Below are 72,089 nucleotides of genomic sequence, written 5' to 3' on the forward strand. Positions count from 1 at the left end.
TTATAATTGCCCATATAAACAGCCGCTAGCAGTTGATTCTTTTAATAACATACTGCAGGTTTACCATCCTCTCGGTGTGGAGAGCACGGCAATCAACGAAAAACACCTTCATTCACATTGCACCCTCTGCCACTCCGCATCAAATGAAGCCTATCTAGTAAGCTGTGCACTGTGTGATTCGACATTTCACACCCATTGTGTTGGTCTTGGCTGGGACATTCCAGAAGCTGAATTTTACTGCCCTGATTGCCATACTTGTAGAATTGAGTACTCGAAAATGCATCCTAATCACGATGTTGATGAAGAAACAATGGAGAAAATAAGGATGATTCGAAGAGGTGGCAATTCCATTTCCATGCATGATCTTGTAGTGGATATCCGAGGACAAGAAACGGTAAACCGGCCTTCAATTAGTCAGTCAACTGGAGGAGGTGATGTATCATTGACTTCTAGGGCACGGATGGAACAAGGCATTCAGGCCCTCCGTGACAATTGGGGCCGTGTGCAGTCAGGCTCACTAAACATCTCCGATATAATGAGACCTTATCATAGAGAGGGCACAAGCCAGAACAACCCAGTTGCCACAATATCTGGTGCAGCAAGAGAAAATAGCAATAATGAATCCCGTGATATTGATAAATCTTGGGAAATGATGGAGAAGGCCAGATTAGATCTAGCAAAAATAAAAACCCAAGAGAATAGGCAACAAATCACTCATTCATCAACAACAGCGGGAAAATCAAAGGCAGCACAGCACATACATCCACCAGCGAAAAAGCCAAGACCTTATGGTGAAGATGTGAGTTCCTATAATTCCAAACATGAGATGTCTTATCCTGACAGAGGTTTTGCACAGTTTTGGAAAAATGGCCATGCTCCAGGTGGATCAAATTATCACCCGGTTCAACAGGCAGCACGCATGCCCAGTAATCCTTTCAATGCAAGTACTCGAGTTGCTCAGGTCGGTCTGGGTTTGCTAGGGAATGGAGCCGCATCAACAATTGAAAAAAGAGAGATAGTGAGAAGTGAGGATATGAAGGCTGAGATTCAATCCCTAGTGAAGCATAGTTTGTCTGCAATCCACAAAGATAAAAAGAAACTAGGTACGTATAATTCTTTTCATTTTTTGTTCATTTTTTGTTCATTTTTTTATTTTGTTCATGTCGTACCATATATAGTTGGAATTACCATAGTTTTCAATCCTAAGTTTGAGCATATCCAGAAAAATATTTGATATATATTCCATCTTTTACATTAATTAAGAAATGACCAGCCAGGATGTTCTTGCATTTAACTCTCCTATATTTTTAAGCCTTCAATTTTTAATGATATTTTTTTCTTCTGCTAATCAAGATGGAATACTTTATTTTTCTGAATCTAAACAATCATCTTCATATTCACTGATCAAGATGTCTCAACTTTAGGATCAATTGGTTACAAGGAAGTTGCTAGGGTTTCGACCCACACTATCTTGGCTGCATATGGACATGCACACAATGAGGCACTCGCTCAATCATTCTCTAGGCCCTTTTGCAACCACAACAAAGATTTGTCCAATTTGGTGCCAGTTTCGTGCCGTGATTGCTTCAACACTTTTGTCAGGCAAGTCGTTGAGGCTGTCTTAATGGAGAAAATGTGATGTTGTGCTATGGTTTTTTAATTATTTTTCATAATTGTTTTTTCTTGTTTTTTTTTTACTTTTATGTTTGTTGATTGTAAAATGAGAGTGGACCTCTTGAATCTTGACTGCTCTAATAAATAGTACAATTTAAAATTGGTCCAAATGATCAAAATTAAGGAACTTATATAATGTTCTGTTTATGGCTTGATAAATTAGTTACAAAACACATACAATAATATGATACTTGACAACATCCAATGTTTTGTTATTATATAATATGCATATTTGTTATATATGAGGAAAATAACAATTTGTCCAGAGTCAGACTAAGAGAATGTATGATAATCAGTGAAAGGATGAGACAAACATTACTGATTTCTTCCATATTAACTTATCAAAGGTAATATGTGCATTAATACCCTCAAAATGTACTGCTTTAAATATGAATTTATTTATATTTTTAAAGGGGAGAGTTCAAATGCACCATGATATTGTGCTTCAATATGCTCCATGTCCTTTATCTCCGTTTTCAAGAGCAGTCAACTTGGACTACTTCAGATTTTGAAAATGGAGATACACGATGTAGAGCATATTGGAGCACAAAATCATGGTGCATTTGAACCCTCCTCTTTTTTAAATAGCTCTAATCCAGGTAGGTAGGCAGGCATGTGTATATGGGTTATTTCTAGTATAGTTGGCGCACGTGCATACATAAATAAATATATATCATTGACAACTGATGAGACGGAGAACTTGGTGTTAGACCAGGTTACCAAACTTAATTAGTAGGCTGTTGATTTTCTGAGTTTTAGACAGAGAGATGAATGAGAAAATTGTATATTTCATACTTAATCTAATTTGTACAGTGGGTTTCTTATATAGTTGGAGGAAAATAAATATAACGGTAATATGCCTATCCTATACAGTAAGCTACAGTACTAACGATAACTTTTTATCACTAGTAGTTCTATTTAATTCTAAACGGGTCTAAAGCTTAACGGGTCAGACTTATCATTCATTCTCAACACTCCCCCTCAAGTTAGGCATGTAGATATCGATCAACCCTAACTTGCTTAGATTTCCTTTAAATTGTTTCGGATCTAAACCCTTTGTGAATATGTCCGCCAATTGTTCTTCACTTCTCACGAATGGAGTTTCAATTTCTTTTGCTTGAATTTTTTCTCTAATGAAGTGACAATCCACTTCGATATGTTTTGTTCTTTCATGAAACACCGGATTGGTTGCTATGTGTCGTGCCGCTTGGTTATCACAAAACATTTTTATTGGTTCTTGAATTTTAATTCCAACATCCGCAAGAAGTTGTTTGATCCAAGTTAGCTCGCTTGCGGTGGATGCCATGGCTCGATATTCCGCCTCGGCGCTTGATCTTGCCACGACACTTTGTTTCTTGCTTTTCCATGTGACTAAATTTCCGCCTACATATGTGCAAAAGCCGGTTGTCGATTTTCTATCAAAACTTCCGGCCCAATCTGCATCGGAATAGCCACACACATTATTAGAATTATTATTTTTCATAAAAATCCCTTTTCCGGGTGTTCCTTTTAAATATTTTAAAATTCTATTTATTGACTCCAAATGGGGTGTTCTTGGAGCATGCATAAATTGACTAATTTGACTTACGGAAAATGATATATCCGGTCGAGTTACGGTTAGGTATATTAATTTTCCCACAAGTCTTTGAAATTGATTTATATCATCTAATGGTTCACCTTCTTCACTATTCAATTTATGCCTACCGTCTATTGGTGTGGATGCCGGTTTACAACCTAATTTTCCGGTTTTCTTTAACAAATCTAGGATATATTTTCTTTGAGAAATAAAGAGACCATTTTTGGAATGTGCTATTTCTATTCCTAGAAAATATTTTAAATAACCAAGGTCTTTGATGTCAAATTTTTCCTTCAAGTGAACTTTTATTTTATTGATTTCTTCTTGGTTATTTTCGGTGATTATAATGTCATCAACGTATACCAATATGATGGTGGTACTAATTCCTTCAATTTTTATAAATAATGAATGATCAGCATTACTAATCTTAAAATTGCAAAATTTTAAATAAGAGCTTAGTTTGCCATACCATGCCCTTGGAGATTGCTTCAATCCATAGATTGCTTTCTTCAATTTGCAAACTAATTCATTGTTTCTTTCTTTTTCATGACCGAGTGGTAAAGTCATATATACCTCTTCTTCAAGTGTTCCTTGAAGAAAGGCATTTTTGACATCCATTTGGTATAATTTCCAATTTTGGTTAACCGCAATAGAAAATAATATTCTCACCGTATTCATTTTGGCCACGGGTGCAAAGGTTTCATGGTAGTCTATACCATAAGTTTGAGTGTACCCTTTCGCAACTAAGCGAGCCTTGTACCGTTCTACGGTACCATCCGAATTATACTTAATTTTATATACCCATTTACAACCTACGGGTTTTTTATCTTTTGGTAATTGCACAATAATCCAAGTTTCATTTTTTTCAAGAGTCTTTAATTCTTCTCTCATGGCTTTGGTCCATGTAGAATTTTTTATGGCTTCTTCATAATTTTTTGGTTCTTGTTCATTTGCAATTGAGGTCAAAAATGTTTTATAATTGGGAGAGATATTACCATATGTAATAAAATTTTGAATAGGGTATTGTACCTTGTAGGTTATAAAATCCCTTAGTCTTGTTGAAGGTTGTCTTCCTCGAACCGACCTTCTCAATGATGTTTCTTCCATGTTTTGATCTCCATCATTTGAGAATATTTCTTCTATTTCCTCTTCATTTTCACTTCCATTTTCATTTTCATTTTCATTTTCATTTTCATTTTCGGTTGCAATATCAATTTCGATTGGTCTTACCTCTTCTATTGTGAATTGAGGTAATGCAATTTCTTTAAAGGGTTCTTCAATATTTTCCTCATGATTTTGTTTATAATAGGGCTCATTTTCAAAAAAAGTTACATCCCTAGAGATGTACAATTTTTTATTTATTGGGTCATAACATTTGTATCCATTTTTTTGTGATGAATAACCCACAAAAATAGCCTTAATTGAGGTACAATCCAACTTGTCTTGTTTATTTTTGTGTACATAGCATGTGCAACCAAAAATTCGTAAATGCTCAATGTTGAGTTTTCTTTTGTAAAGAATTTCTAATGGACTCATATAATCTAAATTAGCACTTGGTAATCTATTTATCAAATATGTCGCGGTAAGAACGGCATCCGACCAATAAGATTTTGGTACATTGTTTTGAAATAAAAGTACCCGAGTCATTTCAAGCAAATGTCTATTTTTCCTTTCGGAAACACCATTTTGTTCGGGTGTATAGACACATGTTGTTTGATGCAAAATTCCTTTTTCTTTGAAAAAATTTGAGAAATTTTGGTTTATAAATTCCGTTCCATTATCGGATCTAAAAGTTTTAATTTTTGCTTCATATTGATTTCCTATGAAGTTATAAAAATCTAAAAAATGTGAAAACACTTCACTTTTATTTTTTAATAAATATAACCAAGTTGTTTTAGAGAAGTCATCTATAAATATAACAAAATATTTGTATCCATTAAAAGAGTTAATTGGAGCGGGACCCCATACATCCGAATGTACTAAATTCAAAGGGTTTTTCACTTTTACTACTTGATAAATTAAAAGGTAATTTAGTATGCTTTCCTAGTTTACATATTTCACAATCATTATTATTTAAACTAGAAAAATTAAAAAGACTTTTTAAGATTTTATCGGAAGGATGTCCAATTCTTTTATGCCAAATAATGCTCATTTCTTCCTTTTTAGCATTAAAATTAAATTTTTCTTCATTCAAAAAATAGAGTCCATTTTTGAAATATCCCTCACCAATCATATTTTTGGTTAACCATTGTTGAAAAATTACCTTTTTTGATGAAAAAATAATCTCACAATTTAATTCTTTTGCGATTTTACCAATGGATAATAAATTGGATGTACAATTCTTTATAAACAAGACATTTGGAATTATTTTTGAAAAAATAGTTATTGAACCCTCTCCAAGAATTTCCATTTTGTCACCATTTGCAACTGTAACAAATTGTTTGGTTTCGTATTTTTCAAAATTATCTAACAAATTTTTATTTCCAGTCATATGGTTCGTAGCACCAGAATCTAGAATCCATTTCTTATTTTGAAAATTATGAGTAAAATAGGCTGCCATACCAGAGGTCTTTTGATTTTCTTGTTTTTGATGCAGCATCATAGTGAGTTGTTGTAGCATTTGCTACATTAGATCCTTGAACTCTAACCTCACCAAATCAGAACTTTTTGTTCTCTTTTCTACGCTTTCTGACCCTTTCATCTCCTCCAAATAACCCTTTTGTTTTTCATTGCCATAGCCGCCATGCTCCCCCTGCGTCCGATCTCCACCTCGTCTTGGTCCCTTCGGTCGGAGGTGTGGGTGGAGAAACCAACAGCCATCCTTTATATGACCCTCCTTCTTACAATGTTTGCATCGGATGGTTATTTGATCTCTCCGCACTTCCACCCTAGGGTTAGGATTAAGGTTCGGTTGAGTCATGGAGAAGGCTTTGGCCTCTGGGTTTCTTGACGGGTGTGATCCCATTTTCTTGGGATTTTCGGTTCTGATTTTACTGGTAAGTGAAGGAAAATAGTGCTGGGATTTTTCGCTGATTTCTGTGTAGCTGCTAAAGTGCTTTGCACTTGTTTTGTTGAATCAGCCTTTGCTGGCACTACTAGTATGTCTTTCTTGGTTTTGCTGATTTTACCCCTTCCCCTTTTGTTGTTGTACCAATTTACTAGTATGAGGGGATTTGTCAGTTTGGGTGACTGGTACAGTTCTTTGTTAGTTGTACTGCTCTTTGGTGGTATGATTTTTCCTTGAATCAGTTTACCCAAGTTGGTTTTGCGGATTTTTGTATTGGTGATTTTTCCGGTTTTCAGTTGCTAGTGTTGTTGCAGATTTGCTGAACAGATGTTCAGTTTTTTTTCTTTTTCTTCAAATCACAGTCCTTGTCTGTGATTTTAATTGTTTGATTTTCTGTCTTGAGTCAGGATTTTAATCCCGCTCTGATACCATGTTGATTTTCTGAGTTTTAGACAGAGAGATGAATGAGAAAATTGTATATTTCATACTTAATCTAATTTGTACAGTGGGTTTCTTATATAGTTGGAGAAAAATAAATATAACGGTAATATGCCTATCCTATACAGTAAGCTACAGTACTAACGATAACTTTTTATCACTAGTAGTTCTATTTAATTCTAAACGGGTCTAAAGCTTAACGGGTCAGACTTATCATTCATTCTCAACATAGGCGAATAATTTCAGCTCAATATATAGAGTCATCCTTGTAAAATGAAAAGGCAGTCAAGTCGGGTTCCATCAGATTTTTCTATCTAGCTAGAAGCAAACAATATTGATTTTTACTTCAATATAGTCGTAAAATATTGTCATGAAATGTGTTGGAAAGGCAAGCTGGCATTATACAATATCTTCCAGAGAAGGAAAATGGGGGTAAGAATGGGTAACCAGGATATGCATCGTGTGGTATATGGCGCCTATATCTTTACTGGATCTCTGGCCGAATATCTACAGATAGCTAATTATTTGTTTCTTTATTTAGAGATATGTAAAAGATCTTAATATTGTTCTATAAATAATGCTAGCATAGAGAAATATGTAACGAGTGAAAGATTGTCTTGTAAAATTAATTTCTCAGTGAAATAAAGAAAGGGAGGGAGGTTTGGGGAGTCTTGTGTTATTTAGATTAATATTTTGTTATGGTATCAGAGCGGGTTTCAGTTTTCTAGTCTGCTGATGGCTATGCCGAAGGTGGACTAGTGGACTTATCCTGTATTTTCTTCCCCGAACCACTCTTTGCTTAGTTCAATTAATCATGTCAGAAACAAGCCCAGTAACTCCTGAGGCGAGTAGTGAATCCAATTCCACTACAGCTTTGCTAGAAAAACTCACCCAAATGATTAGTCTACAACAGACCCAAATCCTTGCATTGCAACACACCTCACAACCATCACCTATTACTCATGAAGGGCATGTCCATCCGAACCCAATTGATGTAAAGTTTGACGGCACGAATTTTGGGTTGTGGTCCCAAACCGTTGAACTCTATGTCAAGGGCAAAGAACGAACAAGACATCTCACAGGTGTGCCTCCACCACCACTCTCGACAGAACCAACGTATCAGAAGTGGGAGATGGATGACACAATTGTGAAAGGGTGGCTGATAAACTCACTCGAGACACGACTGAGAGGAAGCTTCATCCGAAATCCCACGGCTAGAGATGTCTGGAAAGCGGTGGCCACAACCTTCTACGACGGCAACGATGCCGCTCAGGTACTAGCATTAAATAGAAAGGTATTCCGTACAAAACAAATAGGGAGGTCAGTAGAAGAATATTATAACGAATTACAAGGGTTATGGCAAGAAATTGATTTCCGCCGACCAAATCCTATGATATATCCCGAAGAGATTGAGAAATTTAATAAATTTATGCAAGAAACCAGGGTATATATGTTTTTAGATGGATTGGATGATAGACTTGACCGAGTGCGAGCGGATGTAGTGCAAACTGTCCCATTTCCCACGGTAGAACAAGCATACGCAAGAGTTAGACAAGAAGCAACACGGCAAGGTGTAATGTTGAAGGGTGGAGATGAAGTATCTCAACCATCGATGGCAATGATTTCTAAGGGATATAAGCAACCCGAGGTAAAACTAAACTTAAACAAAAAAATTTCTAATCAAGATGGAAAGCAGGGTTGTACTCACTGTGGTGGACCGAAGCACACAAAGGAGAATTGTTTTCATATTATCGGATTTCCTGAATGGTGGAAGAAGAAGCCACATGATGGAAGGAAGGGAAAAGGTGCGGCCCATATCATTTCATCACATAACAGTGCCCATTCGGCCTCAGCACAGAACAATGGTGTTACACCTACATACCTGCGTACCACACCTCAACTAAATCTGGAACCCATCCAGAATTGCGCCAACCAGGGGGCTGCCGCTGCACATGCTGTAGCAAGTCAGGTAGATGGGTCCAGTTCTGGATCCGAAGGTAAGACAAGTGGTCAAGGTAATAATTCAATCCCTAAGAAAATTTGTGATTTATCTTTTAAGAGTATAGACACGAAAAAATGGGTGATTGACTCTGGGGCAACGGACCATATGACCAACTCGGAAATTGAACTTGTTCATCTAAACAAATCAAATAAATCTGGAATTATAAATGCTAATGGGGATACTTATCCAGTTGAGAAAATGGGACATGTACAAGTTTCAGAAAAATTGACTCTCAGGAATACCTTGCTGGTTCCTTCTTTATCCACCAAGCTAATTTCAATAGGGAAGCTTACGGAAGACTTAAATTGCATTGTTCTAATGTTTCCGGATTTTTGTGTTGTTCAGGATATCCTAACGGGGGAGACCATTGGGCGTGGTTCTAAGAGAGACGGATTGTATTATTTGGACAGCGTGTTAGGGAATGCATACTCTACAAGAAGTGATTCAGCAAAATTAAGAGAAAAAGTATGGTTATGGCATAAGAGACTTGGGCATCCGTCATTTGGATATATGAGGAAGTTATCTCCAACTTTATTTTCCGGTTTAGAGAATGAAAATTTTGTGTGTGAAACGTGTATTAAAGCGAAAAGCCATAGAACTACATACCATTTGAGTACTAATAAATGTCTTTATCCCTTTGATCTTGTTCATTCTAATGTATGGGGTCCTTCCCCGATTGTCTCTAAATCTGGGTGTAGATGGTTCGTACTTTTTACTGATGATTGTACTAGGATGACCTGGCTATATTTGCTTAAAACCAAAGATGAGGTATCAAATATTTTCCAAAATTTCCATAAAATGGTTAGAACCCAGTTTGAAAGAAGCATAAAAACAGTAAGAAGTGATAATGGGAAAGAATATATAAACCGAAATTTGCAAGATTTTTTCACAGAAAATGGTATTATTCATGAAACTTCGTGCGTGGGAACACCACAACAAAACGGAGTCGCAGAACGGAAAAATAGGCAAATTCTTGAAACTGCAAGGTCATTATTATTTGAAAATCAAGTTCCCCAACTGTTTTGGGACAATGCTATTTCAACTGCCGTATATTTATTAAACCGAGTTCCGTCAAAAGCCAATGATTTCAAAACACCTTTACAAGCACTTGCTACACATGTTAATATTCCATCATACTTAAATCTTCCACCAAAAATCTTTGGCTGTGTAGCATATGTACATATTCAGAAAAAATTTCATTCTAAAACCGAACCATGTGCGGAAAAATGTGTCTTTCTAGGTTTTGGATCACATCAAAAAGGTTATAAGTGTTATAATCCGAAAAATCGGAAATTCTATACAACAATGGATGTAACCTTTATAGAAAGTGAATCATATTTTGCGAAAACCCAAGTTTATGTTCAGGGGGAAACTACAGATACAGATGAACCTGAACTTGTTTTTTCTAACCCTTTACCTGGTGACTACACGAGCTATCAAAATAAAGGGTTTGATAACGAATTTCTTGCACAAGGCCCAGACAGCAGCGACCATCAAGGCCTACATGAAGACCGATCTGTTGACAAAAACGTAAGCCCCACTCGGTTCATCTTAGACCAATCTGAAAATCAGTCAAACCAAGACCAATCCGAAAATTTGGCAGAACCACCCAGACAGGAAAGTAACACTGAACATTCGGATGTGAGATTCTGGATTGAAGCTGATGGAAGGAACGAAGAAATAATACAATCTGACTCTCAACCACTTAGCCCGAACTCTCCTGAGGATACTCCTGAGGTAAGGTTTCTTGACCAAAATTATGTTTCTCCATTTAAATTACCTGCTAGGAATAACCGACGTGTGCCACCAAAACAGTACATTCCTGAAGAGGGAGTGAGTAAAAGAATAAAGTACCCGATTACAAACTATACAAGTGCCAACAATTTGTCTGAACCTTTAAGAAATTTTGTACTACACGTGTCATCTGTTGTTGTACCAACTAGAGTAGAGGATGCAATCCAAGATAAAAATTGGGTAGAGGCAATGAAATCTGAAATGGAGGCACTTGAAAAAAACCGAACTTGGAAATTAATGGACCTTCCTGAAGGAAAAAAAACTGTAGGGTGTAAGTGGGTTTATTCTATTAAGTATGATGTAGAAGGAAAAATTGAAAGGTACAAAGCACGACTCGTGGCAAAAGGGTACACTCAAACCTACGGGATAGATTTTCAAGAAACTTTCTCACATGTTGCTAAACTAAATACTGTGCGAGTCTTGTTATCTCTTGCAGTGAATCTTGATTGGCCATTACATCAATTTGATGTGAAGAACGCTTTTCTGCATGGCGACCTCAAGGAAGAGATTTACATGGATATTCCACCAGGGTATCATTGTCACGAAGCAGAAAAAAAGGTATGTAAATTGGAGATATCACTCTACGGATTGAAACAATCTCCACGAGCTTGGTTTGGAAGATTTTGTACTGCTATGAAGGGGTATGGGTACACTCAAAGCAACTCCGATCATACATTATTCTACAAGCAAAACCAAGGTAAAATTGTGGTTCTAATCATCTATGTGGATGATATGATTATCACAGGAGATGACCATAAAGAAATACAGACGCTTGAAATAAGATTGTCCAAGGAATTCGAAATGAAAAACTTAGGTGGTCTGAAATATTTCTTGGGTATTGAAGTAGCTAGGAACAAGGAAACTATTTTTTTATCTCAAAGGAAATATGTGCTTGACTTACTTGCTGAAGTTGGATTGTTAGAGTGCAAGCCAGTTGATACACCGGTAATACAAAACCAAAAACTAAGAATAGATACAAACCAGACACCTACTGATCGAGAAAGATATCAAAGGTTGGTCGGGAAACTGATTTATCTATCTCACACGAGACCAGACATAGCCTATGCAGTAAGTGTCGTTAGTCAGTTCATGCATTCTCCTAGCGAAGAGCATATGGAAGCTGTGATGAGAATTCTCAAGTACCTAAAAGGTGCTCCCGGATGAGGTCTAATGTTCCGAAAGAATGGTCATCTCAAGGTAACTGGTTATACTGATGCCGATTGGGCAGGTTGCATAGACGATCGGAGATCAACTGCTGGATACTTCACCTTTGTAGGAGGTAATCTAGTCACCTGGCGTAGTAAAAAACAGAATGTCGTGGCCTTATCAAGTGCTGAGGCAGAATTCCGAGGGATGGTAAAGGGTATCTGTGAATTTTTATGGATACGAAAGGTGCTCACCGAACTCGGGTTTGAACCAAATGATGAGATGAAATTATTTTGTGATAACAAAGCTGCAATCGACATATCTCATAATCCGGTACAACACGACAGAACAAAACATATTGAGGTAGATAAACATTTTATTCGGGAAAAAATTGATTCAAAGGTGATTGAAATTCCATTTGTAAGGTCAAGTGAACAAATAGCAGATATGTTAACCAAAGCCGTTTCTAATAAAGTGTTCAACCATCTGTTGGAGCAATTAGGAATGGGGGATATCTACATGTCCGCTTGAGGGGGAATGTTGGAAAGGCAAGCTGGCATTATACAAGATCTTCCAGAGAAGGAAAATGGGGGTAAGAATGGTTACAATGGGGGTAAGAATGGGTAACCAGGATATGCATCGTGTGGTATATGGCGCCTATATCTTTACTGGATCTCTGGCCGAATATCTACAGATAGCTAATTATTTGTTTCTTTATTTAGAGATATGTAAAAGATCTTAATATTGTTCTATAAATAATGCTAGCATAGAGAAATATGTAACGAGTGAAAGATTGTCTTGTAAAATTAATTTATCAGTGAAATAAAGAAAGGGAGGGAGGTTTGGGGAGTCTTGTGTTATTTAGATTAATATTTTGTTAAAATGTCATATACTGGCCTCAACAACTTTAAATATTTGTTGTTTAATAGGTACAAGTTATGTTGTTCTTTAATTAAGGCATCAACAATACAGTCATAAAATATCATATATAATTATATACAGTGGAATGTTGTTGAAGTATAAATCTTTGCTATAACCGAAGTTAGACCAGAAAAATATTTCATAGTTTGGATTTGGTTAATACTAATGTAAGACGTTACTGTGTATGTTAAATATAAAATTAACTAACCTACCTACTAATATGCATACAGCTGACAGAGGGTCAATAGCATTCGTTTCAAACCTAACTGACATATCAAGTACCGAAGGCCCAACGAGCATGATATTGTCTGATTAATTTAGAAAAGATGTAATTAATGAAAAAAGGTGGATCATTTGTAAATATTTCTCTTACAAGAAAAAGAATTCTCCATCTTTCTCATCAGTTCACATTTGATTCGTTCACTGCCCCGGCCCCGTTTTCTCGCATCTCTCTTCCCTCAGTAACCTCTAACATCTTCTCATATAAGATTCACTTCATTTAGAATCTCAAATTCAAGCAGTTTTTATTCATCTCCACCGATCCAGCCAACTATTATCCTTATAATTAACACACCATGTGAACAATTGTGACAAACATAAATCATTAAATCCCAAAGTATAACACAGCACTCCCACCAACTCTCCCTGCCTTTTATTTCTTTCTCAAATAATGAAACCTTACATCCATTTTCATACAAAGATTATGCTTATTAATAAAAAAAAAACGTCTAGCTAACCTAAGCCTCTCTGGCACAATATATTCTATTTCCTTATCTTATTTGTAGTTCCTATATTTGATACAACTACCATTTTCTCTTTTGGGTTGGAGTGTCTCCATATGGCATATACAACCAAATTATTCTTCAATTGGAGTGTAAGCCGAGAAGTGTCTCCATAGATAAGGAAATAGAATAAGATGAAAAGGTTACTACATATAGAGACACTATTTCGAGTTGCAACTCCATATGTATTTAACATTCCAATTTGAGTTCTACAAAGACCTTGAATTGGCACGAGAAGAGGGTAGTTGCAAACCTAATACAATACTCTAATTGAAAGTCTTTGCTGCACACTAGTAATGTCTCCAGATAGCAAGAGAACATGGTGGTTGTAACCCAAATACAACACTCTAATTTAAGGTCTTTGTAGCACTCTTGTAGTGTCTCTATATAGCACGAGAAGAGGATAGTTGCAGCCTTAATAGAAGACTCCAATTGAATGTCTTTGTAGCACTCTAGTAATGTCTCCATATGGTAAGAGAAGATGGTAGTTGCACCTCCAATACAACACTCCAATTGATGTTCTTTGTACCTGTCAAAATTAATAGAACAACTCAAGAACATAAGACTCCCATGAATCTTCCTTCCCTCTTAGATTTTTTTTTCTTTCTTGTATAAATTATGATAGGGTGGAAATCAATGCGAATAATATTTATAACCCTAATGTTTACTCTACTGTCGATTCACAAGCGTATGAATCTATCGTATAGTATATATTGGGGTGTCGATCCACAGGGATGGTGTATTAAGAGATCTAAGGTGTCTAGGTTATCGGCTCTTTTAGGTTAGTTGAGTGTGTTTTGATTGATTGGTTGTTGGTTGCTCGGTTGTAATGGTTGAAACTCGTCTCATATAGGTTCTGGTTGTCATGACAATAGCGCACGCATGCTACTGCTATTACCTGTGAGTTGTAAAGTTACTCACTAACATGCGGCTATGTCACCATCCACACACGTTCTAGGTAAACCATACAAAGTCTGGTTTCTGGTCCAATCGGAATCGCACACGGTTTGATCAGAATTGCACACGGTTTGATCAAAACTGCACAGGCCCTGCACTGGTATCGATGCGATATGAGAGCTGCTAATCCTATTCTAGTGTTGACCGCCTGTCGGTGTACTTCGTTCAGTTGCATAAAGATTTATGATAAATCCTAATTACCAATATTTTACAATACCAATAATCAAGATTACTCCACTATTAGTCATAGAATGCGACATTCGTCTGCTAAACTATGTCCTAATATGTTCCTTAACTGTAGTTCGAATATAAGTGGGCACCCTCTCGGTCTATTCTACTTGTATCTAAGATAACTTATATTCTTTGGATATTGGTTAACCCCAATTAGGTATGAGTAGATTGTACACTCCATCATATGAGGTCACTTTAAGCACACAATAAACAAGAACACAAGGCATAAAATCTCAGTAAGAATTCAGATCATAGTGCAAAGATAATATAAATGAACAACTATATTAAACTCATAAGAATTCAAGATTACATGTCTTTACCCTAAAATAGGGTTGCTTAGCTGCTCATGTGGGTTTAACAATAAAAGAAACAAAAGACATAAAGAAAGAGAGCAATACAGAGAGGTGGAGGGAGAACACCTATGTTGTCTTTTATCTCATGCACGCCGTCTTTACACCTTGTTCCTTCCTCCTCTTCTAGTGGAGACCTTGCTATTCCTTAGTGATTTCTTCTGTGGTTCAAGATATTTGAGAGAGAGATCTTTCCCAGGTGATCATTTGCTTAAATAGGCCTTGGTTGGAAAGTTAGATCTATAATGGTTGTTTTGACAGTTTTTGCGTGCAGATGCCAGAATAGCATGCGGTTTGGCTGAGATCCACACGAGCGGTTATAACCGTCTGCGATAGCTTTTCCAAGTAGCATGCGAATGAAGGCATTCGTGCGCCTAAGGCTAAGATGTCAGAATTGCATGTTTTATGCCTGTTTTTGCTTCAATATCATTGAAAATCTGCAATTCTCTAAAATCAAGTGAAATAACATAAAGTAATTTATTTCTCCAAAAATTAAGCAATTGTAACTCAATAAATGACAATAATCTAGGCTAAGTGATAGGAAAAATAGTGACTTATTTGACCCCTATCAAATTACATGGCTCTTACATGTTTATTTATCAATTCATAAATATTTTGTATATCATGCTAAATATGGAAACCAATACTTAGAATTAAAGACAAATAATCAAATACTATCTATTGCATATTTCACTAGATATGATTAATATCTTTGAATTTCTTATTTCCTTCTTTTGAGTAAATATAGATCTTCTAAAGGATTCGACTTGATCCCTAAGTTATACTGGAACCGAGTGTAATCTTAACACTCCCCTTCACGAGAGTACGTAAATGTCTACCATTCCGATCTTCTCCAGTATTTCTTCAAATGGTTTAGTTGCTACCGCCTTGGTTAAAACATCAGCCACCTGTTATGTTGATCTAACAAAGGGAAGAGAAATAACGTGAGAATCAAGTTTTTCTTTAATAACGTGTCTCTCTACCTCTATATGTTTTGTCCTGTCATGTTGCACTGGATTATGTGAAATGTCAATTGCAGCCTTATTGTCACAATACAACTTCATCTCATTTTCTGTTCCCAGTTCTAATTCATTGATTATTTTTTTGTAGCCATAATAGTTCGCAAATCTCTTTCACCATGCCTCTAAATTTGACTTCAGCACTAGATAAGGCGGCCATATTTTGTTTCTTACTTCTCCATGTTACCAAGTTTCCCCCAACAAAAGTAAAGTAACCCAATGTTAATTTCATATCCATGATATTTCCTGCCCAATCTACATCTGTATATCCTTCAATCTTATGTCCATTCTTTTCAAATTTAATTCCTTTGCCGGGTGTCCCCTTCAGATATCGTAAGATACGTGTGACAACTCCCATGTGATCTTCACTTGGATTATGCATGAATTGACTTACTACTCTCACTATATAAGCTATGTCAGGTCTAGTATGTGACAGATATATTAATTTTCCAACTAAGCTTTGGTATTTTTCTTTGTTCGTAGGACATTGGTCCAGACAAATCTCAAACTTCACATTTTGTTCTATTGGGTTACTAACTGGTTCACAATCCAACATTCCAGTTTCGGCCAAGAGATCAAGAACGTATTTTCTTTGAGAGAAAAATATATCTTTTTTTTATCATGATACTTCAATCCCTAGAAAGTACTTTAGACCTCCCAAATTTTTCATTTCAAATTCTTTTGACAGCTTCATTTGAAGCTTCTCAATTTCAACTTTGTCATTGCCTGTTATAATTATATCATCTACATAGATAATGAGAATTGTAATTTTACCTTCAGTCCTTTTAAAAAACATGGTGTGATCAGAATCTCCTTAATTGTACCCATAGTTTTTCATAGCCTTGCAAAACCTCCCAAACCATGCTCTTGGTGACTGTTTCAAGCCATACAATGTCTTTTCTAATTTATACACTTTATTTTTCGAACCAATATGGTTGTAACCGGGAGGCAACTCCATTTAAGGTGTCTGGAGAACTCTAGTAGTGTTTCTACACGGCAAGATAATAGGGCATTTACAACTCTAATGCAACACCCCTATAGAAGGTGCATGGGACACTCTAGTAGTGTCTTCCAATGACATGACAATATGGCATTTACAACCCTAATACAACACACCAATTGAAGGTGTTTGGAGCACTCTAGTAGTGTTTATATACGGACAGATAATAGGGCATTTACAACACTAATAGAACACTTCTATTGGAGGTGTTGGGAGCACTCTAGTAGTGTCTCTCTACGGCAAAATAATAGGGCATTTACAACCATAATACAACACTTCAATTGAAGGTGTTTGGAGCACTCTAGTAGAGCCTCCAGATGGCATGATAATAGGGCATTTGCAACGCTAAAACAACACTCCAATTGAAGGTGTTTGGAGAACTCTAATAGTGTTTTTTTATGGCAAGATAATAGGGCATTTACAACCCTAATACAACACTCCAATTGAAGGTGTTTGGAGCACTCTAGTACTACCTCCAAACGGCAAGATAATAGGGCATTTACAACCCTAATACAACACTCCAATTGTAGGTGTTTGGAGTACTCTAGTAGTGCATCCAGATGGCAAGATAATAGGGCATTTGCAACCCTAAAACAACACTCTATTCGAAGGTGTTTGGAGCACTCTACTAGTGTTTATATACGGAAAGATAATAGGGCTTTTACAACACTAATACAACACTTCTGTTGAAGGTGTTGGGAGCACTCTAGTAGTGTCTCTATACGGAAAGATAATAGGGCATTTACAACCATAATGCAATTCTCCAATTGAAGGTGTTTGGAGCACTCTAGTAGAGCCTCCAGATGGCAAGATAATAGGGCATTTGCAACGCTAAAACAACACTCCAATTGAAGGTGTTTGGAAAACTCTAATTGTGTTTTTTATGGCAAGATAATAGGGTATTTACAACCCTCATACAACAATCCAATTGAAGGTGCTTGGAGCACTCTAGTACTGCCTCCAGATGGAAAGATAATAGGGCATTTACAACCCTAATACAACACTCCAATTGAAGGTGTTTGGAGTAGTCTACTAGTGTCTTCAGATGGCAAGATAATAGGGCATTTCCAACCCTAATACAACACTCCAATTTATGGTCTTTCGAGCACTCTACTAGCGTCTTCAGATGACAAGGTAATATGGCATTTACAACACTAATACAACGCTCTGTTTGAAGGTGTTTGGAGCACTCTACTAATGTCTTCAGATAGCAAGGTAATATGGCTTTTACAACACTAATACAACACTCCATTTGAAGGCATTCGGAGCACTCTAGTAGTGTTTCTATATGGCAATATAATAGGGCATTTCCAACCCTAATACAACACACCAATTGAAGGTGTTTGTAGCACTCTAGTTGTGCCTTCAGATGGCAAGATAATAGGTCATTTACAACCCAAATACAACACTCCAATTGAAGGTGTTTGGAGCATTCTTGTAGTGCCCCTAGGTGGCAAGATAATTGGGCATTTACAACACTAATACAACACTCCATTTGAAGGTATTTGGAACACTCTGGTAGTGTTTCTATATGGCAAGATAATAGGGCATTTCCAACCCTAATACAACACTCCAATTAAAGGTGTTTGCAGAACTCTAGTTGTGCCTCCAGATGGCAAGATAATAGGGCATTTAGAACACTAATACAACACTCCAATTGAAGGTGTTTGTAGCACTATAGTTGTGCCTCCAAATGGCAAGATAATAGGGCATTTCCAACCCTAATACAACACTCCAATTGAAGGCGTTTGGAGCACTGTAGTTGTGCCTCCAGATGGCAAAATAATAGGGCCTTTACAACACTAATAGAACACTCCATTTGAAGGTATTTGGAGCACTCTAGTAGTGTTTCAATATGGCAAGATAATAAGGCATTTCCAACCCTAATACGACACTCCAATTGAAGGTGTTTGTATTACTCTAGTAGTGCCTCCAGATGGAAAGATAATAGGATATTTACAACAGTAATACAACACTCCATTTGAAGGTGTCTGGAGCACTCTAGTAGTGTTTATATCCGGAAAGATAACAGGGCATTTACAACACTAATACAACACTTCTATTGAAGGTGTTGGGAGCACTCTAGTAGTGTCTCTCTACGGCAAGATAATAGGGCATTTACAACCATAATACAAGACTCCAATTGAAGGTGTTTGGAGCACTCTAGTAGAGCCTCCAGATGGCAAGATAATAGGGCATTTGCAACGCTAAAACAACACTCCAATTGAAGGTGTTTGGAGTAGTCTACTAGTGTCTTCAGATGGCAAGATAATAGGGCATTTCCAACCCTAATACAACACTCCAATTGAAGGTGTTTGGAGCACTCTACTAGGGTCTTCAGATGACAAGGTAATATGGCATTTACAACACTAATACAACGCTCAGTTTGAAGGTGTTTGGAGCACTCTACTAGTGTCTTCAGATAGCAAGGTAATATGGCTTTTACAACACTAATACAACACTCCATTTGAAGGCATTTGGAGCACTCTAGTAGTGTTTCTATATGGCAATATAATAGGGCATTTCCAACCCTAATACAACACTCCAATTGAAGGTGTTTGTAGCACTCTAGTTGTGCCTCCAGATGGCAAAATAATAGGTCATTTACAACCCAAATACAACACTCCAATTGAAGGTGTTTGGAGCATTCTTGTAGTGTTTCTATATGGCAAGATAATAGGGCATTTCCAACCCTAATACAACACTCCAATTAAAGGTGTTTGTAGAACTCTAGTTGTGCCTCCAGATGGCAACATAATAGGGCATTTAGAACACTAATACAACACTCCAATTGAAGGTGTTTGTAGCACTATAGTTGTGCCTCCAAATGGCAAGATAATAGGGCATTTCCAACCCTAATACAACACTCCAATTGAAGGCGTTTGGAGCACTGTAGTTGTGCCTCCAGATGGCAAAATAATAGGGCCTTTACAACACTAATAGAACACTCCATTTGAAGGTATTTGGAGCACTCTAGTAGTGTTTCAATATGGCAAGATAATAAGGCATTTCCAACCCTAATACGACACTCCAATTGAAGGTGTTTGTATTACTCTAGTAGTGCCTCCAGATGGCAAGATAATAGGATATTTACAACACTAATACAACACTCCATTTGAAGGTGTCTGGAGCACTCTAGTAGTGTTTATATCCGGAAAGATAACAGGGCATTTACAACACTAATACAACACTTCTATTGAAGGTGTTGGGAGCACTCTAGTAGTGTCTCTCTATGGCAAGATAATAGGACATTTACAACCATAAAAGAACACTCCATTTGAAGGTGTTTGAAGCACTCTAGTAGAGCCTCCAGATGACATGATAATAGGGCATTTGCAACGCTAAAACAATACTCCAACTGAAGGTGTTTGGAGAACTCTAATAGCGTTTTTTTATGGCAAGATAATAAGGCATTTACAACCCTAATACAACACTCCAATTGAAGGTGTTTGGAGCACTCTAGTACTGCCTCAAGATGGCAAGATAATAGGGCATTTACAACCCTAATACAACACTCCAATTGATGGTGTTTGGAGTACTCTAGTAGTGCATCCAGATGGCAAGCTAATAGGGTGTTTGCAACCCTAAAACAACACTCTATTTGTACGTGTTTGGAGCACTCTAGTAGTGTTTATATACGGACAGATAATAGGGCATTTACAACACTAATAGAACACTTCTATTGGAGGTGTTGCGAGCAGTCTAGTAGTATCTTTGTACGGCAAGAAAATAGGGCATTTACAACCCTAATACAACAATCGAATCGCAGGTGTTTGGAGCAATCTATTAGAGCCTCTAGATGACAAGATAATAGGGCATTTGCAACGCTAAAACAACACTCCAATTGAAGGTGTTTGGAGAACTCTAATAGTGTTTTTTTATGGCAAGATAATAGGGCATTTACAACCTAAATACAACACTCCAATTGAAGGTGTTTGGAGCACTCTAGTACTGCCTCCAGATGGCAAGATAATAGGGCATTTACAACCCTAATACAACACTCCAATTGAATGTGTTTGGAGTATTCTAGTAGTGTTTATATACGGAAAGATAATAGGGCATTTACACCACTAATACAACACTTCTATTGAAGGTGTTGGGAGCACTCTAATAGTGTCTCTATATGGCAAGATAATAGGGCGTTTACAACCATAATACAACACTCCAATTGAAGGTGTTTGGAGCACTCTAGTAGAGCCTCCAGATGGCAAGATAATAGGGCATTTCCAACGCTAAAACAACAGTCCAATTGAAGGTCTTTGGAGCACTCCAGTAGAGTCTCCAGATGACAAGATAATATGGCATTTACAACCCTAATATAATACTCCAATTGGTGGTGTTTGGAGAACTCTAATAGTGTTTCGTTACGGCAAGATAATAGGGCATTTACAACACTCCAATGGAAGGTGTTTGGAATACTATAGTAGTGCATCCAAATAGCAAGATAATAGGGCATCTGCAACCCTAAAACAACACTCCATTTAAAGGTGTTTGGAGCACTCTAGTAGAGTTTATATCCGGAAAGATAACAGGACATTTACAACACTAATACAACACTTCTATTGAAGGTGTTGGGAGCACTCTAGTAGTATCTCTCTACAGCAAGATAATAGGGCATTTACAACCATAATACAACACTCCAATTGAAGGTGCTTGGAGCACTCTAGTACTGCCTCCAGATGGAAAGATAATAGGGGATTTACAACCCTAATACAACACTCCAATTGAAGGTGTTTGGAGTAGTCTACTAGTGCCTTCAGATGGCAAGATAATAGGGCATTTCCAACCCTAATACAACACTCCAATTTAAGGTCTTTCGAGCACTCTACTAGCGTCTTCAGATGACAAGGTAATATGGCATTTACAACACTAATACAACGCTCTGTTTGAAGGTGTTTGGAGCACTCTACTAGTGTCTTCAGATAGCAAGGTAATATGGCTTTTACAACACTAATACAACACTCCATTTGAAGGCATTTGGAGCACTCTAGTAGTGTTTCTATATGGCAAGATAATAGGTCATTTACAACCCAAATACAACACTCCAATTGAAGGTGTTTGGAGCATTCTTGTAGTGCCCCTAGGTGGCAAGATAATTGGGCATTTACAACACTAATACAACACTCCATTTGAAGGTATTTGGAACACTCTGGTAGTGTTTCTATATGGCAAGATAATAGGGCATTTCCAACCCTAATACAACACTCCAATTAAAGGTGTTTGCAGAACTCTAGTTGTGTCTCCAGATGGCAAGATAATAGGGCATTTAGAACACTAATACAACACTCCAATTGAAGGTGTTTGTAGCACTATAGTTGTGCCTCCAAATGGCAAGATAATAGGGCATTTCCAACCCTAATACAACACTCCAATTGAAGGCGTTTGGAGCACTGTAGTTGTGCCTCCAGATGGCAAAATAATAGAGCCTTTACAACACTAATAGAACACTCCATTTGAAGGTATTTGGAGCACTCTAGTAGTGTTTCAATATGGCAAGATAATAAGGCATTTCCAACCCTAATACGACACTCCAATTGAAGGTGTTTGTATTACTCTAGTAGTGCCTCCAGATGGCAAGATAATAGGATATTTACAACACTAATACAACACTCCATTTGAAGGTGTCTGGAGCACTCTAGTAGTGTTTATATCCGGAAAGATAACAGGGCATTTACAACACTAATACAACACTTCTATTGAAGGTGTTGGGAGCACTCTAGTAGTGTCTCTCTATGGCAAGATAATAGGACATTTACAACCATAAAAGAACACTCCATTTGAAGGTGTTTGAAGCACTCTAGTAGAGCCTCCAGATGACATGATAATAGGGCATTTGCAACGCTAAAACAATACTCCAACTGAAGGTGTTTGGAGAACTCTAATAGCGTTTTTTTATGGCAAGATAATAAGGCATTTACAACCCTAATACAACACTCCAATTGAAGGTGTTTGGAGCACTCTAGTACTGCCTCAAGATGGCAAGATAATAGGGCATTTACAACCCTAATACAACACTCCAATTGATGGTGTTTGGAGTACTCTAGTAGTGCATCCAGATGGCAAGCTAATAGGGTATTTGCAACCCTAAAACAACACTCTATTTGTACGTGTTTGGAGCACTCTAGTAGTGTTTATATACGGACAGATAATAGGGCATTTACAACACTAATAGAACACTTCTATTGGAGGTGTTGCGAGCAGTCTAGTAGTATCTTTGTACGGCAAGAAAATAGGGCATTTACAACCCTAATACAACAATCGAATCGCAGGTGTTTGGAGCAATCTATTAGAGCCTCTAGATGACAAGATAATAGGGCATTTGCAACGCTAAAACAACACTCCAATTGAAGGTGTTTGGAGAACTCTAATAGTGTTTTTTTATGGCAAGATAATAGGGCATTTACAACCTAAATACAACACTCCAATTGAAGGTGTTTGGAGCACTCTAGTACTGCCTCCAGATGGCAAGATAATAGGGCATTTACAACCCTAATACAACACTCCAATTGAATGTGTTTGGAGTATTCTAGTAGTGTTTATATACGGAAAGATAATAGGGCATTTACACCACTAATACAACACTTCTATTGAAGGTGTTGGGAGCACTCTAATAGTGTCTCTATATGGCAAGATAATAGGGCGTTTACAACCATAATACAACACTCCAATTGAAGGTGTTTGGAGCACTCTAGTAGAGCCTCCAGATGGCAAGATAATAGGGCATTTCCAACGCTAAAACAACAGTCCAATTGAAGGTCTTTGGAGCACTCCAGTAGAGTCTCCAGATGACAAGATAATATGGCATTTACAACCCTAATATAATACTCCAATTGGTGGTGTTTGGAGAACTCTAATAGTGTTTCGTTACGGCAAGATAATAGGGCATTTACAACACTCCAATGGAAGGTGTTTGGAATACTATAGTAGTGCATCCAAATAGCAAGATAATAGGGCATCTGCAACCCTAAAACAACACTCCATTTAAAGGTGTTTGGAGCACTCTAGTAGAGTTTATATCCGGAAAGATAACAGGACATTTACAACACTAATACAACACTTCTATTGAAGGTGTTGGGAGCACTGTAGTAGTGTCTCTCTACGGCAAGATAATAGGGCATTTACAACCATAATACAAGACTCCAATTGAAGGTGTTTGGAGCACTCTAGTAGAGCCTCCAGATGGCAAGATAATAGGGCATTTGCAACGCTAAAACAACACTCCAATTGAAGGTGTTTGGAGTAGTCTACTAGTGTCTTCAGATGGCAAGATAATAGGGCATTTCCAACCCTAATACAACACTCCAATTGAAGGTGTTTGGAGCACTCTACTAGGGTCTTCAGATGACAAGGTAATATGGCATTTACAACACTAATACAACGCTCAGTTTGAAGGTGTTTGGAGCACTCTACTAGTGTCTTCAGATAGCAAGGTAATATGGCTTTTACAACACTAATACAACACTCCATTTGAAGGCATTTGGAGCACTCTAGTAGTGTTTCTATATGGCAATATAATAGGGCATTTCCAACCCTAATACAACACTCCAATTGAAGGTGTTTGTAGCACTCTAGTTGTGCCTCCAGATGGCAAAATAATAGGTCATTTACAACCCAAATACAACACTCCAATTGAAGGTGTTTGGAGCATTCTTGTAGTGTTTCTATATGGCAAGATAATAGGGCATTTCCAACCCTAATACAACACTCCAATTAAAGGTGTTTGTAGAACTCTAGTTGTGCCTCCAGATGGCAACATAATAGGGCATTTAGAACACTAATACAACACTCCAATTGAAGGTGTTTGTAGCACTATAGTTGTGCCTCCAAATGGCAAGATAATAGGGCATTTCCAACCCTAATACAACACTCCAATTGAAGGCGTTTGGAGCACTGTAGTTGTGCCTCCAGATGGCAAAATAATAGGGCCTTTACAACACTAATAGAACACTCCATTTGAAGGTATTTGGAGCACTCTAGTAGTGTTTCAATATGGCAAGATAATAAGGCATTTCCAACCCTAATACGACACTCCAATTGAAGGTGTTTGTATTACTCTAGTAGTGCCTCCAGATGGCAAGATAATAGGATATTTACAACACTAATACAACACTCCATTTGAAGGTGTCTGGAGCACTCTAGTAGTGTTTATATCCGGAAAGATAACAGGGCATTTACAACACTAATACAACACTTCTATTGAAGGTGTTGGGAGCACTCTAGTAGTGTCTCTCTATGGCAAGATAATAGGACATTTACAACCATAAAAGAACACTCCATTTGAAGGTGTTTGAAGCACTCTAGTAGAGCCTCCAGATGACATGATAATAGGGCATTTGCAACGCTAAAACAATACTCCAACTGAAGGTGTTTGGAGAACTCTAATAGCGTTTTTTTATGGCAAGATAATAAGGCATTTACAACCCTAATACAACACTCCAATTGAAGGTGTTTGGAGCACTCTAGTACTGCCTCAAGATGGCAAGATAATAGGGCATTTACAACCCTAATACAACACTCCAATTGATGGTGTTTGGAGTACTCTAGTAGTGCATCCAGATGGCAAGCTAATAGGGTGTTTGCAACCCTAAAACAACACTCTATTTGTACGTGTTTGGAGCACTCTAGTAGTGTTTATATACGGACAGATAATAGGGCATTTACAACACTAATAGAACACTTCTATTGGAGGTGTTGCGAGCAGTCTAGTAGTATCTTTGTACGGCAAGAAAATAGGGCATTTACAACCCTAATACAACAATCGAATCGCAGGTGTTTGGAGCAATCTATTAGAGCCTCTAGATGACAAGATAATAGGGCATTTGCAACGCTAAAACAACACTCCAATTGAAGGTGTTTGGAGAACTCTAATAGTGTTTTTTTATGGCAAGATAATAGGGCATTTACAACCTAAATACAACACTCCAATTGAAGGTGTTTGGAGCACTCTAGTACTGCCTCCAGATGGCAAGATAATAGGGCATTTACAACCCTAATACAACACTCCAATTGAATGTGTTTGGAGTATTCTAGTAGTGTTTATATACGGAAAGATAATAGGGCATTTACACCACTAATACAACACTTCTATTGAAGGTGTTGGGAGCACTCTAATAGTGTCTCTATATGGCAAGATAATAGGGCGTTTACAACCATAATACAACACTCCAATTGAAGGTGTTTGGAGCACTCTAGTAGAGCCTCCAGATGGCAAGATAATAGGGCATTTCCAACGCTAAAACAACAGTCCAATTGAAGGTCTTTGGAGCACTCCAGTAGAGTCTCCAGATGACAAGATAATATGGCATTTACAACCCTAATATAATACTCCAATTGGAGGTGTTTGGAGAACTCTAATACTGTTTCGTTACGGCAAGATAATAGGGCATTTACAACACTCCAATGGAAGGTGTTTGGAATACTATAGTAGTGCATCCAAATAGCAAGATAATAGGGCATCTGCAACCCTAAAACAACACTCCATTTAAAGGTGTTTGGAGCACTCTAGTAGAGTTTATATCCAGAAAGATAACAGGACATTTACAACACTAATACAACACTTCTATTGAAGGTGTTGGGAGCACTCTAGTAGTATCTCTCTACAGCAAGATAATAGGGCATTTACAACCATAATACAACACTCCAATTGAAGGTGCTTGGAGCACTCTAGTACTGCCTCCAGATGGAAAGATAATAGGGGATTTACAACCCTAATACAACACTCCAATTGAAGGTGTTTGGAGTAGTCTACTAGTGCCTTCAGATGGCAAGATAATAGGGCATTTCCAACCCTAATACAACACTCCAATTTAAGGTCTTTCGAGCACTCTACTAGTGTCTTCAGATGACAAGGTAATATGGCATTTACAACACTAATACAACGCTCAGTTTGAAGGTGTTTGGAGCACTCTACTAGTGTCTTCAGATAGCAAGGTAATATGGCTTTTACAACACTAATACAACACTCCATTTGAAGGCATTTGGAGCACTCTAGTAGTGTTTCTATATGGCAATATAATAGGGCATTTCCAACCCTAATACAACACTCCAATTGAAGGTGTTTGTAGCACTCTAGTTGTGCCTCCAGATGGCAAAATAATAGGTCATTTACAACCCAAATACAACACTCCAATTGAAGGTGTTTGGAGCATTCTTGTAGTGCCTCTAGGTGGCAAGATAATTGGGCATTTACAACACTAATACAACACTCCATTTGAAGGTATTTGGAGCACTCTGGTAGTGTTTCTATATGGCAAGATAATAGGGCATTTCCAACCCTAATACAACACTCCAATTGAAGGTGTTTGTAGTACTCTAGTTGTGCCTCCAGATGGCAAGATAATAGGGTATTTACAACACTAATACAACACTCCATTTGAAGGTGTCTGGAGCACTCTAGTAGTGTCTTCACATGGCAAGATAATAGGGCACTTCCAACCCTAATACAACACTCCAATAGAAGGTGTTTGGAACACTCTAGTTGTACCTCCAGATGGCAAGATAATGGGGCATTTACAACCCAAATACAACACTCCAATTGAAGGTGTTTGGAGCACTCTAGTAGTGTTTCTTTTTGGCAAGATAATAGGGCATTTACAACCCTAATACAACACTCCAATTGAAGGTGTTTCGAGCACTGTATTTCAGCCGAACCATCTAGTAAAAATTCCCAAGGGCTTGTATTTCGCACAAACAACCCTTAAATTACTTTATTTACACTTTGGTCCCTATCAATTGAACATTCTGGTAAACAACTCAGCACCATGCACTACCAACCAGCAAAGGCACGAAGGCCAATAACCAAGCACAGATCAGCACACACATTAGACCAAGACAAAACAGAGAAGGGCAAGGAACCGGACAGAACAGAACAGCACAGCCACACACAATAGGAAAGCCAAAAGTCAGAGGGTATGGCAACCCAAGCAAAGGTGAAATTAACAATCCAACCGATCCAAATTAAAATTAAGGTGCTCACTAACCCGGTTGGCAGGAAAATCACAAAGAAGAGCTTAGCAAAAGAGGTCGGTTTCCAAGTCAATAGGGCATTTACAACCGTAATATAACACTCCAGTTGAACGTGTTTGGAGAACTCTAATAGTGTTTCTTTATCGCAAGATAATATAGCATTTATAACTCCAATAGAACACTCACATTGAAGTATTTTTTAGCAGTCTAGTAGTGTCTCTATATGACAAGAGAATAGTGCATTTCCAACCCTAATACAACACTCCAATTGAAGGTGTTTGTAGTACTCTAGTTGTTCCTCCAGATGGCAAAATAATAGGGTATTTACAACACTAATACAACACTCCATTTGAAGGTGTTTGGAGCACTCTACTAGTGTCTTCACATGGCAAGATAATAGGGCACTTCCAACCCTAATACAACACTCCAATTGAAGGTGTTTGGAGTACTCTAGTTGTGCCTCCAGATGGCAAGATAATAGGGCATTTACAACCCAAATACAACACTCCAATTGAAAGTGTTTGGAGCTCTCTAATAGTGCCTTCAGATGGCAAGATAATAGGGCATTTACAACACTAATACAACACTCCATTTGAAGGTGTTTGGAGCACTCTACTAGTGTCTTCAGATGGCAAGATAATAGGGCCTTTACAACTTTAATACAACACTCCAATTGAAGGTGTTTGAAACACTCTAATAGTGTCTCTAGATGGCAAGATAATAGGGCATTTACAACCCTAATACAACGCTGCAATTGAAGGTGTTTAGAGCACTCTACTAGTGTGTCCATATGGCAAGATAATAGGGCCTTTACAACCCTAATACAACATTCCAATTGAAGGTGTTCGAAACACTGTAGTAGTGTCTCTAGATGGTAAGATAATATGTCATTTACAAGCCAAATACAACACTTCAATTGAATGTGTTTGGAGCACTATAATAGTGCCACTAGATGGCAAGATAATATGACATTTACAACACTAATACAACACTCCATTTGAAGGTGTTTGGAGCACTCTACTAGTGTCTTCAGATGGCAAGATAATAGGGCCTTTAAGACCTTAATACAACTCTTCAATTGAATGTGTTCGAAACACTCTAATAGTGTCTCTAGATGGTAAGATAATACGACATTTACAACCCTAATACAACACTCCAATTAAAGGTGTTTGGAGAACTCTAATAGTGTCTTTATATGGCAAGATAATAAGGCCTTTACAACCCTAATCCAACACTCTAATTGAAGGTGTTCGGAGTACTCCAGTGGTGTCTGTATATGACAAGATAATAGGGCATTTACAAGCCTAATACTCTAATTGAAGGTGTTCGGAGCACTCTGGTAGTGTCTCTATATGGCAAGATAATAGGGCATTTACTACCCTAATAAAACACTCCAATTGAAGGTGTTTGGAGCACTCTACTAGTGTCTCAAGATGGCAAGATAATAACATCTTTACAACCCTAATACAACACTACAATTGAAGGTGTTTGGGGTACTCTAGTAGTGTCTCTATATGGGAAGATAATATGGCATTTACATCCCTAATATAACACTTCAATTGAAGGTGTTTGGAGCACTCTAGGAGTGCCACTAGGTGGCAAGATAATAGGAAATTTACAACCCTATTTTCTTGACATCTGGAGACACTGCTAGAGTGCTCCAAACACTTTCAATTGGAGTGTTGTATTAGGGTTGTTAATACCCTAATACAACACTCTGGAGTGAAGAACAACATAATATTAGATCTACTTTATATTTTTCTTGTATAGTTTAGTTGTGAGGAGTGAAAACATGCTATTTCGCGGCTAAACATCTTTTCTTAGGGCTAGGCTATAAAAATTGTTACTCATGATGCTTTGATATATATTTTGTGTTTGATCATTGTTTAGTATTTTGTGGTTTAATATTTTTTGCACTTTATGTTCAATCTCTTTCGGTTTTGCTTTGTTATTCTAGACCGCCACTGTGATGGCCACACATGGTACTTAGTCACATTAGCCTAACCGGATCGAGAAAAGGGGGTATAAAAATACTAGATTATTGGGGGAGATCTTAACTGAAGAAGCCAATAGTCGGATCCATAAAAGTATACATGGGATTCTCAACATTTGCAAACGAATGTCGCATTGTCTTGCCTTACCATAGGGACGCCATATAGGATCAGCTGAGGGACCTAGTCAAGTAAAGGTTATGACTTTGGACTAATCACAAATCTACTTGCACTTCTCAAGTCAAGCCTTAACTAGAAGGCTTGATTAGTAGTGTGGATGAACCGTGAAAACGCCAGTCACTGTGATAGGATTAGAAACCATCTTACAACAATTAAAAACCAACTCAATCAAACCAAAGTAAGAATCAAAGCGGATTGAAGTAACAATAGTGTGCCGAAACCCTAGGAATTCACATCTCCTATTGAATATATTTTATCTTTTGATCTAGAAATACAAAGTGCATCTCTGATTCAACAACAACTCTCAAGATCTGGTTTGTCTAGCCCTTCAACAGGTCACGATTTGATAGCTCAAGATGGATAATTTTATTCCCTGTGGATCGACACTCGATTATACTACTCAATAAGATCATATGCTTATGATCTGATCAGAAGTACAAACAGATTTATAAATTTAAAAGCGTGTAACACATTTATGCTCATCAAGAATGTTAGGCTACTAAAAGACAACACGTTCAGAAGATAAGTATAGCATAGATGCATATATTGCGGTGGAGTTGTGGCCATACAAGACGGGACCGCATTAGAAATGATGATATACGTGACAGACTTGGGGTAGCACCGATTAAAGAGAAGATTTTCCAACACCGGTTGATATGGTTTGGACATCTTCAACGGAGGCCTCCTAAAGCACTGGTGCATATTGGAATTATATGGCATCAAAAACACAAGGAGAGACAAAGGTCGGCCACGATTGATATAGGACGAAGTAATAGAAAAGGACTTGAAGGAGTGGAATGTATATAAGGAGTAGGCTTCGAACAGAAGTGCGTGGAAATTAGCGATCCACGTACCAGAACCATGACCTAGTAGTAGTTGGAGATTATTTAGGAGTAGTATTATAGGTCTTAGGTCATAAGACTAGTAATTTGGAGTCAATGATGTAAGCTTAGGATTTTGACCCCCCATGATTGATAGTTTAGGTCGAATATAATTAATATTAGTATTAGTATTATTACTATTATTATTGTTACTAGTATTACTATTAGTATGCCTACTATTACTATTAGTATGCCTACTATTACTATTACTATTACTACTTTTATTATTTTTATTACTACTTTATTACTACTTATCTTGATTTTATGATTATGATTAGGTTTCACTTCTATCCTACCCCAATTTGTTTGGGACTAAAGGCTTGGTTGCTGTTATTATTGTTGGATCCAGATTTTGGTCGAATACGGATCCGAATATCCGTACCATCTAGATTGTATTGTGTTTGCATAGGACATTTTCAAGCCCATCTTGACATGGTCCGATCAAGAAGATTCACGAAGACACGAGTTAGTTAAACTATACATCACTCAAAGATGAGAAAACTCAACTTAAGAGAGGATAAGAAAGAAGATAGACACAACTCAAACAGTAATAAAATTAGGCAACCGAATTTCTAAATATTGTTGTATAAACCAATAAATGAGATATTTAGTTAGATTCAACTATAATTGTTTAGTTATCCAGCCATGAACAATATACATAACCACGCCCAAGATGATGGGAGGGTTAGGCTTTGTTACTCAAAGTACTCATACGATGCAAAACCAGAACACCGAATATGGAAAGCAACCTTTTGCACAATAGAGTTAGATCCAGCACCCAATCCGATTGATCAAACAATGAATAGATGACTATTAATATTTAACAAAGAGGTGACTATACGTGATCAATAGATGTATTTTGTGTAAGTCGATGAGACATGGAGTCAGTGGAACACTTATTCAACACATGCCCTTTAACCATGACCTTCTACAATCAGATACCTACTACCACACACATTGCCATCCGAAGGACAGATCTCAGCGTTGAACGAGCAAAGACATGCATAGATCAGTCACACAAAGAGAACAGAGGAATGTTACTCATTTCAAAATTCATATTGTGGAGGGAGAGGTGCATGCGCACAAATCTTTAAGGAGGCGGCGAAGGACATCGATGACCTTGTGGAAGTAGTTAACCCGCATATATAGGTTCACAGAGCAACATCAATATTTGTAAAATTCAAGTTTCACTAGTGGAGAACATGGAATTAGTGTCATCTGTTTTTTGAGTATTAGTGTCGAATTACAGGCGACACTAATCGGACTGATACTAATACTTATAAACGACCGACACTAAAGGTTAAGCATTAGTGTCGGCTCATTATTAATAAACCGACACTAATTAATATTAGTGTCGGATATTTATTAATAGTCCGACACTAATACTAATTAGTGTCGGTTTATTAATAATAAGCCGACATTAAATCATTATATCGACTGCTTGTTACAAGTATTATTGTCGGCCTGGGCTTGAACAGAAGCGATACCAATATTTTATTAGTGTCGGACTATTAATAGATATCCGACACTATTTGTTTTTTTTTTTTAAATAAATTTTATGATTTGGCCAGCTACCATATGTTTTTGCTGGCCTATATAAAGATATGAAATAGCAGATCCTAAATTAAACATCCCAAATAACACATCCTAAAATTAAGCATGTTTAAATTACAAAGTTCACCAAATAGTACAAAATAACACTTCCTAAATTGATTTGCTTTGAACTCCTAATACTCAAAAAAAATTTACCCCACAATGTTCACATGTATTCGATGTTTGTTCCGGTGTACTCTTTGGGGAAGTGCTGCATTTTTGAAATGATAAAAGATCAAAATTTCATATTTTTGGAGCAAGATAAATTAATTATGCATACTTTGCAAAAAAAAAAATATATATATATATATGCACATACCGTGAGGTTCGGAAAAATATCAAGGAATCGAGTTATTATGTCATACACGAATAGCATGACATAATATCCACATTCCCAACCTCCAACTTGTTGTGGGCACTGCATTAAAAAAAATTCAAATTAGAACACTATCCAAAATGTCGAAAGATACAAACATATATGAAGTCAAAAGATATGAATTATTCACATCATCTCTTTTCCATGAACAAATTTGAATTAATTACAGTTTAGTCCTCAAAAATGCAAAAACAGAGCTGCTTTAGCAACTTTATTTTGAATCACAAAAATAGAGCTGTTTTACCTTAACATTTGAACGCTTCCACCTAGTTTTTCCAGGTCCTCCGGTACATGAATCCGTTAGGAATGGGCTGTTAGAAAAGAATTCAATTGTGAGAGCGCATAAATTCGATACTTTATGGGTTGTACGAGAATTTGAAGGAAAATTTGATAAAATGCCCTTCTTTCCAAAATGATCAAACAAAATACCCATTCTCTAAAATTATTACAAAATGACGTTGTGGCCCCAGTGCTCCCCTCATTTTCCCTCCCTTCCACTTCTTCTAAGTTATTCCCTTCCTTTCTTTTCTTTTTTCTCCCTCCCACAATATAAAAAACGAAAATAATTTTTAATAAAACACAACAGAAAAGAAACATGTAACATGAATTAATAAGACTTGAAATTAAAATTGAATTAGGTCATTTTCATACGGGCATCATCAAATATAATATATGAATTAAGTAACCTGATGATGAAAGATAGAAGATATTCAAAATGACGACAAAAAATTAATTATTTGAATTATATAAATTACGACCTTGATGAGGATCCAATGGCAACTAAAATAGAACGTGCTGCATGTCCACACACTGTCAATAAGTTTGAATCATACACATTAATGTTCTTGCGTCTTTTACTCTTTTATATACAACCCTTGTATAAATAAAACTCATCTTCGTTCCATTAGAAAGTTAGATATGTCTAATACACGTAGACTAAAGTGAATAATTGTCTCAAGTGAATTACTGACAAAGATGGGTACTTGGCGCAACAGCACCAGTAGCGTACCAGCAAGAGGAGAATCAGCGGGGTGCCGTAATTTTCCATCTTTTTTCTGATCTTCGGCATGCCAACGCAATAATTTTGCTTCTTCAGCATTTGCGAACAAACGTTTGAATCTTGGTATCACAGGGAGGTACCACAATGTTTTTGCGGGAGGCCCTTTTTTCAATTTAGAATCATCACTGTTATTGTTGGTTACTTTCTTTCTTGTGTAACGTGATGTACCACATTTTGGACACTCATCAAGATCTGCATACTCATTTCTATATAATATACAATCATTTGGGCATGCATGTATTCTTTGAATTTCCAAATCTACTGGACACAGCATTTTTTTCGCTTCGTAAACATTACATGGTATTTTGTTTCCATCCGGCAACATTTCTCTTAATACTTCTAATAACGCAGTAAAACTTTTATCACTCCAGCCATTAGATGCTTTTAGATTATACAATTTTAATACACCTTGCAATTTTGTAAATTTAGTACAACCAGGATACAAACATTTTTTAGAATCTTCATACAAATTCTCAAATACATCATATTGCTTGTCATTACCAAAATCATCTTCTAAATCACGTAACATTTGATCAAAATTAACACCTTCTTCTTCAACCATATCATCATTTATATCGCCTTGCACATCACTTCCGCTATTGTAATTATGGTATTCCTGGTTCCTACTACCAGTACCAGTACCTATACCGGTTTCCAAACTCTCGCCATGCCATATCCAATGCGTAATCTTGCTTAAACCCACGGCGGATTAAATGATTCCTCACTTGGATGGGATTAGATCATTTCTGGTTATTGTTACAATCACGACAAGGACACGCCATCTTCACATTCCCATTATTTGTCATGTCTTCCATAGCAACTTTTATAAATTCATCAACACCTGTCAAATATTCATCTGAAACACGTGATGCCCTATACATCCAACTGCGGTCCATCTGCAATTATATGAAAACACAATTAACTATTTTATTTAGGGTCAAATGTTGAATTTAGTGCTTATACAGGGCCGATTTACAATCTTATCCCACTCTTTGAATACTTTGTCTCCATAGTGAACACGTGTTAGTCGCGTTTAGTATTTAAGAAAATTTTGGCAGCATTTCCCCTTAGTTCTCCAAGTATTCGGGGAACTAAGGGAAAATGCTGCCGAAATTTTCTTAAATACTAAAACGCGACTAACACAGGTTCACATCCTAATTAAGACAAAATATTCAAAGAGCAGTCCCAAAACGGGGACTATTCAAAATTAATCTCTATTGGATTAATTTTGAATGGGTATCATGACCTAAAGGCATTAATAATTCGGTTATGGCTCATAAGACAATACTTTAGCTCCATACCTACCAACTATACATACATTTATCATAATACACATTCATGCACCAAAATTAAACATGAGTTTCATATTATACTTACAATTTTTTTGGATGCCGGATCGAGTGACATGAAGATCGAGATCGTCATACCAAATCTCTCAAAATTATAGCACCAATTTCTTTTATAAATCTCCTAAAATTGAAATTTTGTAATTAATTTGTTGTTAGTAAAACAAACAGTATGTATATTTTTATTCAATTATCATAATTTCCATCTAATTTTTTAAAACTAAGTACAATTTTAATACCTAAGGAACAAAGGGAAATTGCTATTTTCTCAAATGATTCATTATGGTCCCTGCACTTTGCATAATCTTTTTAGAGTGAGTCTATGGTACTATGCATATCACGGGTTGGTCCGTGTTATGGCTCAATATTCGAGTTTTCAAAATTCTAATGGTCAATCCGAACCGTTCATCTTGTTCTCCATATTAATATGTGTTTGGAGACCAAATTGTACATTTTTTGAAATTTTTTTACTATTTTTTTATATTTTTTGAAAATCACTGTTTTCGGATGGTCCAGAAATTTCAGATCAAGTGATTTTCTAAATATCTAAAAAAATAGTAAAAAATTTTCAAAAAATGTACAATTTGGTCTCCAAACACATATTAATATGGAGAACAAGATGAACGGTTCGGATTGACCATTAGAATTTTGAAAACTCGAATATTGAGCCATAACACGGACCAACCCGTGATATGCGTAGTACCATAGACTCACTCATCTTTTTATTTCAAAGTTCAGCACTTTGTATTAACTGTTACGCATCAACTCAATTACCTCAGAATATACCCCATATGAATCAATAATTAACATCAAGCACTGGAAAATGTTTGAGGAAGGTCCAAGGTTTAGAAGTGAAAACCAATTATATTTGGCTCATCATACAAAATTGTTCCTGAACATCAAAAAATATACAAAGTCGAACTTACAATGCAGAAAATGCAGTGGAGAGAGATCAAAGTGCAGAAAATGAAAAAATCTCAGTGATTCGCGTATAGAGACAACAGTTGAGAGAGAGCTCAGCGTGGCTTGTTTCTGTTCATCTTAAAACCTAGCCAGAAACAGATATAAATTATATTATTAGTGTCGGCCGTTCTAATTACCTGATACTAACACTTAGTGTTGGCTAATAATAATCAACCGACACTAATACCCAACAATTAGTGTCGGCTGTTAAACTTTAGCTGATACTAATACTTAGTGTCAGCTCAATATAATTAACCGACACGAATTGTATCATCTTAGTGTCGGCTGTTTATAAACAGTCGACACTAAGTTTTAGTATCGGGTAATAAGAAAGAGCCGACACCAAGTTTTAGTATCGGGTAATAAGAAAGAGCCAACACTAATTGTCCCATATTAGTGTCGGCTGATTAAAAATAGCCGACACTAAGTTATTAGTGTCTGTCTTTAACGTTTAGCCGACACTAATGAAGCGACACTAATTGTGGATTCTCCACTAGTGTTTCTTTTTGTTTATTGTTTTCGGTACCTCTTTGATTGTGGTTTGTTTTTCTTTTTTTGACAAAAGTAGGGAGGCCCACAAGTTTCATTTATTGAACTTAAAAAAAATGTATTACAAAAGCAGATATCTGATACAGATGTTCTGAAACAAACTAAAAAATTAAGCCTAACACAGTGGCAACTACATACCAGTATATAATGTTCTACAGAATAATTGTGTTTTTATTTGCTGTTCCTCAAATGTTTTTTGTTTTCTGTTCCTAAAATGTTTTCAGCGCAATTAGTTTAATTTCAATGGTAGTTATTAAACTCTTTCAACTTTTATATCCATTAAGAGCATCTCTATCACATAAACTCATTAGAAATTAAAAACAGTTATTTGGAAATAGGCATACTCTTAATTTCTAACAGGCATCTCCATCCCAGAAACTCATTAGAAGTTAAAAACAGTAGGAAGAGAGGGGGGACAATTCTGACAACAAATAAGATCAATTTTCTTGACAATACCCTTAACGGGTATACCCTACCCTACCCGCCCGTGCCCGCCGCCCGGGGTACCCGTGCCCGAGCCCGGGTATGGGTCGGGTACTCGGGTACGCGGGTAAGGGCAAAAACCGGACCGGACCCGGTTTTTTTTATCAATACCCGACCATACCCTACCCGACTATACCCGTACCCGACTACCCGAGTACCCGTACCCGTATACCCGTATACCCGACCACTGTTCATGCCATTTCAAAATTCAAATTTTGTATTTTTTTTTCCCCCCAAAAAAATCAGAAAAAAATCAGAAAAAAACCAGAAAAAACCAGAAAAAAACCAGAAAAAACCAGAAAAAAACCAACAAAAAAAACAAAAACAAAAAAACCAGAAAAAAAACAGCAAAAAAAAAAAATGCAAAAAAAAAAAAAAAAAAACGTACCCGCCTACCCGTACCCGTACCCGCCCTACCCGTCAAGGGTACACGGGTACGGGTATAGGACGGGTAGGGTATGATTTTTCAAAAATATACCCGACCATACCCGTACCCGAATACCCTTGTACCCGTACCCGAGACGTACCCGTACCCATCCCGGGTATACCCGAGGTACCCGTACCCGCCCGACCATTAATACCCTATCCAGCGTAACTTTAGAAATCAATTTCTTATTAAAAATACTTTTAAGAATAATTGCTAAATGAGCAATTCACTTACATCCCTTAAATTTAATTAAAAATTGCCATGTCAAATTAGAAATTGGGATAATTTCTAGGATGGATTTGACCTACATTTTTTCTCAAAAAATAAAAAAAAATTTATCCTAACAGTCATCTTCAAACAATTTATGTTTATATGGGTTTGCCAATTCTTAGTTGTTTCCAAATTAATCGATTTCAAAATACACAACCTTTGGTACTTCGTTAGTAGACTGGCAACGGCCAAACAGGATCAGCCCAAAGTTCAAAGTTCAATGGAGCCATTCGGCATCAAGATATTAAGAGCGAAGGATTATAAGCTTAAGAAGTATTAAAGAACCAATGTCCAGTTGTTTTAATCCGTGAGTGAAAGCTAAAGAAACTAAAGAAATAAATAAAAGTGCCTTAAAGTCCAAACAAAGGATTAAAATTCAAACAAAAGGATGCTAAAAGAGATCATGTTAATCCGCACTAAAGAACCGTTATTTAGCAAGATTAAGCGGCTAAGAAAGTGATCTTAAGGAGGCTTAATCCTTTGTTGCCGAACGGCAATGTTACAAAGCACCTAGTAGGGTATATTATGAAAACGACCAAACTAAAATAGCTAAGAACTCGATAATACATCTAGCTAGCATTGTATTAGGATTGCAGGCTATTAGAATTCTTGTCACCTGTCCGAGTAACTAAATTTTGGGATTACATCAACAGGAATAAAGTGGTTGTAATCTACATTGAAAGAAACTTGATCAAAATTATACTCAAAAGTTATGACGAAAAAAAAAATGATGAAAAAAAGATGATAATTAACAAGCATCAAACAACAGAATCTTTTAATTAAAGAACATAGCTTCCTTTGTTGAGCGTCACTTGATTCTTTCATTTTTATCCTTGGCAGCACTGACGAAAATTCTTATATTACAACAGAGTTTCTAAGAAAATACGAGGAAGCACTTCATGGACCGAAATATCCAACAGCTCGGGATTCCTAAACAAGATAAAAAAAAAAGTATATATTGATCATTCAATATAGAGATTGTTAATCAGGTTTTGACAATGAACCATCCCTGTTTTATGGTTTTTTGATACGACCAAAATTTTCAATTTTACGATGAAAGCTTCAAATGACAAATCAAATGCCCTTTTTGGCAAGCAAGGCTCAAAAAGTCATCAACTATGACATTTTATTTCTGAATTCTTCTGCAACCTAGGGTTAATTGCACAAAATTTAGTATATGACAGCAAGGTGCCTGTATAGAATGTTTCTTTATAGGAATAATTTCACAAATACCACTGCAACACACCAAAGTATCATATATACCCCTCAAAAGTAACATGTATAGCACGGCCTAGTAGATTATGCAAATATCTCATATCGTCCCTCCCTATCATAAATACTATTTCAAGTATCCTGCATCCAATCTTAACCAAAAGAAGCTAACCTAACCCCGTGTTCAATTTTTACCTGATCTTAAGTGATAATAATTAGAGGTACTGTTAGATACCACAAGGAAACTAGTTGGGGCATATTTTATGATTCTCATTTTGCAATGACATCAATTATGCTTTGATACCTATAGTCTACAATTTTGCAATGAAACCACTACACAAGTTTAAAAAATATATATATAATTTCAGGTGTACCACTCAAAATTTCAAAATTACATATTTCCCCTTCTAAACATCGTAGTATCATATTTACCCTTCTAAATTTCAAAAACTCACAAATTTACCCATTTTATTGTTCTTCCTATCAAAACTCATTTAAAATTTATATAATACCCATTCTACCTTTTATTAACAAATAAAACCAGGATACATTTTTTAATAGGTACTTTATAAAATTAAAATGAGTTTTGATAGAAAATGCAATAAAATGGGTAAATTTGTGAGTTTTTGAAATTTAGAAGGGTTATGATATTATGAAGTTTAGAGGGGGGGAATTTGTAATTTCAAAGTTTTTGAGGGGTATACATGAAATTCCCACAAAAAAATATGTAGGACTGAACATGTTACCAACACAGCATTAGAGAAAGAGAGAGAGAGAGGGGACTGGGGAACTGTACTTGCACAAAGTGCGGCCTTTCTCTGAGGAGCTAGGCACAAACCACTGTTTTCGAAGAACTGACGACTCAAACTGCACAAAAAAACCATCACTCTGAGATAGCTTCCATTTTCTTGATCCCTGTCCTTTCCACACCTATATATACCACATAATTTCAATTAGTATGTGCTTATTGATTCAAATAAGAGTATTTGTTCTCTAGAAAAAAACATATATAACATCTAGAATTAATACCATATATGCGCCTATTAATTACAAAAAATCATGTATAGGTGCAATAAATAAGTAACATCAATGCAAACTTTTCTAAAGGATCTAAAATCAATTATGTTCCTCCTAGTTTTTCAATTTAACACGTACAGAATGTATGACTGATTCATATATATATGCCGCCATGAATAACCAAAATCGTATGATTATATGATGCTATATAAGGAAAAAAATATTGCATATTAGCAGTACCATTCAAAAGCATAGGGAAATCACTTATGCTCCTCCCTCAGTTAATTTACCTAAAACTACCCCTCACTTGTTCAAACCTAGCCATTTAAAATCATACAAAAGATACCTGTGGATAGGATATATCGCTTTTTGGGGCAACCATACAAGCAGCCTTGGAGTTAGAATCCACTGCATATTTTCTTAAATATGTGTAACATTCGGCATGTGTATCTGGAGATTTAAAAGCCTATAAACAAGCAATATTAAAATAAGTTAGATAGTAGCCCATGTCCAGTCAGCAGAAAGTGACCTGACATCTGGATACCTACAAAATCTGGCCAACCAGACCCAAATTGACAGATACGTAACCTCACGGTACCTATATAAGTAGCAAAATATGCGCGAAGTTTGTCATCCCCAGAAATTCCATTGCTGCATGACTGTGTGACTAGGCCACTAAGGTAGGGATGTAAATACATGATGGGCCGTGGCTAGTCACACCTGTGACTTGGGTCACGTGCCATGCCATGACCAAATTGGTATGGACGGTCACCGCACGTTAGTCATGCCATGACCACAAGTGTAGTGCCCAAACACGACTGGTCACATTTAAGTTAGATTAATCAAAATCCTGATCACATGTGACTTGGGTGACCACGTGCCGTGCCAATTTCCTGAAGGATGGCCACGTCACATGAATGGTAACGGCACGGGACACATGAGTCATGTGCCTGGTCACGGGATGACTATTTAACATCCCTACAGTAAAGCCACATCTAGACAAACCTTGGAATATAATATTCTAAACTGAGTGAAGTTATGGTACTATAAATAGCACGGATAGGTCTACTTGTAGACATGATCTCCATCTGAAAATGTACTTGTAGACTAAATTTTATATATTTTAGAATTTCTTTTACTATTTTTTAGATATGTAGAAACTCACTACTTTTGAATGGTCTAGAATCTTTAGATCAAGTGATTTTCTACCTATCTAAACAAATAGTTAAAAAATTATAAAAATTATAAATTTTGATTGACAAGTACATTTTCATTTGGTGATCATGTTGAACAGTTCAGATTGACTGTTTGGACTTTAAAAATGGAGATATTGATCCATAGAACAGACCAATCCGCGCTATGCATAGTATCATAGCCTCACTCTTAAAAACTTTGATAAAAGCAAAAGCTTATACTTGGGTAGAACATAATATATGACATAGCATTAGAATAAAAACACCCCCTTTTTATCAGTACCTGGTCAATCTTAACCACTGGTGCATATACCGTCGTGTCGGTTTTATCTTTATCGAGGAGAAAATTAACCCTTGGAAGGACTGTTGAGGTCTCGTGCCATGATTTTATGGCTGCCTCTATTACCTCTATTACAAAGGAGAACATTTCTTCTGATCTATCCTTGTCTCCACACTTCTCATTCTTAAAATAAAAAATAAACAAAAAAACAACAGCAAATGGCATCACAAACAAAGCATGAGCATTGTAATTAAACTTCATATGAAACTGACTGTAAAAAGCAAATAAACAATCAAAAGAACTGAAAAATGTGATATACAGCCCACCTTTTCCCTGGTTTACTTCAAAATATGACCAAGTATACTTCATTCATCACTGTTAATTTATCTCCATACGAAGGGCAATGCAGAGCAACTTATATTTTTTGTACAGATTCAAAAGAAGGGCAAATATTTAATATAGGGGAAGGATCACTTATTTTTGGCAGATTAGTTATAAGGTTCAAATCAGAAATTACATTTATAGGTATATTGTTGGATATACAGATAATGTACCATTAAAATTTCATGAAATTAGAGTGTTATTTGTTGATGCATCAAGGAGCGTTTATCTCATATCATTGAAATTTCAAATCACTAAATGAACGTACAACATGCACCAAATCTCAACATGCACCAGATAATCCTATAATGTTGAATATCAAATTTAAAGTTTACTTTTGATGATAGTCAAGATCACAAGATATAATTCCACATTTTACATGTGCATTCTGATATTTCTCTTTCTGAAGGAGAAAATGCAATATGTTTTCTTTTAATGTGAAACTGTTCCTACTCATCTATGGTATCCGAATAACTATTCAGGGTTAGTATACCCATAGTAGGTATATATTTTTACATGGATGCATGCACGATAGATATATATGAAATAGGCAAACACTTAATACGAACCAAAACATCCAATAGCACACAACATATTCAATGAACTACATTTATATCTGTAAATAGTAGACTAAAAGGTTTGTTTAATGCAAATGGAACAAAAAGCATGGTGTAAGAGGTTTTTGGGATCTTATGTGGCCAAAGTCTAGAACATCTTAGTTCCTTTTGACCTCTTTTGATGAGACTCTCCTTAATATTATTTATACATAGCCACACTGAATAAAATTCTTTACAGTTTTAACCTTGCTTTTGTAAGAATTGTACTTTTGTAATAACTGTTACATCCCAAAAATAATAAAAAGCATGAGTACGTAAAATGTATCACGTGCTATGACTTTGGAAAAATAATATACTATCAAATTTGAATTGCATCACATAAAAAAATATATCGGTATTTATACAAAATGGCCTATCAGAAGCTCACCAGCTCGGATTTGAACGGTTCAAAAGGTTTTGAAATGTCAATATTAGATCGCAAGTTCTCAACTTCAACAGCACGTTTCTTTTCTCTTGCAAGTTGATTCAGACGCTTTATTTTCTTGGATACTTCTAGATTTTGAGGGTTGTACTTCAGTGCCTCTTGATATGCACTTATTGCCTGAAATTTGAAAACCAACAACAGCAAAAGAAGCATTTAACGGGGCATATAGCTACAAAAAAGGTGTAATCATGTTGCTATATAAAAAGTTTATTATATTATACCAAGAGTGAGGCTAAGCATAGCACAGATTGGTTCGTACTATGGGCTCATATCTCAATTTTTAAAGTTTAAATAGTCAGTCTGAATCATTCAACATGATCTTCATATGAAAATATACTTGCAATCTAAATTTAACATTTTTTTAGAATTGTTCTACTAATTTTTTAGATAGGTAAGGAAATCACTACTTTATAGTCCAGAATCTTAATATCAGGTGATTTTCTACCTATCTAAAATAATATTAAAAATATTTCTATAAAATTATATAAAATGTAGTCTCCAAGTAAATTTTCATATAAAAATCATGTTGAACAGTTTGGATCGACTATTTTAATTTTAAAAATGAAAATATGAATCCATAGTATGGATGTATGTACACATTGCAAAGTACCATCACCTCACTTGTATACTAAACATCATTGCGCACATTTAACAAATTGCAATGGCTAGAGAACAACTAACAAGAGTACAGTTAAAAGAAAAAATATAACTCACATCATCATAGCGCTCCATAGCCTCCAGAACAGAGCCTTTCCTAAAGTATCCCTACAATACAATTTTATCATTTAATGATTACTCAAGTCTTCAGAATAAAGTGTGGATGGCAATAATAGGTAGCTTGGCAATATTTCTTAATTTTCATATATTTATCTTTTGAATTGGGCTATTGTGCTTTGCAAATTAAAGAGGTTTTAATTTGCGCCCATATCTCTATTTTCAAAGTTCAAATAGGCGATCCGAACATTCAACATAATCTTCATTTTAAAATGTGCTTGAAGAGCAAATTACACATTTTAGGAAAAGAATTTACTATTTTATTCTGATAGGTAGAAAATCACAGTTTTTCAGAAAATTCTGAACCATAAAAAAACAGTGATTTTGTACCTATAAAAAATAGCAAAAAATTTCCAAAAAATATAAAATTTGGCCTTCAAGCACATTTTAATAAGGAGATCATATTGAGCGGTTCGGATCGACTGTTTGGACTTTCAAATCGCAAAATGTGGGCACAAATTAAAACAAAGGCTTTAATTTGCAAAGTATATTTTTCCTTAGCATTCACTTCTATTTTGTTCATTATATGTGAGCGAGTCTATGGTTTAATGCATAGCGCAGATTGGTCCATACTACAGATCAATATTTTCGTTTTCAAAATCCTATCAGTTGATACAAACTGTTCAACATGATCTTTATATGAATTTGTACTTGCAAACTAAATTTATATTTTTTACAATTTATTTACTATTTTTTTATATAGGTAGAAAATCACTGTTTTTGGATGGTCCAGAATGTTCAAATCAAGTGATTTTCTAATATTTAAAAAAATAGTAAAAGAATTCTAAGAAAGATAAAATTCAATCTGCAAGTACATATTTATATGGATATCATGTTGAATGGTTCGGATCGACCGTTAGGACTTTCAAAACGAAGATATGAGTCCATAGCATGTTCCAATATGCTCTATGCATAGTACCATAGCCTCACTCTTATATTGTTTATTCATTGTGAAAAATTTGTACAAGCTCACTACTTCCTATTGCGACAGTATAACAGCAAAATTGCATAGAAGAGGCAATGCTATACCTTCTCCCATTGCGGATTTAGTGAAACAGTCATCTCAGCATCTGCCAGTGCTTTGTTTAACTTAACTAAATGAAGGAACGCAGCTGCTCGATTACTGTCAATGCAAAAATTAGACAAAATTAGACAAAATCATTACAAATTAAACCTAGAAAGAGAGTATAGTAGTAGGGAACCTATAAAGAGTGGGGTTGTTGGGTTCGAGTTTGATCGCTTGAGTGTAGGTGGCGGCGGCTTTGAGGTAGTTCCCGGCCTTGAACAGCTCGTTACCTTGATCCTTGAGCGCCGATGCGCCTCCGCCGCCGTTGGTGGAGGTGGCGCCACCCGGTTCCGCCATGAGCAACCCTAGCTAGGGTTTTAGATTTGGTTGGGTTTGTGTTGGGTTAGATTATGAGCACTTCTTCACAGACTCACAGTACATTCGACAAAGCAAAATGAGCCTGAGAAAGGGTAAATATTTTAACTGAGTAGCTTTCGCTACATACAGACCACGAAGTATATCCTCGCTGTTTTGATTGTATAATTTTGTGCTGCACGAAGATAAAAGTGTTCTGTTCATATCTTTATCAAATGTTAATGACAGTACTGTAGAGGATAGTTAGTTTATACAAATATTATGCGACAACTTCACTTTAGTTATGGCCCAAAATTATTTTGGTATGAAAATTAGGCCCAAAATAACTATTACCTTTCTTCAAGCCCAAAATATTTGGGCTTTGAAATATCAAAATCTTATACAACTTAGAACTTACTCTGCGTATCGTTCAAATTCTATATATGAACAGCAACTGATTTTTTTTTCATCTACGATAACACTTTATTGATAAACAAGTTTGAACAGGGGAAATTGTTTGTAGACTTCTTATTTTTAACCTGATTTATTATTAAATTTCATAATTTTTGCATACATTAATACTTTTCAACTTTTTTTATAAAATAAAATTACATTGAATAGGGTTAAAATGCACCATTTGTATTGTGCCTCAATTATATTCCACATTTCTATCTCCATTTTCAAAATTCAAACAATCGATCCAAACCACTCAGCATGATCTCCATATTAAAATGTGCTTAGAGACAAAATTTCATCTTTTTTAGAAAAAAATCATATTTTTTAGAAAAAATTTACTATTTTTTTAGATAGATACAAAATCATTGTTTATGAACTATCCAAAAACAGTGCTTATATATCTATCTAAAAAATTAGTAAAAAGTTTCCAAAAAATATAAAATTTGGTCTCTAAGTATATTTTAAGATGGATATCATGTTGAGCAGTTCGGATCGACTATCTGAACTTTGAAAACAAAGATAGAGATATGAGATATAATTAGAGTACAAATTAAACTAATGGTGTATTTTAACTCTAGTCAATTGCATTACACTTTATTATTCAGTTTCCTCTAATTCCAATTTTCTAGCTTTTTTTTTTTCTCTGATTGCTTCATACTAAGCTGGAATGGATAGTTCCATTTTGAAAGTAACAGGAGAAGAACCCCCTCTATTTGGCTTTTAATTTTATTTATTTATTTTTAGTTTCTAGAGGGGATGGGGATTTAATTAGATCACATTCAAAGTATGAACAAGACAAGAGATAGGGGGAGATATTATTGTTGTCAACTCAGGCAGCGTTATTGCGTTAACCACCAATGCATCCCTAATAAAGTGAAACCCAAAACAAGACAACCTCCTGTGCCACCAACTCTGTTACGAATTGTATAACGAGTCATACAATATATCATCAAATGGAATGCGTTTAGTTAGTTCAATATATAGCCATTGATTGGAAGAATAAGTTTTACAGTTTATTATTTCCAATTTTAATCTCTATTAACAAGTAGCACTTGTAATTTTATTCCCTCAGTTAACCGTTAACACGAAGCTAATTCAATTATATGGATATCGAACGAGATGATTAATTAGAATAAAAAAAAATGTTCAACAAAATAAAAACCACAATTTCATATGATTCAAAATCAGCATGTAAATTCACTTCCATGCACATTAGCCACACAAAAAAAAAAATCAAATAAATAGTTCCAATTTACATGACAAAATCAATATATGGCCGAAAAAAATATATATAAGTAAAAATAAGCAATGTTTCTCCAAACCAATAAAACTTCTAAACAAAAGTATAACATTTTCAATAAATGCAGTGTATTTATATGCTGCATTAATCTTAAACAAGTTCAGGTGCTATATATACAGCTAATTTCTAGAGGCCACATGAAATCCGGATCCAGCAACACACAGCTGGTGAAAAATAGCTTTCCTGGGCCTAAAAACCACCTTTCTCTAATTGACTTGCCATTGTCAATTTAAAAAACATATTGCTTAGGTACAAAGAAAAGCTTGTTATAATGCACAATCTCACAGTATCAAATGTGTTTGAACCATAAACACATAAAATAATAAAAATAAAAAAATAAAAACAAGAAAGAGAAAGCCCAACAAAACTGCCAATTATACCTAACCACCATCACTAACAAAGGCACTTTGTGACTATTCAAGGAATGTGAGATAAAGGCTCAAATAAATTAAAGTGCATCTTATCCAAAACCCAAATATAGGCTTCTAATAAATTAAAGAGATTTTACACGAAAAGGAAATCAATGAACATTGTGTAAGCTAAATCTTTAATTTTTGTATTTATTATTATTATTTTTAAAAAATAAAGATCTAGCATTCCAAATTATAATGTTCATAAAGAAGGAATGAAATCTGCTGCTTTTCTTTTGAAAAATCAGGAGTTCAAATTATTTTCTTTTGTATGTGGAAAAATATTGAATGGTTGGATGAGGAATATTTCCAATAGAAAACAGGAAATTCGCACTCCATAAAGAATATCGTTTGAATTTTGAACCTACGATCTTCCATACAAAAAGATAATTTAGTCACTACACCAAAAATTAAAATTTATATTATTTTTAAGTTTCCACCGTATGAAAGAACATGGTTTTATATTCCATGCATGATTAATTCCAATATTATGTTATTGCTAAATTGATAACTAAACTTTAGTGGGAAATTTTAATAAAATAATTAGTGTCAGTGCCAGTGCCAGACAGCTGATGATGTCAGAAGAGAATTCGTTTTCAATCAAAACTTGCAATGGCATTAATCAATTTATTCCTGAGATGCAACTTTGCATCTCAACGCCGTAATTCATACAGTGATTAGAGACGAAATTGAGCTCCACCTACCTCGTTTAGCACCAATATGTTTCAGCGAAAGCTTAGTTATAATATGATGATTACAATATGAATATATGATGAGCACAATAAAGCTAGGATCCTAATAACATGCATGACAATAGTGGATTAACAATACCCGGGTCGGGTATACCCGACCATACCCGCCCGTGCCCGCCGCCCGGGGTATCTGTGCCCGAGCCCGGGTATGGGTCGGGTACTCGGGTACGCGGGTACGGGCATAAACCGGACCGGACCCGTTTTTTTGGACCAATACCCGACCATACCCTACCCGAGTTTACCCGTACCCGACTATACCCGTACCCTAGTACCCGATACCCGAGTACTGTTCATCCGAATTCAAAATTCAAAAATTCTGTTTTTCCCTCCCAGAAAAAAAACAGAAAAAACCAACAAAAAAACCAGAAAAAAACCAACAAAAAACCAGAAAAAAAAACCAGAAAAAAAAACAGCAAAAAAAAAAACCAACAAAAAAACAGAAACAAAAAAACCAGAAAAAAAAAACAGCAAAAAAAATAAATAAATAAATACCCGTACCCGCCCTACCCGTCAAGGGTACACGGGTACGGGTATAGGACGGGTAGGGTATGATTTTTGAAAAATATACCCGACCATACCCATACCCGTATACCCTTGTACCCGTCCTACCCGTATCCGAGACGTACCCGTACCCGTCCCGGGTATACCCGGGGTACCCGTACCCGCCCGCCCATTAAACCTCTACATGACAATCATTCCCGGAGAAACTAATTAATTCATAATTATTTCTCATTGCCTTGTACACATGTATACACATGATGTGGATGCACACTTGCTTATAGTATCGATCAATGTATATTTGGCTATTTCAGTTTAAGACATAATTGTTGAAAGTTGTCATGCTGTTTTGATCAAATCAAAACGAAAAGGGGCAAACTCCTGAAAGTGGTCCAGAAACTCTATCACTCCTTTCTCCTCTGAAACTTATTAATTCATCCTTAACATCACTGAAGTGGAGTCAAAGGGTCTTGTATTTTGAAATTTTATGGAGATCTATACGTCCGGACTAACTTTGCCTCTTCCTGAAATTTTTCTGCTCCCTTTGAAATTCGGATCTGAAATTTGGGTTAGATTTAGGATTAAAACTAGAATGAATTCTTTGAATTAGGATTGGTAATTAGAGTTAAAAATTAGAGCATTGAAAAATAATTACAAATTAGAGCATTGTTGTTTAGTTAGTATCTAATTAGCTAATGAGTTTGAACCCTATTAACTATTTAAACCTGACTCACTATTTTTTAAACCCCCGAACAAAAATCTTAAATCCGCCCCTCAAAACACATTTTAGCAATGGTCAACAGTTGTCTTCATCCACTATATATTAGCTAATGCTCACTCATTTATTCAATTTTAAAAAAAATATAAGTTGATTAAAAAACAGTTAGGAACGTTGAATTATTAACCCAACATTGGATTTATATGGAAAATAATTATTTATTGTATATTTTCAATTTTATGTTCAATTACAAGTGATCAGTACGGTTAAGATTATATTGAGAATTAATGCGTCATACACGATATGAACTTTTAATGTGTAGATTTTACGATTGTAATTTTCATATTAATGATGTAATATAATGAAAATTATCAATGATTAAGCAACTCATTGGGTGACTTGGTTATATTTTTGTTTTGGTCTCTATAATATAAGAAATTCTGAATTCACTCATTTCATCCCATTAAAATAAATTTTGTGTGAGAAATTTTTAGAGAAAAACTTAATAAATATAGTACTATTTAAAGGAACCTTAATTACATTCTGAAAGATTAAATCAGTGACACTAAAAAAATATACAGATATAGATATGCTTTCGTTGTTATATTCACACAGATGATTCATACAATAATTATGATTTTCATCGGCTCTGACAAATGATTATTTAGGGGATGAAAAATTGGAGCTACATATAATATTCATTGGATTATCCATCAATTTGGGTAGCATCACAAGTTACTTAATTGTTGAGACTAATTAACTCTTAATTTTTACTTCGTCAATGTCTTTCATAATTAGTGAAGATTTGGTCACACTTTTAGAAAAAGAAATGAGATATATATATTGGCCCCATATGCACCATATCTTTGAAAAGAAGCTCTTGAAGTGTTGTCTAAGTAAAAATAATTCAGATGTAATTTATAAATTTTGTGTCATTGTAGATTGATTAAACGTCAACTCAACTCAAGGTTAACAATATATGTCAGTGAAATATTGCACATCATGTTTTACCAGCTCAGAACAGATTGAAGTAGCTACCTTAAGGTTTTGCAATTTTCAATAGGATTGAGGCTATGGTACTATGCATAACACTCAATGGTGCATACTCTGGATCAATATTTATTTCAAAATCCGAACAGTTGATCTAAACCGTTTAACATGATCTTCATATGAAAATGTACTTAGAGACTAAATTTTACACCTCTAAAACTTGTTTACAGTTTTTTTAAATAGATAAAAATAATTACTACTTTTGAGAAAGTATGTTCTAGAATATTTAGATCAAGTGATTTTCAACCTATTTATAATAATATTAAAAAAAATCTAAAATATGTAGAATTTGTTGTACAAGTGTGTGTGTATATATATGGAGATCATGTTTAATAGTTTAGACTAATTGTTAGAACTTTGAAAATAAAATATATATAATAGTCTATAATGCAGACTAATATGCGTTATGCATAATACTATCCTTATTCTTTGCAATAGACTATATATCCAATTAATACATTTCCTCTAAATTATTTGCAAGATCAATTCCCTCATATGTAATTACCATATATGTATGCACTTGTCACCGATTTAGTGGTAAAAAAACAACTTTCTTTATGTGAGAGATTGCAAGTTCAAACCTGAGAAGTCATTTATAAATATTAAAACTTGACAGGTTAATTAATTCTCCAATCTTTTACAAATATTAAAATTAGATATGTTAAATCTTTGTCTTTCTTTAAAAAACGAAAATGTTAGGTCCTCGATCGTCTTCTTCAATTTCATGTCGGTTGTTGCATGATCTTCGTGCTTCTTTTATTGTCTTTTTGCATCCACCTCTAAAATTCCTTCTAGCTACTAAATTTGACTACTTTCTGACTGTAGATTTCATGCTTCATTCCATTCATTTGTCCTTAATGGTTGTCTTTTTTTAATCGAACATAAAGTTGGCTCTACATTCTACGCTTATGGCACAATTTTCTTGCTTATCCTTCAAATGATTTTAACTAAGCTCATTTAAAGGTTGTATATATGGAACAAGCGCCTTGAGTACCAATAAATAATGCATATATATGTCAACATCATTTTTTTAACAAAGATCTTTTGTTGCCTTTCTATTGTAGAGCAATATTTACCTGTGGATTATACTCGGAGATTTTAACATAATGAGGTCATTAAATGACACGACAGGGATATTACCTGACCTCAATCCGATCTTAGAATTTAATAGGTTCATTTCATTAATGAATCTATTTGATGTACCTTTGGCAGGTCGAGCTTACACATGGTCAAATGGAAGACCGAATCCGACATTCTCTAAATTAGATAGAATCTTTCTGTCCGATGCCTGGAACGCAATGGGAGTTACTCACTCACTCTCCGATATTGCGGCATCGGCATCTGACCACGTGCCTCTCTTACTCGAGGTGAGCCCCCATTCTAACCCAAAGAGAAGGATATTCAAGTTTGAGAATTATTGGTTGAAACATAAGGATATACAACAGGTGGTAAAACTGGCTTGGGATTCGGTATCAGTACCGTTATCGCCGGTCAAGAATTTCAGACTAAAATTGACGGCCGTGGCATCCAGCCTGCGTGCGTGGTCGGTCCGGGCTTTTGCAAAAAAAGAGACTTACTTGATGAGAGCTAAATGGGTGGTTAGACAATTGGATCGGGTTGAGGAGAAGAGAAACCTGAATCAAGGGGAAAGCATGCTAAGAGTGCGGCTAAAGGAACACATCTACCGCCTCGCTTTGATCGCGGAAACGAAGTGGAAACAGAGATCGGGGAATAGGTGGCTTCAGCTGGGGGATCAAAATACAAAGTATTTTCATGCCTCGGCAAATGCCAGGAAAAATACAAATTTTATTACAGGACTCAAAAACCCGGATGGGTCTGAAATAGCTCAGCATGACTTACAACGGGCAATTTTTTCATACTACAAGAGTTTGCTAGGAGAAACATGCAACCAAACGGGTCCGTTTGACTTAACAGGGAAGGTGGGACCTAGCTTGTCATCGGCATTGATGGGTCTGGATAATGAAATAACAACTGAGGAAATTAAGGCGGCAATCATGCAATTACCAAAAAATAAGGCAAGTGGACCGGACGGCTTCCCGTCTGAATTCTATCAGCAATTTTGGGGAATTGTAGCACCGGACCTCGTCAGGATGATTCAGAGGGTGCACGCAAGCAGAAGTGACATTTCGAGCATCAATAGAGCGGCGATTACGTTGATTAAGAAAAAGGAAAACCCACAGCGGATCGGGGATTTTAGACCGATCAGTGTTATAAACACATCGGTAAAAATTATCACGAAGATCCTAGCGAATAGACTGCAACCAAACCTCAGTGCTATTGTCTCCAACAACCAAACAGCCTTTGTAAGAGGTAGATCGATAATAGAATCATTTCTTGTGGCACGTGAATTTCTAACCTCCTGTAGCAAAAGGAAAATTCCTTCGGTGTTATATAAGGTGGATTTTGAAAAGGCGTTTGATACGACGAGTTGGTGTTTTCTTACGAACCTTCTGATTGAGCGGGGATTTCCCCCGAAATGGATCTCTGTGGTTCTGCTGATCCTAAAAACGTCATCCTCGACGATTAGGGTCAACGGAATTTCGACGAACTATTTCACACATGCAAGAGGCTTGAGGCAGGGGGACCCGCTCTCTCCTATGCTATTCATAATTGTGGCGGATTCGTTGAACTGGCTGATTAAGAACTCCATCAGCTTAATGCATGAACCGGTGCATATAGCACCGCAGCCGATTCAATATGCAGATGACACGATCATCATTGCAGAGGCACATCCGAAAACCCTTAAAATCATTGCACTCATCCTGAGGATATATGGAAAAATTTCGGGCTTGAAGATAAATAGTGATAAAAGCTCATTCGTCCCAATTGCAATACCAAACCAGTTAAGAGGAGTAATTGAGAACATTCTGGGTTGCCCGGCTACGGAACTTCCGATAAAATATCTGGGTCTACCATTATCAAGTAGGAAACCAACAAAGGCGGATTACTTGCCTATGATTGCGGCGGTCGAAAGTAGAGTTGCAAGTTGGAAATCTGCACTGCTGTCATATGGTGGGCGTCTCACACTTATCAAATCTGTGCTCTCCTCGATATTATTGCACTACATGCAAGCGCTCAAAATTCCAAAGTGGGTGTTTTTAAAAATTGATAGAATAAGGCGTAATTTCCTATGGAAGGGGCATGAGATGTGCAAACCGATCAATTGTTTGGTCAATTGGGAGAAAACATGTGCTCTGAAAGAAAATGGGGGATTGGGATTAATTAACTTCCAGACACAGAATGATGCGCTACTAACAAAGTGGGTTTGGACATGCCACTCAGATAGACAGAGCAGCTGGGCGGTCACGCTGTCTCGCTTGTATGGTATTCAGGATTTCACAAACATCTCAGACCCACTTAACATCTCCTTTTTCATTAAGGACCTGCAGAAACTAATGCCTTTTTACAAGGTATCGGTGAAAGTTGACCCGATCACTAGCGAATTAAAATGGAGGTGGGAGACCGCGGGTGCCTTCTCCACGAAAACCGCCTACAGGGGATTACATCACACGGGAGTAGTATGGGGATTCCATAAGAGGTTGTGGGCAATCAATTCCCCGTCAAAGGTGAAGGTTTTTCTGTGGGTTCTGTTGCAAAATAAACTCCTAACTAGGGGGATACTGATGCACAGAGGTTGTCAGACAACTCAGGGTTGCGTCTTGTGTGGCGGTACGGTCCTCGAAACGGATGTTCATATGTTCTGGGAGTGTGCATATACGGCACTATACTGGCGGGCTCTTCTACATTCATTCAATGGTGAACGGCTGGTGGCGGGTGCTATTTCGCACGTGCATCTATGGATAGTAGTTTCCCGAGGTTTCGATGCTACTCGAAAGAAAATTTGGGATACGGTATGGGCGGCTGGGTTGTGGGCTATTTGGCGGGAGAGGAATAACAGGATATTCAATCAAAGGACGAAGCCATTGGATATCCTGGTTAATGAAACGAGAAGAGAGATTAGACAGTGGATCGACCACTACTAGGGTAAATAAAGGGGACTAAGGGAGCCAACTTTCAATAAAAAATTTAGTGTGTAATTTATCTTTTACTCAGCATTTGCCTACTTGGGCATTGTAAATAAGTTTCGTATCAATGAAAATCGTACGATGGCAAGTTGCCATCTTACCCTCAAAAAAAAATATTTACCTGTATGGATTTTGATATATATATTCATCATAACAAATTAAATCTGTACTGGTATATAACCCCGACTGTCAATTATAGAATCTCTTACAAGTTTTAACTAAGCTAATCTCACTGATATATCCTGGTTTTAAACTACTTAGTTTAATTAATAACGAGCCGAAATTATGGTAATTTTAGTTTATTAACCTGAAAAGGGATAAAGGGATTCATACTGAGAGAGAGAGAGAGAGAGTTGATGTGCATGTCATTGCTGATAAAGATCCACTGTCTCAGTCAAGATCTCTGGTGGTTGAAGGTGTTGCTTCACCTCAAAAAAAAAAAATTTGCATATTTACCCTAGCTTGTTTCGTCAGATGGTGTATCGGTTAATTTCCTGTATGTATTAATCTTTTGTTTTAGAGTTACTTCTTAATTAGGAGGGTAAATCTGAGTACCGGGGATTCGAATTTTCTTTTAGAGTTACTTCTTGTACCTACCTCTCAATTGATATAATGTCTAATCCTAAATTTAATTCACAGTCCAGTAGAAGAAAATTACATGAAAAAAAAATCAGTTCAGACTAATTCGCATAAAAGAAATAAAGAAAAAAACACAGTCAGATTCACTACTCTATTTGAAAGAATCATTAATTCGTTAGGAGAACAAATATGTCAACTACTAAGGATATAAAAATGTATCATGAGTTGGATCACGTATCGTGCTGTATCGTGATCAAATTTGAAAGGATAGTTATGACACATGAGTGATCAGAACACAAAGAAATTCCTTGAAAAATATTCTAATTTTTTTAATCTTTGTTTGTAAGTCTCTTTGCTTATCAATTATCATTCATCATGATGTTACATTATGTAATATGACTAGGAGGAGAAAATGTTCAATAGATGATGCATGTAATGATTAACTAATTACCTAACTTTAAATTGAACACTTAAAAATGAAACGTTTTTTCTTCTTGTGGGTCTCACTCCCCATTTCTCTGCTAAACTGGAGATCTCCCTTCTCTTTAATAGTAAAACTGTAAAAGTGAGTTATAGCTTGAGCATCTATATTGATAATTTCATTCCAATTTCAAATCTTAGGTGGTAATTTCATTTATAGTATATAATAATTTCATAAATATAGATGACAATTTCATTCTAATTTCAAATCTTGTGTGGCAATTTCATTTATAATTCCAAAGATGTATGATAATTTCATAAATAATATAAAAAGATATTTTTAATAAAATTGCTTTCAAAACATCATGTTGACAAAAATATTAATTTCCAATCACTCATCCATCTCAGAATTAATTACAATTTCATTTTATTTTATTTTCAATTTGTGGACGCTAAAAGTAGTCAAAATTAATTACATGAGAGCAGTGCTTAATTTGAAATTAACTTTAAATTAATTAAATTTTTTTTTTAATTTCAGTCTAATTTTTTGAATGCCGATACTCTTATGCGGAATTATGAATCCCGGCCCCAACTGGATATCATGGTTAATTAATATAATCCAAATGGCAAGATTATGATTGGGTGTCACAATCTATACCAACATTCATGGTCACTTCACACAGCACGAACAAACATCCTTTTATATATTTCTAAAATAATTCAAGACCTTACTTCTTGTTAAAAAAATAATAATAATAAAAAGGTATAAGTTTTCTGTAATTTCGTATTAAGCATATACAACTTGCATGGTAAATTTATAAGAAAAAGGTGAGAAAAAAACACAGAATAAAGTGCCTTTGAGTATCCTAGCTATAGCAATCCACGCATACAATGTTGTTTCAACCTATATAATCAAATCATTAATTAACCTAATGAAATCTCATTCTTTCTTTTATTAGGTGAGTAATAAAAACTTTCTAATACTCAAGCGGAAAGTATATATAGTGACATCAATTATTCTCAAACAACCTATAGTTAATTCACCAATGAGGAGGCGGTGGTGGCGGCGGTAGCTGTGCAATACACCCGTTTGCATCACAATGAGCTGGCGGCCGGTGTAGAAAATCTATGCATTCCTCCTCTGGCCGTTGGTGGGGCCGCCAATATATGCAATTTTCGCTGTCATTAAATTGCTTAACCTTCAAACAAGGCTCCGGTTCATAGAGGAAATAGTTATCGGAGTATGTAAGATTCTTCAAGCTCGGCAATTCGCATACAATCTCCGGAATTTCACCGGTCAACGTGTTATGACTCAAATCCAACACTTGAAGATTCTTCATCTTGCCTAGGCTCTCCGGTACGGTACCGACCAAGTTATTGTAGCTTAGGTCTAGCACTGTTAGTTGGTCCAATGTACCAACATCCTCGGGTATACACGAACTAATGTTACTGTTTAGCAATAGTAACTCATTTAGGGTTTTCTTCATGGCCCCTAGGTTTTTAGGCAGGCACCCGCTTAATCCGATATTTGCTAAAACAAGGACAGAAGCGGTGGAGTTGACGAAATTTGGCGGGAGAGAGAAAGAAAACTTGTTATTATTTATGAAGAATGCATCGATAGTCGTATCGAAAACTTCACTTGGTACATCTCCGGAGAAGTTGTTAAACCTTATATCTAGGTACTTCAATTTAGGCAAAGACAAGAAAACCGAAGGAAACTTTCCCGAGAAGAGGTTATTTGAGAGGTCTATTTCAAAGAGTAGAGCTAGGTTGCTTAAGCTGGCCGGTATTTCACCATGGAATCGATTCGAGTTGAGATGAAGTAGTGTGAGGTCATGAAGGAGTGAAAGGTGGTACGGCAGTGTCCCCATGATATTGTGATGGTTGAGGTCTATTCCGGCAACTGTCAAAATGTAGGGATCATCTGGTGCCGGTGCGCAGTATACACCGGTATAGTTACAAACAAATGGGCCACACCAATTGTGCGTTATGTTTTGTGGATCAGAGGTTATGACATGCTTCCATGCTTCAAATGCGATAAAGGCATCGGCAAGGCGGGAGTTGAAAGGTGAGAGGTGAATGGAGGGGGAGGGTAGAGGAGAAGGAGAAGGGGATGGCAATGGGGGCAGTTGAGAGAGAGAGAGGAAAGGAAGGGAGAGGAGGAGGGGAAGGTAAAGAGAGGTAAGAGCAGTCATGTAGAACTATTGTGAGTTTGTGTGTGTTTTGTTTATTTAGTTTGTCATTTAGGTGTGTGTTTATTTTGGGGAAGGGGGTTAAGCAAGAAAGATTAGATTGGTTTATATTGGCAATTATGGCCCCATGAGGGGATAAAATATGAGAGAGTGCAATACAAGCTCTTGGTTAATTTTTTGAACTGTGGCCCATATGAAAAGTGTAAAATATAGGAGTGTATATAATAGAAGTTCATGCATGTTTGTCCCTTTGTTCCTCTTCCTTATTATTATTATTATTTTTTCCATAGTTTGGTCAATTTAAGAAAGACAGATTCTAACAATTAATAGATTAAATAATGAACAAGCTTTTATTTTATAAGGTCTTTGTATTATTCTTTTTCTGCACTATTTTTTTTATAGAAACAAAAGCTTTAGTATGTTGTAAATTAATGTTTAATTTGGTATTTGAAATGGTGTATATGGATGACTTTCAAATTATGCACAACTTATCATAAATTTTTTAACGAAATGTTTGTAAGTTCTAACACATAAAAACTACATGTTAAAACTTTCAAATTATAGAGGTGTAAATCTTTTTATATGATTTATTTTATGGTTAGAATCAATCAACTTGATAGCAAAAATTTTGAATTTATTAAGAGATTTTAGGTATGAATTGATGAAGTTTCTTATGGTTTCAAGGTAGATAATTAAAAAAAATTTCTCCCAAAACCATAAAGGATCTCATACGTTGATTGGTTCTAAACATAAAATAATTAATCATATAAAGAGATTATACCTCTCTTGATTCTAACCAACGGTGGCTGATAGCAATGCACAATTTATCATCAAAACTTAAATGAGTTAACTAAGTAAATGCTTGTAGATACACATACAAGTACATGTTGAAATTTTCAAATTAGACAGCTTCAAAGAGAGATTTGGAACATTGGTTGATAGGTGGCGTATATAAAATTAATTATCAAAATCAAGTGATATGCAGCTTTAGTGTTTCAAAATTCATAGAAAATTACTATATATAGTATAAATTCATGCATAGTAATAATAATTAATACTGTAGTAAAGAAGAAACAAAGTTTAATTAATTTAGAATACACAGCACACAAAAATTAAAATATTCAAGCAGTTCATATATACTACCCGAATTAATTCCTTACAAGAAGCTGGAATCGATAGGCTTAATATATATTAATCAATCAAACTCTTCCGTTGGATTGAGTTGGTTTTCTCTTGTAGGCTTTTGATAATTAATACTTTCATTAACTTTTCCAATTAGAAAAGTTGAACGGGCTGGGCTGGGCTGGGCTGGGCTGGGCTGGGCTGGGCTGGGCTGGGCTGGGCTGGGCTGGGCTGGGCTGGTATTGGGCTAGTGAACCCTTTGTAATCTTCTGCTTATGTACCATTAAATCCCTTATAAGCCGTATAAATATCAAAATTAATTAAATATGAACAACAAATAATGAACATATGGAACCAACTACTATAGAATTGTGGCAATAGTCTGAAAACACTAAGGCCACCTCCTGCTCCTTCTTGAAGGGATGATTTCACGAATTGTCGGATGATGTCTCAACTCTTATATAACGCTTATTTGGTTTCATCAATGTATTTGGTTTTCTTGGCACGCTTGAATAATAGAATATAATTGTGGAATTTGAGTATTGGGTGATTGATCGATGATGTCTGTGTTGTTCTTCGATCTCTGATTTAATGTATATGCATACTTATATTGCTGTAATTAATGGGGTAACATGTTTCATCACATGCCAATCACATATTACATGGCTATTCAAACAAATTGATAAATTTTATAATGTAAAATCATTTTTCTCTTTCCAGTTTCTAAAAAGAATCAAGATGCTCCCGTTTGGTGAAGACTTGTATTAAGAACGTACGCAGAAAGAAACTAAAAGTATGGTTCCAAATATATAGATTGAAAAGGAGATCTGCAATGGATTAATCTGTGAACACTTCCATCTAGACGAGCAACGAGTTTACAAGTGACACCCAGTGAAAGGAAGATGCCTTCACACGCTGATTAAGATAGAATTCTAAATTATTAATTGCACATGGCATTTAAGAAAATCTGTGCAGGTTGCCAGTGACGCCCAATGACAGGACAGAGACAGAGTACCATCCACATTTAATTTAGGCAATTTTCTATTCATAGAAATTATTAAATTCAGAATCAAATCATCTGCCCACCAGTGAGCAGGATTTTCCTGCCAACCATCAAAAAATAACCAATCTACATGCGACATGTGGACTCTCAATGAAGATTTTTCAATAATTTTTTTCGTTTATACTTTCCTCTTTGAAAATTTATTATATTGATACAAAATGTTCCTTGCTCTGAACAATTGCACATCGCAACAATATCTCGAGCGGCATTGTTATAGGGAATTCAACAACATGTTATTGTTATATACAGGAGGTTACCAAGATCCTGGACAAACATATTTTTTTGAAATAAGCTTCATAATTGTAATTAATGTGTTGTTATTCATTGTAGGGCTGTGATGGCTCGATCCTCCTCGATAAAGATGCTTATAACTTATAACAATACAGCAGAGAAGTCAGCCCATAACAACCTCAGTCTTTGTGGCTTTGAAGTAATTAATGCTGCCATGGAGGCTGGGGAGGCTTCTCCAGTCGTCTCATGTGCTGATATCCTTGCCTTTGCAGCTCGTGAATGCATAAAAATCCTTGGAGGTTTCAGTTATGATGTCTATGCTGGAAGGCTAGACGGTAAAGTTTCCATTGCTGATGAGGCCAGAGAAAACCTCCCTGGAGCAAATTTCAACTTTCAACAGCTTACAGAAAACTTTAAGAAAAAAGGTTTGTCAGAGAAGGATCTCGTCGTCCTCTCTGGTGCCCACTCTATTGGTGTCTCCCACTGCTGCTCGTTCAAATCACGCTTCATCAATATTACAAATAGTGAAATAGATCAGGCTTATGCAGATGAAGATCTAAAAAAACAAGTGTAACAATGATGACTCCATTACTCTACCACAGGACCATGTGACGCCGTATACATTGGACAACTGGTACTATAAAAACATGAATCAGAACAAGGTGCTGTTTTTCTCTGACTGGGTCTTGACGACGCTTCACAACTTCTTATGACCGAGTTCGCAGACACAGATGCTGGATGTTCCGGTAGTATCATGGCAGGCGCAGTTCAGGTGTGCCATGCAGAAGATGGGCAACATCATTGAGCTCCCCGCAGGTGAGGGCGAGATTCGGAAGGTCTGTAGTGCGGTTAATACAAACTACAAAGCCAAAAACATTCCTTAATTCTCCAATCAATTATTTAATTTCTATTTGTATCGTTTTTTCAAGTATTTCTATTTTCTTTGCCAATGTCATGCACCCATGTATATGAGTTTATTGATATTACTTAGATGCAATCATGTAATTGTTCTTTTATTTTGTATGTAAAATAAGAAAATGATCATTTTTATCTTTTTGCTAATGGGGGAGGGCATAAATTTAATGTTTGAACAAACATTTATAATATATTAATGCAGCCAAGAATTGAACCGGTTAAATTTAATGTTTGAACAAATATGATCTAATTAAATTGGATTACCCAAAATATCTTATGAATTAAAAATAAGATTTGATCAAGTAGTCAGGTATTCAAATGCTGAATTACCAGAAGTCCCTAGAAAAATCGATTAAATCCCAAAATAGACTGGCTGCGATTTTTAAAAACAAAACAAAAAAATTGCATGCGATATCTTTAATATTCGGACCCAATCATAATCCGGATCGATCAGGCCCAAGTTAGAATTCACATAGTCCTTTAATGTTCGTGCAAATTCTAATCAGACAGTCTGAATTTAAAGTCAAAGTTTGAGTTAATTTAGAGGATCTGAATTCCCTCCTCCCCCTCTCTCCCTCTATTCAATTATGTCCAATCAGGTCCATATATCTAGCCCATTTGTCAACGATATAGTTAATTTTGTCAATTTTGGGCTTAACAGACCATATAATTGGGCCTTATTGGCCTAAAAGAATGGTTTCTGAAGGGGAAATAATTTATTATATTTTTATTAGAGCATAATTATTAAAGTATAATTGCCAATCAGTCAATTGATTGGAGAATAAAGGAATGTTTATGGCTTAGTAGTTTGTATACAGGACTGGAAGCACATATTAGAATATATAATTGCCAATCAGTAAACAGGACTGGAAGCACCTATAGAGTATAAATTAAAAAAAGATTATTATTGGAAAAAATAATAAAAGGAGTAAATTTATATTTTTTTTTTAATTCCAGAGGATAAATATGATATTATGAATTTCAGTGGAGGAAATACGTAATTTTGAATTTTGAGGGATATATATACATGAAATCCCCCCTATTTATAATGCTCAAGAATTCCAGCAATAATGGAGGACTTATTGGGGTGAGCATTCCCAAAAAATGTATACATATATACGCATATGTATATCAGTATATGTATATATGTAAGTATATATATGTATGTACATATGTACACAAGTATACATATATTATTACATGTAAATGTATCTAGCACGAATTAACTACTTTTAATATATAAGTTGTTTAAGATCTATCCAATAAATTTTAGAACCACACGCAGAAATGTTAACATTAATATATATAAGTGCTGGACTCTTAAATTTGTATAATGCTATTTTGGAAAACCATTGAATGCATTTTGGTGACTCTATACGTACACATTAGTTTGAGCATAAATTTACAATATATTTAAAGCTATTATGTGCTGCGCGCTCTTTGTGTGGGACTAATTAAGAGAGTGGTGGAAAGCTAATTAATTATTTACAGGCCGGACAGTCAACTTTCCCCTTTAATTAAGTTATAAAAAAGGATTACATAACTATAATCAAGGATGCATGTCACAGGTGTTAATTATGATAATATATATAACTATTTGCTATTATTATATGCAACAACATATGCATGATTGTTAATTTGCTTGGCTATAGTTCAATTCCAATAAGTCAGGCATGCATGTGATTCTTAACTGGAAGATACCAAATGGGATGGCAGTGCGAGAATTAAATCCTTAAGCAAAGGGCAAGGAGAGACATGTTTGAAATTCTTAGGAGGAATTGCTGGAAATTGGATGAAGTAGTTGCCATTATTTTATTTTATTTTGATGAAATGGCTAACCCCTTCCTAACATACTGCTATACTGTTATTTTCCGATATTTGCTAACCACACCCTACCCAACTCCAGTGCTCTATAAGCTGCTATCTCAGGTGACAAGATCTTCCGAGAAGTAGTTGCCATTATTTAATCGATGTATGTGTGTTATATATTAATTCCTTGAAAATGCACCATTCATTAATTTGTTCAATTGATTTGGATACATTATTAATTAAACAACGTTCAATATATATCTTGTAAATTATAACTAACAAAGGGGTTCAATATATTGCCAATGACAACTATACTATCAAATTAATTAATACTGTGTATTATCAAATACGATAATTTTATTAGATATAATTCTAATTATCCAATATATTTTTATGTTAGATGTTAATATGTTGGCCTATATACAACTATATTTTTAATTGTATCCCACGATCCTCGCAGCATATAATCTATATATATAATTTTAGATGTTTGGTGCAACTGGATGTAAAGTCAACATTTGAATTTGCTCACCCATGTTCTTCTGCTTCATCATCAATTTAATTAATTAAAGAACTAATTAATTCCGTTATATTTTTGTTAATACGTGTAGAAGTTCTTATCATGTCTCATGTTGCAACCATACACAACAAGAATGTCGCGAGGCTAATGATTCGCATCTCGCGAGTTAAGTACATGCAATTAGCCTCGCATGCAGATAAGCTTTTACCAAGGATCGATACGCTCAGTGATTGGAAGTATCTGTAATGTTTTGTGGTATAAGCCGTGTACGATTTATTCGTGCTTCTCTTTCAACCAACTACTGTTAATAGTTAATTACTTGAAGTTGAAGAGATCTCCACTTAACTGCCTCTTTACGCTTACTTCATTAATTATGTCAAGTCCTTTCCCTTTGTCTCTTCATTTTCTTTTCATTCTCTTTTCTTCAGTCTGATTTGTGTAGATCGAGTCTTCTCTTATCTTCATTTTTCTCTCGTGTGCAACCTTGTTTTTCTGCCGAGGTTTAACACAATGACACCCGGAATTATAATGAGCTATAAGACTTGACTACCACTATCAGACGGATTGAGAAGAGAAAAATCAATCATGAGATGATCGATATGTCCAATATTCAATAAAAAATAGAGTTGGCTTTCTCTTGAATTGTGTTTTCACTCATCAAATATGAATACTACAAGAACATTAATTTTACTAATGCTAATCATTAATTAATTGATTATTGGATAGATAATACCAGCAAACAGCTTATGAAAACTATTAGGCAGCAGGGGGTATTGACAGAATGCTAATGTTGATGAAAACTTTTTTTTTTCTCAATGCAAGAAGTTGGAGATGTATAAGGTGTCATGTGGCTTTTCCTTTTTACTTTTATGTTTTTGGTTTGTTTTTTTACTTCTTTTCTCCTAAATGCTTGTTCACTTTTAACTTTCAAGTCAACAAACCTCTTCTTACACAAATCCTCTTGAAAATAAGTTGTGGACATGTATGGGTATATGTATGTTGAATTATGGATATATATATGTATGTTGCATGTTAAAATATTGTTTTATGTGTGTTGAATTATTCAATATTGAATATTGTTTGTTGTATGTTGTAAATTTATATATTTTCTTAATTATGGATATGTAATATTGTATGTTTAATGGTTAGAAAATATATATGTTAGCAAATTATAAATGGAATATTAAAATAAAAATTACCCTACCAAAACTCATAGGGAACCATGTATATAATCCTTGTTATTAGTGACTGTGTATAAATCACCTATCGCACGCAACGCTTTCTTTTTTAGATCTAAGTTAGTTCTCTTTCAGAAACCGTGCATGTTTAATACTATATAGACACAATTCAGAAACTGTGTACAATGTTTCGACTTTTTCATACACGATCCGTGCGGATATGATTGCGAAATCGTTTGTCATTAGCTTTCTTAACGGTGTATGGTCGCCTTTTTTTCTGTTGTAGTGTATCCAATAATTTTTTATGTTAGCTGTTAATATGTTGGTCTATATGCAACTATTTTTTTTTATTGATCCCATGCGATCCTCGCAGCATATAATCTCTATTGTTTTAATTGTTAATTTGGTGCAACTGGACGCCAAGTCAACAGTTGAATTTGTGCACCCATGTTCTTGATCTGCTTCATCATCAATTTATTAATTCTTTAATCAATTAATTCCGTTAAAATTTTATTAATACGAGTAGAAGTTGTTATCATGTGTCTCATGCATGTTGCAACTATAAATGGATGTAAACACCACCCATTTAGCAATTCAGAAGCACTGTGCAATTAATTAAGCAAGAGAGAGCAAGATGACTATGTACTATTCTTGCCTCATCTTTGCTGTTCTTCTTTCATTCCCTTCTGCTTATGGTGTCGACCTCGAGCCCAACTATTACGAAGCCAAATGTCCCAATATAGAAGGCGCCATAGCAAATGCAGTTGCCACAGAAGAAGGAAAAAACCAAGGGATTTGTGCTGGTGTTATTAGATTGTTTTTCCATGATTGCTTCGTTAACGTAAGTAATTTTTATTGTTTTTTCTCTATAATTTTTCTTGTTTTCTCTATCTCTCTCATATACATATATATCTGAGGTTGGCTAATATCAAAACGTTTGTTCCTAGACTGTGGAACAAACGCTTCGGATTTTACATTTTTAAAGTCCAAACAGTCGATCCAAACCGTTCAACATTCAATCTATAATAAAATGTGCTTGGAGACCAAATTTTATATTTTTTGAAATTATTTTACTATTTATTAATTCGGTTTTAAAATCGCTATTTTCAATGATCCAAAAATTTTACATTGTTTATTAAAATCAGCGATTTTAAAACTGGCTTAATAAATAGTAAAAAAATTTCAAAAAATATAAAATTTGTCTCCAAACATATTTTAATATAGAGATCACATCTAATGATTTGGATCGACTGTTTGAACTTTGAAAATCGGAAAACTAATTTGTTGCACCACAGCTCCGAAACAAACGTTTTGATATATATATATATATATATATATATATATATATAGAGTACGGCTAACGCGCTTCCTCTAGCATATGGGCCGAAATGCTTCCGGTGAAAAGTTGAAATTTCAAAATCCAAAAAGTCGATCTGAACCGTTCATCTTCTTCTCCATATTAATATCTGCTTGGAGACCAAATTTTACATTTTTCTGAAATTTTTTACTATTTATTAAGCCATTTTGAAAATCGCTGATCCAACGGTAGCTTCTGATTTTTACTGTTTGGTAAGCCACCGTTGGATCAGCAATTTTCAAAGTGGCTTAATAAATAGTAAAAAATTTCAGAAAAATGTAAAATTTGGTCTCCAAGCAGATATTAATATGGAGAAAAAGATGAACGGTTCAGATCGATTTTTTGGATTTTGAAATTTCAAATTTCCACCGGAAGCATTTCAGCCCATATGCTAGAGGAAGCGCGTTAGCCGTACTCTATATATATATATGAGAGAGACAAAAAGAATAGGGTTAAAATGTCCCATAGAATAGGATCCAACATCCTTATCTTTATTTTCAAAGTCTAAATAATCGATCCGAACCGTTCAACATGGTCTTCATTCTAAAATGTGTTTGGATAACAAATTTCAGAATTTTTAGAATTTTTTTACTAATTGTTTAGACAGGTACAAAATAATTTTTTTCAATGGTCCATAATCTACTAAAAACAGTGATTTTGTACCTATTTTAAAACATAGCAAAAAAAATTCAAAAAATATAAAATTTTGTATCCAAGCACATTTTAATATGAAGATCATATTGAGCGGTTCGGATAGACTTCTTAAACTTTGAAAACAGACATAACAATGTTGGGCATGATGAGGCACAAAACTAATAGGACATTTTAACTTTGAGTCATTTGTTTTAACCTGGCACGAATCACAAAACGGATCGGGAGTATTCTAAACAGGATCCGAAATGAATTTGGCTCGGCTGTGAGTATGATCTATTCCCTGCGGTACCTCAGATCATACTGATCACTCTAATTAATTGGTTCCGAGTTAAAATACTCTTTTAACTCCAATTAGGTTTCGTTCAGGGAGAGCATAATTTAATGGTTTCATATATTCAATAAAAATGGACTAATCACAGAACCCCTTCCATCTATCAAGACAAACCTAGCTTCAAATAATATCTGAAAACTTGATCTGGAGAAACAATATTTTTTAAAATAAGTTTCATATATAATTGAAATTAATGTGTTGTTATTAAATTTAGGGCTGTGATGGGTCTGTCCTCCTCGACTTTCCAGACTTATCATCAGAGAAGTATTCCCCTGACAACCTCGGTCTTCGCGGCTTTGAAGTAATTGAAGCTGCCAAGGAGGCTGCGGAGGCAAGCTGCGGCAATCGTCCTTCTCCTGTCGTCTCATGTGCTGATGTCCTTGCCTATGCAGCTCGTGACTGCGTAAAACTCCTTGGAGATTTCACTTATAATGTCGTTGCTGGAAGGCTTGACAGTAGAGTTTCCAAAGCAGGAGATACCAAAGGTAACCTCCCTGGAGCAAAATTCGGCGTTGAACAGCTTAAAACAAACTTCGCAAATAAAGGTTTGTCAGCCAAGGATCTCGTCGCCCTCACTGGTGCCCACTCTATTGGCCAGGCCCACTGCACGTCGTTCAGTGATCGCTACACCAATATTGTCGACAATGAAATAAATCGGACTTATGCAAGCGAACTAAAAACGAAATGTGACAGTAAACCTATTGTAGACCAGGACTATGTGACGCCGAATAGATTGGACGTCCAGTGGTATACAAACGAGAATGCCAACAAGGTGCTGTTTTTCTCCGACTGGGTCTTGCGCACCGACACTCCTTCTCAGAATCTTATGAACAACTATGCAAACTTAAATGTTGATCTGCTGACATTTACAGCATGGCAAGACGATTTCGGGAAAGCCATGGTGAAGATGGGCAACATCCTCGGAGGTGATGGTGAGATTCGGAAGGTCTGTAGTGCCCGTAATTAATACAAACTAATAAGTTATACACATTACTTAGTTCTCCAATCAATTATTTAATTTCTATTTTCTTTGCCAATTTCATGCACTCATGCATGTATTAGTTTCTAGATATTATATGCAATCATGTAATTGTTCTTTTACTTCGTATGTTAAATAAAAATCTGTTCATTTTTTTTTTTTTTGCTATTTATAATATATTAATGCAGCCAAGAACTGAACTGATTAAATTTAATGTTTGAACAAATATGATCTAATTGAAGTAAATTACCCAAAATATCTTTATAAATATTGATAAAATCCCAAAATAACGGGTCAGCTGTTGTGAAAAAAAAAAAGCACGCTGTGATCCTTTAATATCCGGACCCAATCATAATCCGGATCAATCCGGCTCAAGTTAGAATTCACACATTCCTTTAATGTTCGTGCAAATTCTAATCGAACAGTCTGAATTAAAAGTCAAAGTTTGAGTTCATTTAGAGGATCTTCATTCCCTCCCCCTTCTCTCCCTCTGGCATCACTACTACAGAAAATTTGACTACACAATTGTGGGCGATATATATAGTTAATTTTGCACTTATCTTTGACAATAGTCATTTTTTACCCTCACAAATATTCACAGATTTTTGTATAGCTGACATATCTAGCCCATTTGTCAGCGATATAGTTAATTTTGTCCATTGTGGGCTTAACAGAGCATATAGCTGGGCCTTATTGGCCCAAAATAATGGTTCGGGAAGGGAGAAGAATTTATTTGTTTTGTATAAGAGCATAATTATTACATGAAACACTTGGTCGTTATCAATATATCTTTTGTAAGGGAGACACACACTAGGTGGAGATCATTGAAAACAATGAAAAGCACTGATTTTCTCCTAACTTAAAAAAAAAATTAAATGTAAAATTTAGTTTGCAATTATGTACATTAAGATCATGTTGAACAATTTGATTTATCTTCCTTGATTTAAATAGATTTTGTTATCCGTGTAATATCAATACTAAAATTCATATTCCCATTACATGCTTTATTTTGTGCTCACAAGCTGCGAGCAGGAGGAAGAGATTGGAACATAATGTCAAGCTCTCTTAATTCCATTTAAAACTCATGAATCAAATAACATTAGATTTCTTGGAGAGAATGTAGTCATTAATTGCTGATGTCGTTTGCTATGAGGAGAGCATCCTTTGAGATACCATCGAGGGCTCTAAGGCGGAAACCCGCACAGTAAAGGTTGTTGTGCCCCTTCCAGGGGTCGGGGTAGTTGCTTTTTGGCATGTCATCTTCAACCAATCCCGGATCGTCAGTCTTACATACAAAAACCACAATTGATTCAATTAAATAAAAGCTCTTTAGTTTTTCATGTTTTTGAGCAAAAATTTAAGAAACTTTCAAAATATGTGTGTTGATTTGATCAGTACCTCAAGCCATTGCCACATTGTGCTTCGATAACCTGTAGCGAAGATAATCGCATCGAAGTGATGTGTCTTTCCATTAGAAAATGTCACTATGTTTCCTTCTATGCTTGTTAATTAGAGACAGTAAAACCTGTACACAAGTGAATCTTAATCTGTATTAACAGTTTCTCTCATAAAGCAAGTATTTATATTTGAAATTAACTTAAATTGAATTCAATGCATAGAAAAATTCACCTGAATTTCTCCGGTCTTGATCCTGTCATAAGCACCAACATCTCTAACTGGTTGGAAACAGGTGTAAAATAACATGTAGAAGGGACCAAAATTAGGCCTTCTTAGATTGTATTTGGCAGTGTTGCCAAACCTGAGATAACAGAGAAAGAGAATAATCTGGTCTAGTATGGACATTAATGGCAGATAGTTCATCAGGTGCATGGCAAAAAACGATCTCTTTAGTAAGGATATGGATCTGTTACATTCAAAAAATAGAAGAACGAATAGCATCATGCCAGAGCCTTAAATTGGATACAAAATAATTACGTGCAATGAGAGATTATTGGATTGAAAATTAAATAACCAACTATTTTTGCATACAAGTTCAGCTTCAGACAACAGCTCTTACCAGACCCATTATTTCTTACAGCTACAGGTTGTTTCTCATCTCAAATAATTCTAATAATGTACAATTTCTGCTTGCTATTATTTTGGATATGAGTTTTGGGTAATTATTGGGCTTCATTTATGTTAAATGAAGTCTACGCAAAAATATATTCTAGAAATTCTCCCAATAGAACTAATCTTGGTGCAATGAGCATTTTCAAATTACAGAATCCAATGCATTATCTCATGGGAAATGTTTTCTTTTTTTGTTGGTTTATATTTTAATTATGATGATATTGAATACCATGTTCTGAGTTCTAACAGTGTGGATTAGGAAAACTAAATAATTGAATAAATAAAAAATATTCTACTAGCTCAATCAAAGCATTAATTGACCAGACTCCAAAAAAGAACAAGTTAGAAAAATTAAACATCAATCAGAGCAATGAAACAAAGCATGCAATTACACTCTTTTTTATGACACCGAATTACACTCTCGATTTTCAAAGTTTTCAAAATTGAAATAGTCTTTCCAAACCATTCAACATAATGGATACATTAAAATATGCATGCAGATCAAATTTTATATTTTTTGGAATTTTTGTACTATTTATTAAGTATTTAACAAAATCGCTATATTCAAACCATTTAATTTTTATACCCATCTTAATAAATAGTAAAAAAATTCAAAAAAATGTAAAATTTGATCTGCAAGCACATTTTAACATATCCATCATGTTGAACAGTTTGGATCAATTGTTTAGGCTTTGAAAATATAGAGTGTAATCCGGTGTCACCAAAAAAGAGTGTAATTGGATCCGTTCTCTATATATATATAGATTATTTTTAATAGAAAAAAAAGATAGATATTAGATAGTTTATGTTATAATGCTTATTATATTATTTTGAATGGAAAAATATAGATAGTCTATGATATTATTAGAGATATTTTGAATAGAAATTTGGACTTTGTACTGATCCAATATGGATATCTAACTCCCAAGGTTCTAAATAGCGATTATAGCGGCATAGCAGGGAGACAAAAAAAAAAGCTATTGCGAATAGCGTAGCTATAGCGGAAGTTATCATACATAGTGTTTTTTTCCTTTTCAAATTTTATATTTTATTTTTTTATATTTCTACTAATTATCAACATAATCAATATTGGAGAATTGAGGTAACAACTAAATGACAACTAATCTAAGCTTATACTTTTTATCAATTACGCAAATAAGAAGGAAAAAAAATGATCTAAAAAGTAACATTATTTAATAGTTCATACTTCATAGTATTGCATATTATAATAGACGAAGAGCAATTAATTTTATAATGTTAATGAAATCAGTATACATATTTAAACATTTTATATATTATAATAACAATCAAAATCAGCTTTCAATTGAAACGAACGATAATAATTTTACAAATAAATACTATACGAAGAGCAATCAAAAGGAAGAATTAATATTTGAATATTTCTCGATATAGAATGAGAGAATAATCACAAATAAAAATAAAAGCACATAATTTGGTTTAGCATACTTATCGTCGAATACCATGTAGCATTAGAAATAGGAATAGAAGTACAAAAGCTCATATAAATTGCAAAAAAAAAGTTATGTAGCTGTCGTAGCTGAGTTAGCGCACTTTTATCTCATAGCTTAGCATTTATGGTCCGAAAAAGCTATAGCTAACTATTTAGAACACTGCTAACTCCTTAATTAATTTTGTGTTACGTGTTGCTCTATAAGACTTTAGATAATGTTGATAATTAATAGAAATATAAAAAATAATTTTTGAAACAGAAAAATATTACATATGATCATTTTTGTTATAGCTACGCTATTTACGATAGCTTCTTTTTTTCATGATGACGTGATAATCGTCACTTAATTAGAACTTTGCTTTTCTGCATTTTTTTTATGTTATAGTAATATCAGTCAAATTTGAAAAAAAAAAAAATCATGAGAGAAACTCTTTATATTAAACGGTTGTGAAGTCTAGTGTATCAAAATTGGAATTTGGTAATAAAAAGAAAAATGAAATCTGAATAAGCAGAGAATTTAATCAATTTATACCTGGACGTCTGGACGTTGCTGTAGAAAGTCAATCAAATTTCAAAATCATATAACTTTTATGACTACATTATAAAATCTATTTAATTACATATGACAAAAAAAAACTTGACAAAATAGGTTTTGTAGCCTAAAATCATCAAAATCAATGAAGCAAATTATATGATCTGCACAAATAACATTGCACTATTATTAATTAA

General features: G+C 35.4%; 5 protein-coding genes, 1 long non-coding RNA gene and 1 pseudogene across 6 annotated transcripts in view; 4 read left to right on the plus strand and 3 right to left on the minus strand.

Annotated features, from left to right (window-relative positions):
- LOC144544811 (uncharacterized) overlaps positions 1–1,639 on the plus strand; it is a 4,386-nt gene extending 2,747 nt beyond the window's left edge. The window contains exons 2-3 of the mRNA XM_078293361.1: positions 23–1,103; positions 1,425–1,639. Coding sequence (XP_078149487.1) covers positions 23–1,103; positions 1,425–1,639 — 1,296 coding nt within the window. The remainder of the gene's footprint in view (positions 1–22; positions 1,104–1,424) is intronic.
- Positions 1,640–7,071: 5,432 nt separating this feature from the next.
- Positions 7,072–9,305, plus strand: LOC144545316 (uncharacterized). The gene is made up of 2 exons (XM_078293905.1): positions 7,072–8,710; positions 9,043–9,305. Exons 1-2 carry the CDS (start codon positions 7,510–7,512, stop codon positions 9,078–9,080), a joined length of 1,239 nt encoding a protein of 412 aa, XP_078150031.1. The 5' UTR covers positions 7,072–7,509; the 3' UTR covers positions 9,081–9,305.
- A 23,345-nt stretch (positions 9,306–32,650) lies between these two features.
- LOC144544943 (uncharacterized) lies at positions 32,651–33,193 on the minus strand. Its single transcript, XR_013508367.1, has 3 exons — positions 33,128–33,193; positions 32,827–32,925; positions 32,651–32,718 (listed from the first exon to the last, which is right to left on the minus strand). It is a non-coding gene; the product is annotated as an uncharacterized LOC144544943 (long non-coding RNA).
- Positions 33,194–38,709: 5,516 nt separating this feature from the next.
- TPR3 (Tetratricopeptide repeat (TPR)-like superfamily protein) lies at positions 38,710–45,426 on the minus strand. Its single transcript, XM_078293696.1, has 8 exons — positions 45,082–45,426; positions 44,909–45,002; positions 43,820–43,870; positions 43,049–43,222; positions 41,687–41,866; positions 40,557–40,676; positions 39,990–40,123; positions 38,710–38,911 (listed from the first exon to the last, which is right to left on the minus strand). Exons 1-8 carry the CDS (start codon positions 45,240–45,242, stop codon positions 38,842–38,844), a joined length of 984 nt encoding a protein of 327 aa, XP_078149822.1. The 5' UTR covers positions 45,243–45,426; the 3' UTR covers positions 38,710–38,841.
- Positions 45,427–56,238: 10,812 nt separating this feature from the next.
- Positions 56,239–57,900, minus strand: LOC144545104 (leucine-rich repeat extensin-like protein 6). The gene has a single exon (XM_078293680.1). The coding sequence runs from the start codon at positions 57,661–57,663 to the stop codon at positions 56,509–56,511; it is 1,155 nt and encodes a 384-aa protein (XP_078149806.1). The 5' UTR covers positions 57,664–57,900; the 3' UTR covers positions 56,239–56,508.
- A 2,282-nt stretch (positions 57,901–60,182) lies between these two features.
- On the plus strand, positions 60,183–60,650 carry LOC144544813 (peroxidase 5 pseudogene; annotated as a pseudogene).
- Positions 60,651–65,132: 4,482 nt separating this feature from the next.
- On the plus strand, positions 65,133–67,807 carry LOC144544814 (cationic peroxidase 1-like). The gene is made up of 2 exons (XM_078293363.1): positions 65,133–65,339; positions 67,055–67,807. The coding sequence occupies exons 1-2, from the start codon at positions 65,133–65,135 to the stop codon at positions 67,805–67,807; spliced, it is 960 nt and encodes a 319-aa protein (XP_078149489.1).
- Positions 67,808–72,089: the final 4,282 nt, after the last annotated feature.

This window comes from Carex rostrata, chromosome 27, assembly GCF_964058835.1.
Source record: "Carex rostrata chromosome 27, lpCarRost1.2, whole genome shotgun sequence".
Classification (NCBI taxonomy): Eukaryota; Viridiplantae; Streptophyta; class Magnoliopsida; order Poales; family Cyperaceae; genus Carex; species Carex rostrata.

Bases quoted from the DNA above. Each gene is read 5' to 3' on its own strand.
- LOC144545104 (XM_078293680.1), bottom strand. From the start codon at position 57,663: ATGACTGCTCTTACCTCTCTTTACCTTCCCCTCCTCCTCTCCCTTCCT.
- TPR3 (XM_078293696.1), bottom strand. From the start codon at position 45,242: ATGGCGGAACCGGGTGGCGCCACCTCCACCAACGGCGGCGGAGGCGCA. The intron at 41,867-43,048 runs GTGAGCTTCTGA...TTTTATTTTAAG, and splicing joins AACCGTTCAAATCCGAGCTG to AATGAGAAGTGTGGAGACAA. The intron at 38,912-39,989 runs GTACAGTTCCCC...TATCTTGTTTAG, and splicing joins AAAGGCCGCACTTTGTGCAA to GAATCCCGAGCTGTTGGATA.
- LOC144544814 (XM_078293363.1), top strand. From the start codon at position 65,133: ATGACTATGTACTATTCTTGCCTCATCTTTGCTGTTCTTCTTTCATTC. The intron at 65,340-67,054 runs GTAAGTAATTTT...TATTAAATTTAG, and splicing joins TCCATGATTGCTTCGTTAAC to GGCTGTGATGGGTCTGTCCT.
- LOC144545316 (XM_078293905.1), top strand. From the start codon at position 7,510: ATGTCAGAAACAAGCCCAGTAACTCCTGAGGCGAGTAGTGAATCCAAT. The intron at 8,711-9,042 runs GTAATAATTCAA...TGTGTTGTTCAG, and splicing joins AGGTAAGACAAGTGGTCAAG to GATATCCTAACGGGGGAGAC.